Source organism: Molothrus aeneus, chromosome 7 (assembly GCF_037042795.1).
Source record: "Molothrus aeneus isolate 106 chromosome 7, BPBGC_Maene_1.0, whole genome shotgun sequence".
NCBI classification, from domain to species: Eukaryota; Metazoa; Chordata; class Aves; order Passeriformes; family Icteridae; genus Molothrus; species Molothrus aeneus.
In genome coordinates this window covers 1,740,148-1,802,680 of record NC_089652.1, presented here as the reverse complement: position 1 = coordinate 1,802,680, position 62,533 = coordinate 1,740,148, and the positions used below count along the sequence as shown (strand labels likewise).

General features: G+C 52.3%; 1 protein-coding gene across 1 annotated transcript; it reads right to left on the bottom strand.

Annotated features, from left to right (window-relative positions):
* Positions 1-3,629: 3,629 nt before the first annotated feature.
* On the bottom strand, positions 3,630-37,081 carry SH3BP4 (SH3 domain binding protein 4). The gene is made up of 5 exons (XM_066553832.1): positions 36,991-37,081; positions 15,947-16,146; positions 11,204-13,566; positions 5,437-5,625; positions 3,630-4,180 (listed from the first exon to the last, which is right to left on the bottom strand). Exons 2-5 carry the CDS (start codon positions 16,065-16,067, stop codon positions 3,956-3,958), a joined length of 2,898 nt encoding a protein of 965 aa, XP_066409929.1. The 5' UTR covers positions 16,068-16,146; positions 36,991-37,081; the 3' UTR covers positions 3,630-3,955.
* Positions 37,082-62,533: the final 25,452 nt, after the last annotated feature.

Here is a 62,533-nt window from a genome sequence, read left to right as displayed (position 1 = left end):
TTGTGCTGGGCAATGCCACAAGGGTGGAAGGGTTAATTAATGTTCAGTGAGGGGCAGCAGGGCAGGGCAGGAGCCCAGAGGATGCCCCAGGGGCTGCTGGAGGGGTGCTGGGTCTGTCCCAAGCCCTTGGAGATGATCTCAGCAGAGCAGGAGGGTGATTCAGGGCTGGATGAGTCAGGGAGGGGCAGGGGGAGGAAGGGCAAACCACAACCAGCATCACTCCCAACATCCCAACACCCCAACACCGAGTGAGGCTGTTAAACAGTAAAAAATTACACATTCCTCCCCCAGCCAGAGCCCTCTTCATGTGGACATCAAGGTCCCTCCACCCCAAATCCTGCAATCAGCCACCCCTTGGGAAAAACATACCTTCACATCCCTTCTTTTCCCCCACTTCATTATAATAAATTATTTTTTTAAAAGCGTAAAGGTGCCATTTGTTGCTCAGAAGCCCCTGAATTCCAGGCACGGATTAAACCTGGTGAGCTGTGAAGAGGGGAGCCCCAGGGGATGCTTTGGGTAAAGCCAAAAAAGAAAAAAAAAAAAAAAGAAGGAAAAAAAAAGGCTTTGAAAGGAGGCTTGAGTGGGTCATGCTGTGAGCATGGGATGGGAATTGCATTCCCTGGGATGATCATCATCATCTCCCTGAATTTCCAACCATGCAAACCCTCTTTTTGTGAAAATTCAAGCCTGATTAAGTCACCTCGGGCTATTAAGGCAAAAGAAATGAAAGATCCAACAAACAAGGAAACCCAAAGTTGGAACAGGCCTGCTCAGAGCACCAGCAAATCCCAGGGCTGGTGCAGAATTCCAAGGCATCCACTGTGATCCTCACTGAAGGTGCTTCCACCACGGTTTTCCACAAAATAAAGCATCAAGCCTCCAGCTGGCATGGGAACACAGCCCCCAGAGGAGGCTGGATGCAGGGGACAGCCCTGGAAATGGAGGGATTTGGTGGCAAAAGGAAAACCTGAGGAAGATTTGGGAGCAGCCCTGCTCCTCTGAGCACTCCCAGCGTGTCCTGGTTACCCACAAGAGGCTGTTCCTGAAGAGCTGGGAAGGCAGCAAATGCAGGGATTTTCAGCAGGGAGTTCTGGGGATGGAAACAAACACCCAGAGAGCTGCAGGGTCTCATCACAGGCTCCAGATTTCCCTGCAGACCAGGCTTTGTGTGGAGACCCTGATAGCCAGGGGGTGATTTTCCTCTCCCTCCCCTCCTGCCACCTCTCCCTCAGCCTTTTGGGGCTGGGTGAGCCCATGGAAGATGATCCCTCACTTGTGAGGGCTGAAGCAGAGCAGAAAATGCTGTGGGGATGCATTTGCAAGGTGACCTGTGCTGAAGCACTCGGTTCCCTGAGGAATAAAAACCCAAACCCTTTCTTTCCCTGAAGCTGAAATATTCCAGGGAGCAGGGGGGAAGCCAAGGGGGAACTCCCCAAATCATCTGGCTGCTGTCCCTATTTCCCAGAGCAGGGTATCCATGGTGAGAGCCCCAGCAGAAACCAGAATATTTCCCTTCCCTGCCTGGGGATCTGACCTCCACTGGGACTGGGAGCAGCACAACAGCCTTGGCTACAAACAGGGGTGTTTTCTCCAGCCAGAAAACCAGGAAAACTCCTCTGTGCCAAAAGAAATCCTGTAATCACACCTTGTCCCACTTCAGGAAGTTCCTGACCTAGAGCAGCAGTCTGGGGGTGAGATGGTTTCCAAGGCACTTTTCCCCTGGAGACAGTGGGGTGGAAAGGCTGAGGGAGGAGACTGGATTCAGGACCACTGGCTCTGGGTGCTGGCACAGTGCAAACCCCACTAAATTAACCCCACTCTGCTTTGGGATGGAGAGACAACAGCAGGTGACACCTAACTGGAAGCCCTGAAGAGTAACAGCTTCCACTGGAATGGGGTTTTCCCTCCCCAAAAAAAATCCCTTTTTTCTTTAAAAAAAATGACCATTAATGATAAGAACAGTTACTGCACAGGGGTGGCAATGCAAAGCCCAGACAGAATTTTGGGAGAAGGCCTTGATGTTTAGTTCAGAATAGGGACACATTCCCAGTCTCAGCATGGGAGGAAGGACTGGATTTCAGACCAAAAATGGGGAGAAATTAATTCACCCTCATCCCAAAGGCCCCAAAACGTGCTGGCCATGATCCCAAGGCTCTGGGGAAGGAACAGGGTGGTGAGAAGAAAAAAAAACCATTGGGATTATTCATGGATCAGGGGAGGGAGGCTCCAACTCCTGCCACTCTGCCAGCCCAGCCTCCTGCAGAGCTCTGGAGCCAGGGGGGAAAGCCCAGATTTGGGTAAAAGCCCAGATTGGGGTAAAACCCCAGATTTGGGAACAGGGATTGTAGCTCCTGCATGGAAAAGCAGGGAGAGGGAAAGGGGCTGGGCTGCTGGCAGAGCCCCTGGGCTGTGGAGACCTGCACAGGAAACCCCCTAAAGCCCCTAAAAGGAAACCCCTTAAGCCCCCTAAAGGAGAAATTCAAGGTGCTATTGTGGGGTCTCCATAGAGAGTGATCACTTCTGGGGATGGGATTTTGGGAAAAGGCACCATTCCCTCCACCAGATGATGCCTTTCCTACTGTTTTTCTTCCACTGTTTTTTAAAGAAAAAAAACCCCATCCTTTAGGAACCTTTACACATCCTCTGGTTGCAGCTGTTCACTAAAAGGAGCCTTTGCATTTAAAATAATCTTTCTGTGCAAAAAATATTCCCCTCCCAGGTGAAATACCTGAAAACTGGGAAGCAGAGGGAGGAAGTCACTCAAAAAACTCAAATTTAAAAGGAGGAGGAGGAGAAAAATAATACGGCCACTGGGTGACACAAATATTGAGGGTTTTGGCACCAGGTTTATAACAAAGGTTCTTTACAAGTTAAACTGGATTTGAGGAGCCTTGAAGAATCAGAAATCAATGGCAAAGAGCACCTGGAACATCCCCAGCGAGCTCAGATTTCAAATTAGGAGAAAGAGTCTCTCTCTTGTCCCTTTTTTTTCCTTTTTTTTTTTTCTTTTTCCCTTTGCCTGTAGAGGGATTATCTGCATGGCAACAATTTCCTCCCCTTTTCTGGCCTCTTCCCCAGAGCAGGAGCACCTGGGGACTTTGATTCCCTCTCACCATCCTCCTGATCCATCTCCTGAGGTCTCTGGCGAGCCCCAAACCTCCAGCTTCTTCCAGAGGTGTCCTGCACCACATTCAGGTGGGAAGGAGCTCCTCCTGGTTAAAAAACAGGAACAGGCAACTCCCTGGCCACAAACAAGAAAATCCATGTCTGCAGAGACATGGAAATAACCCAAAACCTCAACCAAAATGCTCATAGGGCCTGTGAATAAAATAAAATAAAATTTAAAATTAAAAAAAATAATGTGTTTTTTGGGGCAAGGTGCTCCTTGGGCTGAACACATCCCAAATTTAGGGACAGCCCAAGTTCCTGTGGTGCTTTAGTCACAGCTGGTAACCCTAAACCTGCCTGTAGTGGGGGGAAAGGGCATTTACCGTGCTTCCTCTTAAAATATATATTTACAGGACTCATATTTGTCTCACACCCCATCATTTCAAAGCAGTTTCTACAACCTAAAACCAGCCACAGCTTCCCCCACCCCTCCCCAAAGTGGTCACAACTTCTACTGCTCGTTACAAAAATTAGACTTTTATTTGTAAATGCCTAGAAAATGTGATCTCTTTTGGGATCCCTCCCCACCCCTTTGCCCTCCTGAAAGTTTTTTTTATTTTTTCAGTAAGAAATAGTTTAACCGGATGAAAAGCCATTCCCTTCCAGATGAACTCCCATCAGGGTGGGATATCTCCTGCTGATTTCCAGTCCTGGTGGAGAACTTGCAAACTTTGGCCTCTTCAAACCCAACCTCCACTTCTTCTCCTCAAAGTCAAAGGGAGAGCAGGGGGGGGAAAGCAGAGGAAAAAAAATTCCCAGCCAAGGAGAAGTGGACAACCACGGGCTAGATGGCAAAATCCTCGTGGTCCTGGGGGCTGAAGGCTGCTGCCCTCAGCATGTCCAAGGAGTTGACGAGGATCAGGGTGCCCGTGAGGTGCTTCCAGCGCTTGGTGATGGGGTTCTTCATCTTGTCCAGCCCCGTGTGCAGCTCCTGGATGACGTCCCTGTAGCTGTCCCCCATCTGGCTGCTCCAGGTCAGCAGGAAGTCGTAGGCCGGCTTCCACATGGCCTGGGGAGAGAGGGGGACACAGGTGGGAGGGCATCAGAGCTCAGCAAGCATCCCAAAACAGGCACATTCCTGGGAAAACAGTCCCCTAACACCCTCAGATCCCTGTGCTCCTCGGAGGGGAGTGTGCTCTGGAGGAACCTCCAGAGAAACATGGAATTGTTTGGGTTGGAAAGGCCTTTAAGACCATTGGGCCCAACCATTAACCTGGTAGGTCTGGCAGTGCTGCTTCAAAGGCTGGACTCCAACACCTTGAAAATCTTTTCCAGCCAAGAGAATTCCAAGATCTGTGGAGAGCTAGGTGTGCCTGCCCTCACCTCACTGTTCACTGGCCTTGTAGGCCCTTTAACACCATTAATGTCCTTTAAGATCATTGGGCCCAACCATTAACGTGGTGGGTCTGGCTCAAAGGCTGAACTCCAACACCTTGAAGGTGTTTTCCAGCCAAGGGAGTTCCAGGATCTGTGGAGAACCAGTTGTGCCTGCCCTCACCTTGCTGTCCACCGAGCCGCTCTTGTCACGGTGTGGGGCCTTGTAGGCCCTTTAAGACCATTGGGCCCAACCCTGGTGGGCCTGGCAGTGATGGCTCAAAGGTTGGACTCCAACACCTAAAGGTGTTTTCCAGCCAAGTGATTTCCAGGATCTGTGGAGATCCAGGTGTGCCTGCCCTCACCTCGTTGTCCACCGAGCTGCTCTTCTCATGGTGTGGGGCCTTGTAGGCCCTTTAAGACCACTGGGCCCAACCCTGGTGGGCCTGGCAGTGATGGCTCAAAGGTTGGACTCCAACACCTTAAAGGTGTTTTCCAGCCAAGTGATTTCCAGGATCTGTGGAGATCCAGGCATGCCTGCCCTCACCTTGCTGTCCACCGAGCCGCTCTTGTCGCGGTGTGGGGCCTTGTAGGCCCTTTAACATCATTAAGGCCCTTTAAGACCATTTGGCTCCCCCATTAACCTGGTGGGCCTGGCAGTGCTGGCTCAAAGGCTGGATTCCAACACTTTGAAGGTGTTTTCCAGACAAGAGAATTCCAGGATCTGTGGACAACCAGGCGTGCCTGCCCTTACCTCACTGCCCACTGTACCGCTCTTATCGTGGTGCGGGGCCTTGTAGGCCCTTTAAGACCATCAAGGCCTTTAACACCATTGGGCCCAACCATTAACCTGGTGGGTCTGGCTCAAAGGTTAGACTCCAACACTTGGAAGGTGTTTTCCAGACAAGTGATTTCTAGGATCTGTGGAGATCCAGGCGTGCCTGCCCTCACCTCGCTGTCCACCGAGCCGCTCTTGTCGCGGTGCGGGGCCTCGTAGGCGTCCATCTGCTGCTTGGACACCTTGGCCAGCTTCTCGGCCAGCTCCCGCCAGCGCTGGGCCACCTCCACGGCCGTGGTCAGCAGCACAAAGTCCTGGATCAGCCTCACCACCAGCCCCTGGCAGTCCATCTTCAGCAGGGCCTGCAGGGAAAAGCAAGCAGGGAGTCAAGGCCGGGTGAGCTCCCCCCTGGAGCATCCCAAAAATCCTCCTGCCTCCTTTTTAGTGACAGCTGGGGAAATGAGGCCAGCAGGCTTGGCAAGAGAATAATCCCATTAATTGAACAAAGTGCTGGACGCCTCTGGATGGGATTTGCAGCCTGGTTCTCCAGGCAGCCCCTCCTGAGACATCCAGGCCCCACCTTAAGCAGTTTAAAGCATCCCAGGGGCTGAGGACAACAGATGCTTTTAATCAAGGGAACTAATCCAGACTCCACCTCAGAGCTCCAGGATCCTTCAGAGCAGAGGGCAAGGCACAGCCAGGACATTCTGGGATGGGACCTGGGGGGAGACTGGGGTACTGAGACCCTGGTGAAGACTCTGACACTACAGGACCATTGCTCAGTATGGGATGTTCTTCCTCTTCTTCTCCTCCTCTTCCTGCATCATTTATTGTCCTAAAAGCTGAGATTTTCCACAAATGGTTTTGAAGTGGAAAGAGCAAATGCATCAGTCTGGGTTTTCTTGATAGGAATGATTTAGTCAGGCAAAAAAGGATGGAGTGGGGTTAGCTCCTGCCTTGAAGTGTCAAATCACATTAAAATCCCCTCAGAGTGGGATGAAGCTGCAGTAGGGGAGAAGCCCCAGTGCAGCCCTGGAAAAGGAAGGGTTTAATGGCAGTGTTCACTCTCAGAGGACGGGATCTGAGTGCCAGGATCATCATCCCACTCCCCAGGGCTCCCACAGCCTTTGCCAGAGCCTCTGGACCACAACAGTCCCAGCAGCAGCAACCCAAGAGCCAGGGCAAATCCCATCCTGAACCTCAGGGGGGGTTTTGATGTTATTAAAAATGGAAATCAAGCAAACAGACCCCACCCACTCCTTCACAGCAGCACGGGGATGGTTCTTGTGGAAATCATCAGGATAAGGTGATTCCCAAAGTGACCAGAATCCCCTTTCTGCCCCTCTGGGTCCTGACATCCCCTCCCAACACAGGGGTCTGGGAATATCCAGGTTTGGCTCTGGGGCAAAGAAGGGTTAAATCCTCCCACTGGAGACTGCACGGGGACAGTTGGGGGAGGGAAGATGGGAACATCTGAAACCACTCCAGCCATTTGCAAAGCAAATGCACGCTGATTTCCCCCTTATCTGCTCCCAGCTTAGAGCTGAGCTGGGCTCTAATCACAGCTGCAGCCCAGCACGTGCCTGCTCCTCCAAAGTGCCGACACCGGCTTCCTGTGGGAGCCAGGGAGGCCATAAACCCCCTTGTCCAACAAGCAGGGAAAATCCATCCAAAGGAGCACATTTGGCTTGGCAAAAAGACATTCCAGGAGCGTTTAGATCTCACACACCTGCTCCAGAACCGAACCACCTCCTCTCCTACAGCCCATGGATCAGCTCCCCTCTGGATCCAGCTCTCCTCTGGTTCCAGCTCCCTCTCTGGACCCATCACCCTCTCTGGATCCTGCAGCCCCTCTAGATCCTCCACCCCTTCTGGATCCTCCACCCTCTTTGCATCCTCCACTCTCTCTGGATCCTCCACTCTCTCTGGATCCTACACTCCTCTGGATCCAGCTCCCCCTCTGGACCCAGCTCCCCCTCTGGATCCTCCACCCTCTCTGGATCCTTCATCCATTCTGGATCCTGCTCCCCCCTCTGGATCCTCCACCCTCTCTGGATACAGCTTCCCTCCAGCTCCCTCTCTGGACCCATCACCCTCTCTGGACCCAGCTCCCCTCTGGATCCTCCACCCCCTCTGGACCCAGCTCCCTCTCTGCAGAGTCCTAAGGAAGGGGCAGGCTGAACATGCCCACCCCTGCCTTTCCAGGCAGCTGGATGCCAATCCCTGCGCAGCTTGGCCTTTGGGGGAGCAGGATGAAGGAGCTGCTCCCATCTCCTGCCCAAGGTCAGAGGCAGTGCCTGGAGCTGGGTTCAGAAGGATGGAGCTGCAGGAGATGGATTCCCCTGCTCCAGGTGAACAACAAAACAGCAGCAAGGAAAACACCTGGGAGGGCACCACATCAAAGAGCTGCAAAATCACCCAAAATCAATCAAAACAACAACTCTGGGAGAGATGGGTGGCTCTGGTTGACTCTGATGGCCACAGCACCACCTGCTGTGCCCTGGCAGCTCCAGTCCCACAGGCACAGGTGACAGGACACCAGGGGATGGGGTGCAAGGCATCCCAGAAGCCAAGGTGGAAGCCTGAGGGGGAATATTACAGGAAACAGCGGCGAGACACCGGGATTAGCTCAGCAGGCTTAATCTTCCAGTGGGATTATGCCACAATTGTTTCCATCCTCCTCCCTTGCCCTGGACAAGCCTCCCAGGATAGCTGGGTCCACTCACTGTGTCTCCATCCCTCATCAGCCAGGTGTGACCTGGGCTGTGCTTTGCCAGAGCCCTTGGAAATATTTATTGTTTATTGTTTATTCCCCTGGGAGCAGCTGGGAACCGGCTGGGCCAGCCCAGCAAAGAGCAAAGAGGGTGTTTGATATTCAAATCCCAGTTCAAAGCAGAAACACCTCAACTTAAAAGGCATCCAGGGGAGGCTGAATTTACATCCCAGCTTTGAAATGCAGAATCCCATTTCCTAATGAAGGAAAGCAGCATTGTGGAGGGAAAACAGCTCCCCCCTGGGACTTCCTCAAACCCAGGGATAAAGGCCCTGTGTCCCCAAGGAGACCAGGAGAGCCACAGGGTGAGAGGATGCTCCTGGCTCACCATCCTCTCCAGGATACAGGTCAGGTTTTGACCCAAAAAAGTTGTCTCTGTACAAGTGTTCCCCAAAATAACCCTTGTTTGGGCATCAAACATCTCTCTCACTCACTGTTTTGGCTGTCACCACTTCCAAAGTCATCTCACATGTTTAAAATTCATACTCTCAGCCTTAAATACTGATTTTTTTTCTTTTACCTCATCAAGTCTTGCACTGCCTCCATGGGGTAATTCCCTTGGACACGATGCCCAGCTGGATCTCAGCATGCTGAGGGTGGTGAGGCCCCCCTGGCACTGGCTGCTCAGAGATGTGGCTTCACATCCCTGGAAGTGTCCCAGGCCAGGCTGAATGGGGCTTGGAGCACCCTGGGATAGTGGGAGGTGTCCCTGCCCATGGCAGGGGGTGGAAAGGGATGGGCTTTAAGGTCCCTCCCAACCCAAAGCCGTGGACACCCTGACCTGCAGGACTCCAGGACAGCTCCAGCCCCCCAGCAGCTCTCTGAGGCCTGCACACACCAGGGACAAGCAGAAACTCTTGGCAGGAGCCAGGCAGCAGCACATGGATACCTGGATACCGCGAGTCAGAGCAAACAAAACAATGGGAGGGGAAAAAAAAATATCCCAAGCTCATCTCCTGTGTGACCTTTACAAGCTGCCTGGAGAAGAACAAGCTCAGAGTTTCCTCCCCACAGCTCCCTGCTGCTGTGCCAGGGGCCGTTCCCAGCAGAGCCGTGTTTTTCCCAACAGCAGAGTCTGTTGGAAGGATGATAAATTAGAGTCTCTCTGACAACCAGGGAGGGAGAAAAGCTGTGTCTCAGGGCAGGTCTAACCCCACGGGCCAGGCATCAGGGGCAATGAAATCTTCTTGAATCCCTGCCCAGCTTTTTTATCCAAGCCATCCATGTGCTGCCTGCTTCCAAGGGGCAGAGAGGAAGGAGGGAGAGCTTTCCCTCTCTGCTGAGCAACTCCTGAGCCACATCCCCCCCAGTTACCTTCACACTCCACTGCTGGTGCCTGATTAGAGAAGTAGTAATTAAAGGCAGATTACTGATTAACCAGTCATCATGACCAGGCTTTCCCTTGCTTGGCTGCTGGTGCACGACTCTGCCACTGGCGCTTTGTGTACTCAACACTGATAATCCTGCTTCTACTTCTACCTTCCCAGCCCTTTTGAGGGGAGACAACCAACTTTCTTTCAGCTGAAATGGCCACACTGGAGCTTAGTGCAGCTGGCTCCCCTTGCCAGAAAGCCAGTCCATTTGTTACAAATAAAATCAGATTTGAACACAATAAAATCCATTAGTGCTCCATTGCCATCCCCTGAAACATCATTATTTTCTTCTTTCAACAGGCTCAATCTAATTTCTCCATAGGCTGAGGAGGATTTGACGGCAGCCAGGGGTTTTGGAGGCAGCATCATGTTCCACCAAGAAGGGAGCTCATCCTTTATCCGCAGGCTCAGCCTCACAGAGAGCAGGATTAGACAAACAAGGAGAATAAAACCTGCCCTGGGACTCTGCTCTCCTGACAGCCACAGGGGAGCAGGATGTTTTCCTGCAGCTCCCAGCCCTCCCCTGGAGTCAGCAGCTCCCTGAGCCTTATCTTTCCCTTTGTCTCCCCGTGAGGATTCTCCATGACCTACACACTGCCTGGGATCCCTGAAAACAATGGGGAGAGATAAAAGCAACACCTTGGGGGTTTGCAAACAGGTAAAGCAAACAGTCCCGGAAGCATCCAGCAAGAGCAGCACGGATTTCATCCCAACAATCATTGAGCCTGATGATTAAAGGAGCAAACCCTCCCTCGGGGGGGGGGGGGGGGGGGGAAACGGGGGATTTTCCAATCCTGGGTGAGGAAAGGGTCACTGATGGCCAGGAGAACCCTGCAACAGGAGCAGCGTTGGTGGCACAACCTGAAAGCTGAAAGTCAGAGCTGAAACATCGCCCCACAGGCCCCAGAGTGGTACCTGGGCACAGGGAGCTCTCCAGACAACATTTCCATGAGTAACAATGGATTCCATACTCTTCATAACACCTTCTACTCAATCCTTAAATTCCCCCCTTCTCCCTAAAAGGAGTGTGGGAACTGAACTCCTCCTCTCAGCTCCAGTCCCCTTTTGCTGTAATTTCATTTTGCCAAGCAAGGCCGCCGCTATTCCTTAATCCAATTGACATTTTAAACCATGCTCTTCTCCATAACTCAGTTATTCTGCTCCTGTGGGACAGCACGGAATGGGAGGGAGCTGCAAATCTCTCCCAGACATTTTGCCCTGTATTTTCTTTGGCTCACTTCCTATTAAGTGCTAGAAACAATCGTGGAGATGATATTTTGTGAGAGATTTACTTGCTAACGGCATCCTAGAAATACTGGCAGGCAGCACTCCTCCCAAATTCCTTTCAGGACATGGAGCAAGTCACACATTTCCATTTGTAATGTGTAAAACATCCCAGCTCAGAGGTGCCACTCAAAAAAAACCCCTCCCCATCCCTCAAAGTGTTCCAGGCCAGGTTGGACAGGGCTTGGAGTGATCTGGGACAGTGGAAGGTGTCCCTGCCCATGGCAAGGGGTGGGACTGGATGAGCTTTGAGGTTTCTTTCAACCCAAGCCATGGTGTGATTCTGGAATTCCAAGCACCTCAGCACATCCCTCATTATTGCCATGATCCTGCTGAACCAAGATCCCACTAACCACAGGGCTGGACTCCCACCTGGCAGTGCTCAGCAGTCCTCAGAAGACCTTCAAGGTGGACTTCACTCTCTAAAGACTGAATTAGGAACTGCCACCTCCCCTGCTCCCTCTGCAGAGCCAGGAACGAAGCCCCCCCTTCGCCAGGCCTCAGACTCACCGTCATCAACTCCTTCTGGAAGGACTTCCTCTCCTTGTTCTCCACGCTGTTGCAGTCTTCCTTCAGCTTCTCCAGCACGGAGGCCACTCTCTCCGGCTCGCTGTCCAGCTCTGCCCGGCAGAAGAAGCTGAGCGGCAAGTTCAGGTAGCCCAGGGCGTCGGCGAAGGAGCGCCAGCTGCTGAGGTTCTCCATCAGCAGAGTCCTCACCGAGGCGTAGATGTAGGTCAGGAACTTGCAGGGCCTCAGGATCTGCTCCAGCAGCAGGCTGGTGGTGAGGTCCGGCCCGGAGAAGTAGCTGGGTTTGACCTTCCCCACCACCAGCACGTTTTTGGTGTGCACAAGGCCGACCTTGCCCTGGTAGTAGCCAATGTACCACTCCTTGGTCCACAGCTGGCCTTTCAACCTGATCTTCTCCTCACTGAGGAGGGCGATGACATCTCCTTTCTTGTACTCCAGCAAGTAGTGGTTCTTGCTCTGCCTCACCACTGTCTTCAGCAGCTTCCCGTACTTGAGGCTCAACACCGGCCGGTCCTGAAAAACCGGATACTTGGCGGTGGCAGCCAGCGGGGAGAGGATGATCTTCCCCACCTCATTCTTCTTCAGGAACCGCCTCTGCCCCGTGGGTTTGATGGCGCTCTTTGGCGGCGGCTGCGGCGTCTGGACGCAGAACTGGGTGAGGATGGCATCCTGGTCATCCTTGACCTGTATCCTCAGCGTGAAGTCCGACAGCTCGTTGGGGTCGTGGGAGGAGATGGGGAAGATGAGGCGGCTGACCTTGCCCAGCTTCATCTGGAAGCCCCGCACGATCTTGGCCTGCTCGCTGGCCTTCACCTCGTAGTTGGTCATGTTGGAGAACATGCAGAGCTTGAGGTCCTGGGGCCGGGACAGGGCGAACTGGTGCTTCCCCCAGAGCTGCAGGGCGACGGGAGCCGGGCTGTGGCACTGCCTGGTGACCTCGTTGACCAGCAGGGTCTTGGGGGCGCACTCGTGGCCGAACATGGCCACCACGGTCTTGAAGGAAGGGTGGATGTGCTTGGGGCCGTAGACGCCCACCGTGATCTTCTTGCTGATGTAATCCCACACGGTGTAAGGGTAGAGGATGTTCTGGCCCTGCGCCACGGCCGCGATGTACATGCAGGGCTCCAGATTCTCCAGCTGCACCTGGATGGTGTCCCCGTAGGAGTAGCTCAGCTGCATGGGCGTGTAGGGCCCCTCCTTCATGTCGCTGCGCAGGCACTGCAGCCCCACCAGGCTCTTGCTCACCGCGTCGCTCTTGACCTCCGCCGACACCTTCATCTCCAGGATGATGAAGGTCTTCACCTCCATGTTGCTGAGCTTGATCTGCAGCACGGGGCTGATGGTGCTGCACTTGTCGCTGTTCAGCTCCAGCGGCGGGTCCAGCATGGCCTTCATGGAGATCTGCTGCGTCTCGCCGGGGCACACGTGGCCCTCGGGCACGTGGATGCTGATGTTGGTGTCGGGCAGCTGCACGGCCCCGCCAGAGCTGTCCAGCTTGCACACGATGTTGGTCTCCACCGGCTGCGTCTGACCCCAGCCGGGATTCTGGCCAAGCAAATCCAAGTCGTGGCAAGACCGAGCCAGCTTCCTGTGGTTCAGCCACGCTGTCCTAAAATCCTCCCTGCTCTGGAACTGCTCAGGGGTGGGAGACTTCAAACCGCTGAAGAAACCCAACGACGCCGGCGCATCTGACTTGGCCTGGAGGACAGACAGCTCGGACAAGCTGTAGGAGCGTTTGCTTCGGAAGAAGGGGTTGTCCCTCCTCACGGGCTGCTCCACATCCAGCCTGTTGGTGGAGGGAAACTCATCAAAAAGGTTCCCCAGGCTGCTGTTGGCAGCTGAAGCGGGGAGAGCCGCCGTGGGAGCGGCCGTGTCGAAGAGCAACAAATCCACGGCCACGCTGGAGTCAGACTCTTTGTCCGAGCCGGGTGCCACTTGAGAATTCCCATTCAGGAACGGGTTGGTGTGCACTCCGTTCAGGAAGGGGTTGTTGTGGTAGGATTTGGCAGAGTTTCTCTTCCCTTCAGTCCACTCCCCGAGCAGGTCCAGCTCCTTGACGCCCTCGTCGGGGCTCTCCAGCAGGCTGTCGATGACGCCGCTGTCGGTGAGGGAGGAGTTGCGGTGGCTGACGGGCTGCACGTAGGAGGAGGGGATGTAGCCCATCTCCGTGGTGTTGTGGGCGTACCACCACTCCCCTCCCGACGTGTCCAGCACGTACAGGTGGTCCCCCTTGGAGAACTTCAAGGTGGTGAAGTTTGTGGGGCAGTAGTCCTTGATCGCCACCACTTCCTTGGCGTTCCCGAAGGACGTGGGGTTGTCCACCAGCAAGGCACTGGGAGAAGGCACTGCAGAGGCAAGGAGGAGACAGCAGTGTGAGAGATGCTCAGCAGAGCCACCACTGACTTGGAAGCCTTTATTCCAGGTCACCATTCCATGCTGTTTTAAGTGATGAAGGTGGTTTTGGGATCACTGAACCATTACAGTTGGAAAAGGCCTCCAAGACCATTGAGTCCAACCATTAACCCAGCACTGCCAGGTCTACCACTAAGCCATGTCCCCAAGTGCCACATCTATGTGTTTTCTGAACATTTGCAGGTCCATTGATTCCCTGGGCAACCTCTCAAGCCTGCAGGTATTTTTCTCCATAAATTTTTTCAAGAAAACTCCACTATTTCTGGTACATTCACACCTCTCTACCCTAAAGAGTTCATCCAAACCCAAGGTAACTCTCCCTATAGGCTAAAAGCCCTCTTGCTCTGCTGTAACCCCTCTCCTGCACATCTGAAACATGCCCAGAGAAGCTGTGGCTGCCCCTGAATCCCTGGAAGTGTACCAGGCCAGGTTGGATGGGGCTTGGAGCAACCTGGGCTAGGGGAAGGTGTCCCTGCTTTCAGGTCCCTCCCAAATCAAACCAATCTGTGGTTCTGAAGGTTACCCAGACTGAACCCTCACAGAATCCCACCCCTCCCTCCCACACTGCTGTTCTGGTCCTGGCAGCAGCTCCAACCTCCCCTGCAGAAGTGCCAGTGGAAGAGTTTTCTGCCAGGGGATCCCAATTTACACCCAGGCTGGGCTGAGCCTACACTGCCACCCTATTTATTGGCTTTGCTCTCATTTCCAGGACGTGTTTCTGTAAAAAGCACTAAAAACAAGCTTCAGATGATGTTTCATCAATGGTTAAATGTGTGCTGCCTCCCCAGAGAGTCTGAGGAAAACAAGGAAAGCTGGATTTTAACCAACAGGGAGCTGCAAGGGAACTGGGACAGCACCTGCTTCAACAGAGCTCTGTGGGAGGAAAAGGGAGTTTAGAAAACACAGGAAGCCCTTAAAATCCCAGAGACAAAGGGATGGGAGCTCAGAATGCACATCCCTGTAGCCTCCACTCGCAGGCTGGCAGCACTTCTCACCCACAATAAAAACAGGGCAAGGGAAGATACAGCTGAGCAAAGAAAGCTCTTTAAATATAGCCTGGGGGATTGAGTATTCCAAGGAGAAGAGCTTTGTACACATCTTGAACAGCTCATCTGCCAGCAGGCAAAGGTGTGGGGACACTCATCCAGTGGGAAACTGCACTGAAACTCCAAACTGGAATTCTTTTGGCAGCCTGCTAGGTTGGAAGCCACTGTTAACCCAGTCATGCTGCAGGGTGGAGCATTTTTGGTGTCAGATCAGACAGGCAAGTGGCTGTTCCCTTGTCCCTCCATCTGGGCATGCAGGGGTTAACAGGGATGTGCTGAAACCCCTTGGAGAAGAGGAGCAATTCCTGGTTTTGCATTAAAACCCATCTAATTTGCAGCAAGTGTTTGATGTTCAGGTGCTACACCTGCAAAAACAATCTCCTTTGTGCCTGTTTACTCTCAAGGCCCTCAGCGCTCTCCAGCTTCCCCCTGGAGCTTTTCCTTAGGAGGCTCTCCTGCCAGGGGAGCAGCAATTCCCCTCCCACCTGACCACAGCATAAAAGGAAAACACAGCAGGGAAAAAAAAAAAAAGCAATAAAAGCTGAAAAAAAAAAAAAACCCAAAAAAGGATTATTGGAGGAGCAACCTGCAGGCTCCCAACGCTGGGGTGAGGGAAACACTTTTGTCACCATCCTTGTTGGTGCCACCATGCCCTCCCAGGGGTGGGGATGGCCTGGAATGAGGAGAAGGGGATGCCCAGGCATCTTTGGAGCCCTCCCAGGGGATGGGGATGGGCCGGGAATGAGGAGGGGGGGATGCCCAGGCACCTTTGGAGCCCTTCTAGGTGGTGGAGATGGGCCTGGAATGAGGAGGAGGGGATGCCCAGGCACCTTTCCAGCCCTCCCAGGGGTGAGGATGGGCCTAGAGTGAGGAGGGGGGGATGCCCATACACCTTTCCAGCCCTCCAAAGGGATTGGGGATGGCCTGGAATGAGGAAGGGGCAATGCCCAGACACCTTTGGAGCCCTCCCAGGGGTGAGGATGGGCCTGGAGTGAGGAAGGGGGGAATGCCCAGACACTTTTGGAGCCCTCCCAGGGGATGGGGATGACCTGGAATGAGGAGGGGGCGATGCCCAGACACCTTTCCAGCCCTCCAAAGAGATTGGGGATGGGCCTGGATGAGGAAGGGGATGATTCCCAAGCACCTTTGGAGCCCTCCCAGGGGTGAGGATGGCCTGGATGAGGAAGGGGATGATTCCCAAGCACCTTTGGAGCCCTCCCAGGGGTGGGGATGGCCTGGAATGAGGAAGGGGATGATTCCCAAGCACCTTTGACGTCGCAGAGGGCGCTCTCAGCCGCGAAGGCCTCGCCCAGGTCGATGAGGGCGCCCTCGGAGCGGCAGCGCGGGAGCCCTCCCGAGTTGGCCGCCCGGATCCTCTGCGCTGCCATCTCCGCTCCCGGCAGGCACTACATGGCCATGGCCCCTCTGCCGGCGATGGGGAGCCCGGTGTCACCTCGGGGAACCAGCCTGGGGGACACAGACAGAGGCCAGGCTGTTAGAAAAGCACCCCACGGCGCCCAGACACTGATCCCGATACAGGAGAGCCTGTCCTGCTCTCCTTACCCCATCATGGAACTCAACCTGGATGCTCCCAGGGACCAAAGCACTGCCCGCAAACCCCTGGACACAACCCCACTGAAGCAGCCCTCTGGCCTTTAGGAGTTTTTTGGGACTGTAAATTTGTCCTTCTCCCCATTTCCCAAGCATTTGCAGGTTGCAGTAACACAATTACAAAAGCACCAAGCATCAGGCTGCTGTGGGAGCAGGGAAGACCCACAGGACTGGGCTTTTTCCCTCTTCACATCCCTCTCTCCCACTGCAGCATCTCCTTGGATGGGGACTGGCTCTTCCTACTTGTTCTCCCCTCACCCGGCCAACCAGGCAGAGCAACATCCCTTCCTGCACTGAATACGATTCAAATAAAGGAAAAAACTAAGGAAAAATAATTTTTTCCCTCTTTTTTTCCAGAAGCACTTGCAGAAACACTTGCAGAGCCCCCGTGGAAGAGCAGCTGGATCAGCCCAGTGGAGCTGAGAGGAAAAGGAGCCCGTTCCCACAGGACACTCCGACCACCAACGTGGTGGCTGATGCAAGCATGGGCAAGAGCTCCCCTGACGTCACCCGTGTCCTCTGGAGCTGGGACAGGGGCCAGATGGGCCAGGACAAGCAGGGAAGGCTGAAGGCACGGCTGGAGCACAGCCTGAACCATGAGCTGCTACTCCAGGTTTGCGCCAGGGAGCAGGAACGCTGTCCGGGGTAGCTGGGATCATCCTGGAAATTCTGGATTCAGCCCCTGCCTCCTGCTCCCTCAGAGCTGCCACAAAACTCCAGCCTGGCTGCAAAACACCAGCAGGTCCTAACTATAAAAGTTTTAATTAGAAGTTATATCCAAATCCCTTGTTTTACAAAGGGATTTTCATCCACTCCTAATGATGCTCTTCCTTTCTCCCCCTCCCATGCAATTTTTTTTAATTCTTTTCCTCCCTCTGCTTGAAAATTAAATCTAACAGAAAATAACAGCCAGAGCCAAATTCCTTAGGTGGGAATACAGAGCTGATGTCTCCTCAGGCACTGTGAGGGGGAGCAGCAATTCCTGAAGGATTTGGTGCCCTTTTCTGGAATGCAACAAGAGGAAATTTGCAGGGGAGAGCCTGAGCAGGAGATACTCCAGCCTGCTTGAAATGCTTCCCAAGCCATCCCCAGGGCTGGTATGCCAGGAATGTGGCTGGCTGGAAGGGATGCACAGAGCCAGAAAAGGGAAGGGAGAAGCTGTGTGCAAACATTTCCCCTTCGAGGAGAGCCTCCCCTCCTGTCGGGTCCTGCTGGGAATAAACACAGGGAAAACCAGGCTTTGAGTCAAGGCTGAGCTTATCAGAGCTGGGACAGGTAAGAGAGGGCACCTGGAGCTGCTGCCAGGGGCAGGACAAAGGAATAAGCAGGAATAACCAGGAATAAGGAGGAATAACCTCCAAGAGGAAGCAAGGAAGGGAGGAAGGATGCTCCCCTTGGCTGGCACCGTTCACCATCCACCCAGTTCCACCTATTAATGTCATTTGGGATTGCTGCTTTTCTAGGTGGTGTGGAAAGAGCCCAAGCACACAGTACCTCCCTCTAGAGACCCCACACCTCACTGATTTTGGCAATTCTTGTTAATAAAATAAAATAAACTAAAATAAAATAAAATAAAATATAAAATAAAACAAAATAAAATAAAATAAAAAATAAAAATAAAAAATAAAATAAAATACAATAAAATATAAAATAAAATATAAAAAATAAAATAAAATGAAATAAAATAAAAAATATAAAATAAAATAAAATAAAATAAAATAAAATAAAATAAAATAAAATAAAATAAAATAAAATAAAATAAAATAAAATAAAATAAAATAAAACCGCTGCGGCGTCCCAAAATTCCCCCCTGCTTGGGCAGCGCTGCACGAAGTAGGAAAAAAAAACCAAGTGTAAGCCACGAATATGTTTTGAAACACCTGCATCAAATGAATTTTATATTAATTATGGCAGCTACAGCCCTGACAGTTCTCACTGAGGGATCCACAAGCCTGGAATTTGCAAGGATGCTCTCCCCCACCTCTATTTATATAAGGAGATGGGAAACTTCCTGCTAAAGGCCTCTGGCAGATGTGGCTGTGTGGAGAAACAGCTGGAAAAATCCCCTCTGTATGGAACCCTGAGGCCGCCAAAGGCAGTGGGAATCTACACACAAACGAGGGATAATGGAAAGGTATTTCCTGTCCTGACAGCAGCATCCTGGGTCTGTCTGTCCCTCCTGGATGCAGGGATGCACACACACACACTGAAGGATGGGGGTCAGCCTCCCCCCGGGCTGGGTTTAGGATGGGAGCCCTGGTTTGGGGTTGGGGATGGACCAAAATGTCCATGGAATGCAGAGGTCACCAGCAAAGCCTCAAATCCAGGCTGTGTGAGGAAAAAAGGGACAAGTGGGGAGAAACAAAGGGTGGAAGGGGCAAGATCTGTTTAGACAATGGTCTGCAAACTCCTCTGAAAGCGGTTTAAATTTAGCCTGGGGTTAAATATAGAGCAGGGGAAAACCCAGCTCCATCTGTTTATACCCAAAGCCACCGACAGCATCCGAAATGAATGGTGGGGGGAAGGAAACCAGTGGGCGACCAGAGCACACCCTGACAGCGCCAGCAGCTCCTCAAAGGCACCCACACCTGCTCTTCACGCTGGTTTTTCCCTCAGGGCCCCACAGAGGTGACGTTTTTCTTTCCCAAATCCTAAGCAGGCTTTGCTGGGAGCTGGAGAAAGCTTTAGGGAAGCCCTGGTGAGCAGTTTTCCACGGGGGCATCCTCACAGCTTCCTGGCATGGATGGTGCTGCCCTTGGATTTAACCTTCCCTGGGGAGCCTGGGCACCTTCTGGGGAAAGAATCTTTTCCTAAAATCCAACCTGAACATCCCCAGCACAGCTCCAGCTGCTCCCTCAGGTCCCCCCAGGCATGGAGCAGCAGCAGGTCTGGGGCTGGTGACAGTATCACATCTACTAAAAAAAAAAACCTTACCACTTACTGATGAAACTTCACTAAAAACGAAACCAAACTTTTCCTGCAGCACTTGAACACACAGCTGCAACACTTCCTGGTGTGCAGAAGGTTAAAAACAACTTCTGAAAAATGTCTGGTAGAATTTATCCCAGAAATCCAACCCTGCAGGCCCAGGGGCTCCCCTGGCACAGCAGAGCCCCATCCTGAGCAGCTCCAGCCATCATTCCTGATGGGATTATGGGATGGACCCACCTCTGGCTGGACACTGAGCTATCAAACACACACCACAGGCACCCAGCCATGCTGCACAGGGAAAAGCAATCCCAGGAAAAAAAGCAATCCCGGGAAAAAGCCCAAACCCACGTTCCTGGAGCAAAGAAATGCAATAATAAAACCACGGGAACACCCAAAAGTGCACAGCCCAAGGGTGGGAGGGAAGCAGGATCTGCTGCTGGCCAAGGGAAGGTCCTCTCCAAGAAGCACTGGTGTGGTGCAGGTGGAAGAGGAGCCCTCAGTGAGGGGAAACCCCTGGCTGCCAGGAATTTGGGCTGATAAGAGGCAGGGCTGGGTGGTACCAAGCACCAGCAGGGCTGAAGATGGAGCCAGGTCCTTGCAGGGGCAGCCAAGGAGCTGCCAGCAGCAAAAGGAGCTGTGCACATCCCTGCCCATCCCACATTCCCAAATCTCCCTCTTGGGATGGAGCTGCACTCAGTGTCTGTGGGAAGCACAAGGAACAGGAGGCATCGTGACACAAGACTGGTCAACTCTGCCATAACTACCACCCTGTTTTCCCTGGAAAATCCACTGAAAGCCTCTCAAGACTGTGGTGCAAGCTCAAGAGAAATCTCCCACCCTACCCTTGGCCACAAATTGAAAATTGGGGGGGAAAAAAAAAATGTGGAGCTTCCAATCAATCCCTCATCATCCACTCCCCACAGCAGAGCCAAGATCAACTCCAGGCACTTGCTGCTTTATGGCTTTTAATTTGCTTTTTCTTTCTCCAAAGTTGAGTTCCTCTGGCTCTCCTACAAACACAGAAGTGTTTTTGGAGGTTTCTTTTAAAAACAGTCGGCTTTGCTTGGATATGAGCAAATTTCAACTTTTCCTAGGGAAGAATTCATGTCCCAGAGCCACAGCGCTCCCCACAACACTTGTCCCACACAATTTGAATTTACTGCAAATGTTGCTTTGATCAGTCACAAAACCCCCAGTAACTCAAATCCATGGGGGCAGATGCAGAAAAGACCCCTCCATACCCAGGATGACACCAACCCACTGCAAGGTGCAATGGCCTACAAAAAAAAAAGCCGTAAAAAGCCCCAGAGTGACCAAAACTTCCAAATTTTAGCAAACAATCTGATTTAGGAACTTGGTTTTGCCCTGTGAGTTCTTCACCTTCAAGATCTCCCTCATGGCTATGACACAACACAACTCTGGCCCTTGTTCCACACATTTCCCCTCAGTGGAAAAGGTTCCCATGGAAAAGGAACTCCCTCCTTTTTCCATGCTTGTACTGACAGATATCTTCAGGCAGGTGAAAAAGCACAATGTCCTTGAAACTGGCAAGGTAAATCCAATTTAAACATCAGCACAGCCCCACCCAAGTGCTCCTGCAAGGCTGGGATGCCTTTGGAAGCAGCTGGTGGTAAGGAACAGACTGATGATGACATTGAGGCTCATCTCCTGGTGATCCAGGTCTCTTCCATGAGCCTTGCTGGAGGGGATGGGTGGGGAAGAGCTGGCTGCTGTTGAGATTCTCCCCTCAGAAGGCAGGCCCAAGCATTTCCCAAGCGTGATTCCAGCCGTGCCCGGTGATTCCTGACCCCGCTGCCTCTCTCTTATCTCCTCCTCCTCCCTCACCGCCTGCGTTTGCCAAGCCAACACTTTCATCTTCCAAAGAAAAGAAGAAAAAAAAAACCCACCCGAGCCAAGCAGAGATAAAACCACCCCTAAAGACAACACCAAACACCAGCTCTTTGTACCAGGAAGAACAGCCTGGTGTGAACTCACACGTCCGTCCCAGCGCGAGCCCGCCGGGAGCTGCCAGGAACACAACACTGAAGGGCTCCTTTAGTCCCTTCCCCAGCAAACAAGAAGGGACTTGTGGAAGCATCGGAGCCTCCCAGCCCTCCTGCAGCACCCTCACGTCCCAGGGCTTTGCTTTGGAGCCCATTCCCACCGTGTGATGTGGGAATGGCTGCACCCAACCCGTGCCACGCCGGGCCCTCCGCTCCCCATGGAAAAATCCTGCCCTGGAGCTCCAGCTTGGCTCAGCTCCTGCTGCCAGGCAAGGGCAAGCCAAGCTTGATGGAGAAGGGAGGGGAATGAAGGCAGTTTGGCCTGAGTGTGTGCTGGTGGTGCCTGGTGTCCATCACAGTCTCCCCTGTCATCCTTCACAGGCAAAGCAGGAAGGACGGGAGAGCTTCCTTTTATAGCAGCCACTCTGGAGCACGAGGAATATCCCCCTGGAGATCCGTCCCCAGCTGCATGAGACTCAAATATAAATTAGTCCTGAGGGTGGGAAAAGGGAGTTTTCCCTGCAGAACCTCCTGCTGCTGCCCAGCACTGATGCCATGGCACAGGAAGGTCCTGGAGATGCAGGCACCACCCTTGGGCATCCACAGCCACCCCAAATCCCTGGAAAGGGTGCTGGCATGGCAGAGGTTTAAAGACCCTCTAAAGGAAGGTGCTGGAGGTGCTGCACAGGGCAGGAACACCTGTGAGGTTCACAGGGCCACAAAAAAAGCTTTTCCTGGGACAACAGCCCAGCTCCTCCTGCTCCACAGCAACAAAACCACGACACGCGCACCCATCCTGATAACACAGGGAAGCAAAGAAAGCTGGACCTGCTTCCATGGTTCCAACACTACCATGGGCTGCAAGACCAGCCACCCCCTCCAACATTCCCAAAAATAGCCAAGGCAGAGGGATGTCACCAGTGGGATGGACCTTTTGCCCAGGGGAGGGCTTGGCCAGTCCTTCCCTGAACCCACAGACATTTTTGCCTCCACAGTGCCCTACAGCAAGGAACTGCACAGATGGGCTGGAAGGCAATGGGAAACTCATCTCCACCAGGAACAGAATCCCATCTGATGCCCACCAGCCCTCATGTCAGAAGAGGCAGAGTTCAGTCCTGGTCTGCCCCTGCTGTGTGCTCAATGTTCTTCCAAGAGAAAAAAAAAAAAAACACTTCCTAATTCAGGCAGGGCACTCCAAAGGTGTTCTGGCTTTCCATCTGGATGGATGCTCCTCTGGCAGGGCAAGGAGTTTAATCCAGACAAGTCCCACGGGCACCAACAAAAGCACAAAAAACCAAAGTCACATCCAGTGCTGTGCTCCCAGAGGAGTCAAACACAAAAGCCATAAACTCAAGCTTTAAAACCCTTGGATGGAACAGGAGTCCAGGAGAGAAGTGTCCTCCTCCAAGCCCTCACAGCCCCTCCAAAGTCCTTCACAAGCCCAAGAGTTTGGCCAACAGCCAAAGCAAGGCTGTTCCTGAAGGATGCTTAGGGCCAAAAGCATGGACCAAATGTCTCTTAAAGCAGGGAAAATCAGATTTGAGCTGGATCAGGCAACAGCCCAAGCTCACACAGGCAATCAGTGGTGGAGGAGAAGTGAAACCCAGATTTCCAGAGCCACAAAAAGACACTTTTAAAGAAAAGATCCTGCCAGAATCACCAGCACAATGCACACAGACACCATGGCCACCCAGGAGATCCCAGGCCAACACCCACAAAGCCCAGAGTAAGGGAAACCCTGGAAGTCAAAATGAGGGGAAACAGCTTCCCACCTCTGAGGATGCTGCAAGAACCATCTCGTGACCACCCAAGGGGGGCCACTCAGCCCCTCCTCCCCATCTCAAAGCAACCAGATCCAGGGAGCTTGAAGGCAAAAGGCACTAATTGAGAAAATCCTGGAGCAGCTCGATATTGCCGCAGTCACTCCCGGCAGCTTCCCCTTCCTAGGATAATTTGGATGCTAATTTGGCCATCAAGAGCTGTCAAAACCCAAAGTCCCTGAACTGCTGAGCTTCCCCCAGGAGGAGATGATGACAGAGCTTTAACTGCATGGACACTTCAGAGCCCTGTCCCCATCACCCTTCAGTGGCTCTGCCCTTGCCTGGCGGAGAGGAGCTGCTGCAGTGCCACGTGTTCTCCTGGTTCCTGGCTGGAAAACCAGCCCCACCAGCGTGACCAGAGAAGGGCAGGCACAGGGAAGTCACTCACGCTGCTGGCTGGACAGGCTGCCACCACAGCTGGTGCAGAGAGGACAGCACAAAGCTCCAGAGATGAGCTGCAGACCAGCAGAGAGGAGGCGGCTCCCAGCAGCTCAGCACAGACAACTCCGCACTGCTCTCCCAGCCCAAGCACTCCACCAAGACTGATCCAGCTCCAGGTATCCTCAGTCAGGAGGTCCATTTTTTGGGAAAAACAAGGGGTTTTGTTCCCAGCTTGCCACCTGGACACCAAGCAATGATGAGTGAAACCTCTCTGGATTCCAAGAACTGGTCCAAGCTAGGGCAAAACCACCCCCTTGGTTCAATTTTCTAGCACACCTTCCTGATTAATCCATCAGTGATCTGCTGCTGGATTACAGGACACCCTCAGCTATGCTGAAAATGCTGACGGGGAGCCAAAACCCTCCTTTCTTTCCTCTCTTTGAGCAGAAACAAACAGAATCAGCACATTGCAAAGAATTCCCTCAAAACAGCAGGGTTTTTTAATCTCCTCTTTGGTAAACATTCCCAAACCAGATTGCCAGGGACACCTGGGTTTAAACAGCTTAACCCTTTGCTGGAGTTGATGGGAAAGGAAAGAGGGGGGTTGGTTGCTTCATGGGATGCTCCATGCTCGATCCAATCTCACAACCCAGGGATTTCCATGTCAGAAAGAGGGCAGGGATACCTGGAGAGCAAACTCCCAGGTGATGATGCAAGGATGTGGGGACAGATCAGAGAATCATGGAAGGGACAGCTTTTACTATCCCAGGTTGCTCCAAGCTCCATCCAGCCTGGCCTTGGGCACTCCCAGGGATCCAGGGGCAGCCACAGCTGCTCTGGGTACCCTGTGCCAGGGCCTGCCCACCCTCTCAGGGAAGAATTTCTTCTTAATATCTGATCTAAACCAACCAGAGCCTGGATTAGGAAATCTCAGGTTTGAAGTCACATGCACACCCATCCCAGGACGTGTTCCTGTCTCCATCCAGAGCAGGCTTTGGACACCACACCCATTCCGAGGACACAAAGACCACCTGGCTCATTTTAGGTGGTTTTCAGCAGCTCAAGTCCTCACTTTAACTCAGTTCAGAGCTTCTCCAGGGGTGGGAATGAGTTTTCCAGGTGCAGACACCTACCTGTGCCAGCCAGGAGGGTGCCTGAGATGCACCAAAGCCGGCTGCTGTTTATACAACACAGGAGCAACCCTGCGCCTGCTTGTTTAATTAATTACCCCGAAATTAAAGCCCAGCAGACTGCACAGAGACTCCCTGCAACCTGCAAATTAACTCAGCCTGGGGGTGAGGGAGGTCAGACAGCATCCAAGCAGTGGCTCCAAGCGTTTTCCACAGCATCAGGAGTGCCATGAAGGGGAAAAAACCCCCAAACAACACCACCCACCCCCATCTGTCAGAGCTCTGGGGTTTTGTTGTTTCGGTCTGGCCAGGCTAAGAGCTGCTCAGTCCCATCACCGTGGGTCAGATGGTTGATAAGAAACCAATTTCATCATTTTTAAGCCCCAAATGTTTATGGGCAGGCTTTATCTGCAAACAAAGACTTGCACTTTGAGCTGCAGCTTTGCGTCAGTTTGAGAACAGGCGAGGCCGTGTCGGGATTAACGCGGTGCCAAAGAGAGCCAAAGTCCCCTGCCTGCAGTCTCCATCATGTATGATGGCAAAGCTGCCTCTCTGGGCCAGGACACAACCCTTGGCACAACATTTTGGGGATAGATGCCCCTTATTTAGCAAGATGCTTTGGTGTAAAAATAGTAATTTATGCAAATCTTTGCTAAAAACCTTTGCTCAAAATTACTCCCCTTGCTGGACAGAGCAGGGTGGAATCTCAAACACATTTTTTTTTGCAGCATTAGTCACCAGGCAAAATTGAAATGATACCTGAAAGTCATCCTAGAGCCACAGCAGGCTGTTCCCTGCTCAAGGCAGAGCTTTATTTCTTGAGTGGAGCAATTTCTACAACTCTGCATGGCACTAGTTAGGACAAGACACCTCCCATGAGTGCATCAGACACAGGAGCATCCCTTAAAAAAGGGACAACTCGAGCCACCACAGAGGGAACATCTCCAGAGGACAAGTTATTCCCCAAAAAGTCAGCCCCAGGCAAGGCTGGAAGGGGACAGACCTGCCCTGGCTTCTCCTTGCCCAAGAGGAGCCCCAGAGCCACGTGCTCCGTTCCTTCCCACTGAGATTTCAGAGAATCCCAGAAATTCCCACTGAGATTTCACAGAATCCCAGAAGGGTTTGGCTTGGAAGGGCACCTTAAAGCCCTTCTTTGCCAATCCATGGGCAAACAAGCCTTCCACCAGACCAGGCTGCTCGATTCCCATCTGTAAGACAGCACAGAGTTAAATTTTGGGGGTTTGGAGCTCGAATTAGGGGTGAAGCGTTATCAGCTGTGATAAGGGGTGGTTTGAGGCCAACCAAGTGCCCAAATTAGAGGAGACAAGACAAAGCCACACAGGGGATACAGCAGAGCCCAAAGCTTGTCCTCTGCCTCTACAAGAACACCTCTTTTCAAAAAGCAGGGACTAAACTGAGGTTAAAAAGCCCCACAGACTCCCTGGCTCCGCAGGGAATGCCTCACTCCACACCCTAGGCATTCCCTAGGCACATTCCCTGTGAGCAGCACAGAACCCCCTCCATTTGTGGGTTCCTGTGGAGAACCACTCCAACCCCACCACCAGCCCTGCTCAGAGGCTGCTCTGACAAGCTCAGAGATGTGTTTTTAATTTCCAGACCCAAAACATGGGGCTGCAAGCAGCAGGAGAAGACAAATCCATGGCACCTCCACCGACCCGCCCAGACAACACCTCCTGCTCTCAGCAACATCAACATCCCAGATTTCTTTTTTTCCCTATCAGGATGGAGCTTTTCCACATCTCATTGTTGGTCACAGCCAGCAGATGTTGGTGCCAGTGATGGGACAGCCCTGCCAGGAGAGGCAGCACTGACTGAAAGCAACCCTGAGGAAAAGACCTGGAATTCCAGGGAGTGGGAGGTGGTTTACAAGGGCCTGGAGGGACAGGAAAAGGGGGAATGGCTTTAAACTGACAGAGATGGGATATTGGGGAGGAATTGTTCCCTGGGAGGGTGAGGAAGCCCTGGCAGAGGCTGCCCAGAGAAGCTCTGGCTGCCCCTGGATACAAAGCCAGGCTGGATGGGGCTTGGAAAAGCTGGGATAATGCAAAGTGTCCCTGCCCTGGAATGAGGTGAGCTTTTAGGTCCCTTCCAAGCCAAACCACTCCCTGATTCCAAGCAGGACACAGCAAGAACTTTCCAGGAGCTGAGGATGCTCTGCAGCCCAGCCAGCTGATGGCCACATGCAGCCTGCAGGACTCTGCAGGGTCAGGCTGGAATTAGACACGCTCCTGATGAGGAAAAAAACTCCCTAAAATATCAAACCAATGCAGATGGACCTTTCTTTTTTTTCTTTTTTTTTCCTAATTTTTAATTAAAACTTGCTTGAAGTGCCACATAAAAGAAGTGAAATCCCAGGCGCAGCTGACGCATCAGGAGAGATTTATATTTAGAAGAATGACTGAAGTACTCAATCAACAGGAAAAAAAAAATGGGAACTTTTTCAGCAGGGTCCAGAAGGAGGAAAGAAAACCAAGAGGGAGACAACCACCACCACCCCTTATTCCTTAGGGCAAGATCCACTGGCATTTTAGCCTCCCAACAAGCCACTTTGGCAGTGAATTCAGCTTTTTTTTTGGCCATGCATGATCCCAGTAAACAACATTTACAGCCAGAACACATGATGAGCATCACAAGACAACTGGCACAAGTATTATTTTTAAATACCATCAGCTCTGCTTTTAACAGGACGACAGGAAATGTGTTATTACTCGAGCATAAAACAAATATATTGAGGCGATTAAAAAAGAAAAAAAAGGAAAAAAAAGCCATTCCCAAGCTTCACAGAGTGAAGATTTAAAGAGAGATAAAACAGAGCACCACCAGAAAAACATAATCCTTCAAAATCTGCCATTCCTCCTGCTGCATTTATTCATTTGGGAGCTTTCAGTCCAAAAGTCAGAGCCCTGCTTAGCCGGATATCCGATCGTTTGCTGGGCCTCATCCCAAATTTCTCCAGCATTACTCACTTTTTTCTTTTTTTTTTTTTTTGTGCAGGAAGGGGGATGAGGATTTTCTGGTGAAAGGCAGAAGTGAGGCAGAAGTGTTTGCAGCACTGTGGAGCGTGGGATTTCCATGGATAGGCCCAGACCTCCGCTTCCAAATGATTCCCATGCACAGAAGAAGAAAGGGACCGGGGAGATTCTGGGACTGTGCACAGTTTTGGAGCTGAGGATGAGCTGGGAGCCCTTCTGGAATGATTTTAGAGCCCATTTTTGGAGAGATGGGCACCACAACTGCAGGGACCACGGTTTAACCTCTCCACGGAGAAACGCTGTGCCTCAGTTTCCCCGCGCCGTTCTCCAGTGGTACCCAAACCCTCCAGGACACACATTCCTCCCTTTTGCCCCAAGGATTCATCTCCACCTGCCAGCACTCAGGTTCCCATCCCAGCCAGGAGAACCAGCTTCCCTCAGGATGAGTGTAAGGCCAGGCTTTACAAGGGAGCCCAGCACAGGGAGCTGGGATGGGGATGGAACAGTCACAGAGCAGAGAAGGGGTTAAACACGCCCCCTTCCCAAATCCCGGCTCCAGGGCCCCCATCCCTGCTCCAGACCCCACATTCCTCTGCTCAAGCAGCCTGCAGGGCTTCCCTCTGCTCACTCTTTCCATGCCTGGCCATGTCCTGGATGTTTTGGATGTTTCAGGAGCTCCTGCTCTGCCCTGGCAGGAGCTGCAGGGATGTCCCTGGCAGGGCCAGCAGCACAGCCATGGAATGCTCTGGGCTGGGAACACCTCAAAGCCCATCTCATTCCCATTGCAGGGACACCTCTGCACTGTCCCAGGTTTCTCCAAGCCCCATCCAACCTCTCCTGGGACACTTCCAGGGATCCAGGGGCAGCCACAGCTTCTCTGGGTGCCAGAGCCTGCCCACCCTCACAGGGAACAATTCCCTCCCAATATCCCATCCATTCCTGCCCTCTAAACCTGTGAGCTTAAAGCAATTCCCCCTCGTCCTGTCACTCTATGCCCTTGTCAAACAGCTCCCAGGAGCAGGGATGGATGCTGTGGAGAGCACAGCACATCCCATGGGGATCTGGATGAGTCCCTGTGTCCTCCCCATCTCCGGGGTGGAGCTGCTGCCACCTCATTCCAGGGATCTCAGCAGGCCCTGCAGGAGCCCAGGTGGACCATCTGGCTAATTGAGTTAATGAAAGCATTTTTCAGCAGCCATTAACTCTCAGGCAGCTCTCCCTGGGGAGCAGGGGCCACAGCTCAGGAGCAGCTCAGGAGAGATGGAAAAAATTACTGGGAAGCACTGAGGGCACTGAGCTGCTCCTCTGCAGCACTGGCTGCCTCCAGCAGCTCCCAGGGGGAAAAAAACCAATCCCAAATCCCCCAAAACTTCACCTATTTGGCAGGATGTGAAGAGCCAGGCAGGAGAGGAGAGCACCACAGGGATGTCCCCATCCCAGAGCATCCTTCCCAAGCAAATCTTGGAATTTTGAGCTGGTCAAGGGCAACACTGGCAGCACAGGGGCTCTGCTTTGCTGACGAGGTAATTGCCACCCTCCAGGGATAACAAACACCTTGTCCATGGTCCATTCCCAGAAAAGCAAGGAAAACACTTCCAAAGACTCCAGGAAAGCCTTGTTTTGTGGTCTCACTCCCTGATAAGCTCAGCTGTTGGAAAGGAGACGCTTTCTAGGAAGCTGATATCAAAAACTAACTCCCAAAATGACCCATCCTGGCGCTGGGGATGCCAGGTTTTCCTCCCCTTTCCCCAAAAAACCCACTTGTCCCACCTGAGCAATCCCTGCAGAGGTACCACCACTCCTGGAGAGGCTGCTCCAAGGAACCTGCATCCACAGGGAAGGAGGAGCTGGAGCAAGGGAGGACAAGCTGTGGGATGCACCCCTCCCTTCTCCTCCTTCCTTTTTCTGGGATGCACTTGGGCATCTTCTCTTTCATTATCTGGGATGCACCCCCATCAGCTTCCCCTTTTTTGTGGGATTTACTCACAACTCTCCCCTTTTGAGGGATACCCTCATCTCCTCATCCTTTTTTGGTTTTTTTATGGGACACACTCACACAGCTCCTCTGTTTTCCAGGACACACCCACACAATCCCTTCTCCTTCTGTGGGATGCACAGCTCTTTTTGTCCTGGATCTACCCACACACCTGCCCCTCCAGCTTTTTTCTGGGATGCACTCATGCATCTCCTCCTCCTTTTTTTGCTGGGATGCACTCCCCACCTCCTCCTTTTTCTGGGATGCACCCCTACCTCCTCCTGTTTTTTTTTTTTGCAGGATACAATCACACAGGTCCTGCTTTTGTGGGATGGACTCACAGATCTCTTCTTTTTTTTTTTCAGGATGCTCTCAAGCATCTCAAGCATCTTAAGCATCTTTTTTTTTTCTCTTTTTTTTTTTTTTTTTGCAAGGACCAGTTGCTCCCAGGCCCACTGGGAACTATTCCCTGCACTTCCTCAAGGATTCCAACAGCTCAACCTGCCCCAAAGCTGGAGCCACACACACACACACAGAGACCCAAAAACCCCCACTGAGGATGTTCACGGCAAAATAAGCAGGGAGGGGATTTGGGGCAGAGAGCAGAGCCATTCCCAAGCCTGGCTTTCCCTGCTTTCCCTGGGAAACGCTTCCCAGAGCAACCCCACCCCGGGAGCCCTAATCTGATGGCAGGTTTTCAATGGAGCGGCCAGGATGGGGAGGGAGAGAGGCTGGACAGGGGGGAAAGAAAGCAAGGAAATGCCTCTGAGGTGAGGAGGTTTTTTTCCTCTGGCTGGGGCTGCCTTGCTTGGCTTTGTTTTGCTTTGCTTTGTTTTTTGTTTTGTTTTGTTTTGCTTTGCTCGCCCGCCTCCAGCGCTGCCATTTTCCGGAAGCCGGAGCAGCGCTGGCAGAAAAATGGGAAGTTTCTCTTTGTTTAATTTTAGCAGCCTCTGCTCTGAGGGACCCAGCAGAGCTCCCCCAGCTGCTCTGGGAACGGATGTGAGGCAGGAGCAGGGAGCAGCAGCAGGGAATGAGGCAGGAATTGGGGATTTCACATCGGACATGGCCCCGGCTGAAGCGCTCTCGGTGCCAGGGGTGTGTGAGACAGGGGAGGCTCTGAGCTGAACTCCCTGGGTGACCACTGCACCCAGCATTCCACTTCCTGGGGTTTTTTCCTGCTCCTTTTCTCCATGCTTGACCTGTGGAGGTGTTTCCAGGTGGGTAACTTGAGCACCTTCCCCCACCACACCAACAAAACGAGGGATGCTGCACCCAGCCCTTGACACACGAAGAAATCCAACCAAACCCACTCTGGGACTTATCCCAGATTCATAACTCAGGCTGGGAAAAACCCTTGGGACCACAGCTTCCAGCAGCTGTGCCCATAAAACACCTCCTGCCCTGCTCCTCTCCCATTGTTCAACTCCAAAAAAGCCTTTTTCTCCCTGTTCCTAAGGAAACAGCCGGTGCTGCTCAAAGGAGGCCACACACCACGCTGACCCTGGGCCCCAAAAAGGACCTGGAACACTTCATGGGTATGACCCAAAGCCCTTGATCCAGGCAGGGTGGCCAGGCAGGGCAGGAGGAGGGCAGCAGCTGGATTTACCCCTGGAGAGAGGGAGGCAGGGATAAGCTGAGCAAGGCAGGAGCCCAGGGCACAGCCAGCAGTCTCTGCTGGGCCCAGATTTTCTGGAGTCAGCTGGAAAATATCTGGTTTGGCTCCCTGGCAGTGATTTCCTCTCTCAAAAATGCTGGGATGGTCCCCAGGGCGACCCTCCCATGGGGCAGGGGAGGAAGCAACTCCAGAGAATGAGCAGTGAAAAGGAAAAGACTTTCTCATCATCATCATCATCATCATCATTATCATCATCATTATTATTAAAGTTTTCCCCATCACTTAACGGGACTGCAAACCAGATGTGCATCACCACCCCTCCAATTTACACAAAGGCAGCCTGATGATGAAAAATATGAAAAATCACCCAGTCCCAGAATGGTCTGGGTTAGAAGGGACCTTAAAGCTCATCCCATTCCACCCCCTGCCATTCCAGGGACACCTTCCACTGTCCCAGGCTGCTCCAATGTCCAACCCTGTCCACCCTGGACACTTCCAGGGATCCAGGGGCAGCCACAGCTTCTCTGGGAAAACTGTGCCAGCATCTCACAGGGAAGAATTCCTTCCTAATATCCCATCTAAACCAATTCTCCCTCATTTTGAAGAAGCACCAGAGCAATCACAAAATAAGTAAGCCACCTTCCACCTCAGCATTTTCACATACAAAGGTTTGAGGCTACCAATTTATTCTCCCATGTGGTTCCCAGTGGAGGGGCACAGCCTGGCCACCAAAGAGTGGGATTAAAGCCAGGAAATGCTGCTGGTGGCACACTGAGTGATTCCTCCCAAAAACATGCAACCCACCCAAAATGCGAACTTCCCAGCAGAGGGACAAAAATCCAATCCAGGGACACCATGGAAGAGTTGGAAGGTTTATGGTCTGCTCTTTGATCCATGAAAAACTGACTTTTTTTTCCCTGGGAAGCACCTGGGCCTGCAGCCCCCCTGAGGCAGCAGAGGGATTCCATGTGCATTCCTGCATTCCCTGCTGCTGTGAGCCATCCCACACATCCCCATCCTGACTCCAACACTTTTCTTTAGGAGCCCACAGGAACAGAAATACACAGAAATCGCTCCAAGGACCACCAGGAGGAATTAAGGACCCCAGGATGCAAGGAGGAGCACAAAGAAGGGGGAGAAGCCACAGGTACCCTCAAAAATTACCCTTCAATCTGGATGGCTGTGGTGTGAATGCGCTCACTTGAGCACTAAAAGCCAGATCTGAGCTGCTGGGAGCAAGTCTTGTTTTTGGGAAGCAGAGGGACTTGTGAGCACCAGCACATGCCAAAGCTGCAGGTCCTGCAAGAGCCTTCTCCTTTTTCCCCCCTTCCTAAAACCCCAAACATTATTTGGGGCCACGGAGGCAGCTGGGGCTGCAAATCCTTCTGAATCCTTCTGAATCCTCATCATCAATGACCAGCAGAGCTGCCCTGGGACTCCAACCCTTCAGCTCCTCCAGGGACAGGGCTCAGCCCCACCACCTGCACCAGGAGCAGCCCAGGGTTTCTCCTGCCCCTTCTCTGCCCCCCAGTTCCATCAGAGGGATTTCCCCTGTGCCAGCACCGGCACAGCCACGTGCTCCTGGCCCAGCCAAGGCTGGCACAGCACTGCCAAGGCCCCCAGACAATGCCAGCCCTGTGCCCAAGCCCTGGGCAGGGTCAGTGCTGGCCAGGAGGGAGCCCAGGGCAGCAGCTCCTGCTGAGGGAAGCCATGGGGGACACATTCTGTGCTTTGAAACCTTGCTCTGCAAATTCTGGGGAGCGGCTTGGGTGGGTCCTGAGCTGGTGCTGGCAGTGGAGATGGCTCCTGCACCCTGGCAGGGCATTGTCCAGAGGGCAGGAAGCCCCACACCCTGCTCTCCATGAACACCCTGCTGCAGCCATCACAGAATCCCAGAATGGTTTGGGTTGGAAGGGACCTCAAAGCCCATCCCATCCATGGGATGGACAGGGACACCATGGCAGGGACACCTTCCACTGTCCCAGGCTGCTCCAAGCCCCATCCAGCCTGGCCTGGGACACTCCTAGGGATCCAGGGGCAGCCACAGCTGCTCTAAAAACTGTGCCAGCACCTCCCAGGGAACAATTCTTTATTCCCAATATCCCATCCAACCCTGCCCTCTGGCAGTGGGAGCCATTCCCTGTGTCCTGTCCCTCCATGCCTTGTCCCCAGTCCCTCTCCAGCTCTCCTGGAGCCCCTTCAGGCCCTGCCAGGGGCTCTGAGGTGTCCCTGGAGCCTTCTCCTCTCCAGGTGAGCACCCCCAGCTCTCCCAGCCTGGCTGCAGAGCAGAGATATCCCAGTTAATAAGCAGAAACACATTTCCCAGTGGGTTGATCCCGTGTTTCAAAGCTGACTCATCACTGGTCACTGGGGAAGTCAACATTTGGCTACAAAACTTTCCTGGGTGTTGCCATCCCCTGCTCCCTGTGACAGGGACAGCACCCGAGGAAATGGCTGGAACTGTGTCAGAGGGGATTTAGGTTGGATTTTAGGAAAAGGTTCTTCCCCCAGAGGGTGCTGGGCACTGCCCAGGCTCCCCAGGGAATGGGCACAGCCCTGAGGGTGCCAGAACTCCAGGAAGGTTTGGAAAACACTCCCAGGGATGCACAGGGTGGGATTGCTGGGGGGGTCTGTGCAGGGCCAGGGCTTGGACTGGACAATCCCTGTGGGTTCCTCCCAGCTCAGGAAATTCCATGATTCCATAAAAACCCATCCTAACTCCCCAGCACCTCCCGTGGAGCCCCCAGCGCCAGCCCACAAAGCTCAGGTGCTTTCAGGAGGGATTTGGGGCAGGAAAGAAGAGGCAGGTGCCAAACATGAGGTGAGGGTATTTGCATTCCCTCCTGTGCCAGCTGCCAGCAGAAATCCACCCAAGAGGGGACACAGCTCTCAGACCCCCTGGAAACAAGGAGACTGAGGAGGATGCAAATTCCCCTGCACGGACAGCTCCGGCCACAAAAAGTCACATTTAAATGCTTTTCCTATTAAAAATACAAAACCCACACACACTGTTTTTAAGGAGTGTCTAAACCACCTCCTCACCATCCCCACAAGCCCTTGAGAGCAACCCCACCAGGCTAAAATAAATATTTTAGCTTGGCAAATAGTTTTCCTCTCATTAAAAGGCAAACACAATTAGGATGTCGAGCGCCGGCTGCAATCGCTCCACGCTGCTCCGGCTCTGGTTGATTAAAAGTAAGGAAGCTGCTATTTTTGAAAAGCACATTCCCTTCCACAGCCTGAACGGGGTTATTTTGGACACAGAGAGCCATGGAAAGCTGGCATCTCTGCCTGCAAAATTCCCCAGCCAGGAGGGGATGCACTCAGCGGGGCCGTGGGATGGGGGGCGGTGAGAAAAATGGGAATTTTGCTGTGAGTGACCAGGGGGGTGAAACTTGCTGTGGGAAAAACATGGAGACCCTGGAAAGCTGAGGGAATCATGGATGGTTTGGGCTGGAAGGGACCTCGAAGTTCACCTCATGGGCAGGGACACCTTCCACCAGGGCAGGGCTGCTCCAAGCCCCATGCAACACTCCCAGGGATGGGGCAAGGGTGAGCTGCTCCAGAGAAAAGGAGGAAAGAAGGAAAAAGCAGAGCAGGAGAGCAGAGCTGCCACCAGAGATGCTGTCCCCTCTGCAGGGTCTGGGACCAACACAGCTGTGCAGGAGCAGGAGCCAGGAAGGAGGGGACGTGAACATTCCGAGGAGCCCGGGATTCTTAAGGCTGGAAAAGCTCTGTGAAAGCTTCAAGCCCAAGCATTAACCCAGCTGCCAAACCCACCCCTGTCAGACCTACAAGCCATCCCAGGGGGATGTTGTCCTCATGACCAAGAATTTTTTCTGCTTTAATGCAAATTTAAGCATCCAGGCAAGAGGAAACCAAGGATGGATCCTTATTCCAGAGCCTCAGCATCCAGACAGAGCTGACAACACCACACAGCCCCCACTCCTACTCCTACCCAAGCTGCTGCTCCACTCAGCATTATTAACTTTTAATGTATATATTAATTAACAGCCAAAAGTTAATCATTGCAAATCTCAGGGAGCGAGGAGAGGCTGGAGAGGGAAGGAAGGCAGTGATGGGCATCCCAGAGCTGGGAATTTGCATCCACCTGATCCCACACCCCACAGCTCCTCTGGGTTTGGAGGCTTTGATGCCACGTGGCTTCATTTGGGCACAGAACAACCTCACAGTCCCCACTGTCCCAAAGTTATGCTGAGCCTAAACTCCTGAGCAGGCAGGGATCCCAGGAAATCAGCATTCCCAGGAGCCTGCAGCACACCTGAACAATTCCACCTCTCCCACCCAGCAGCAACAGCTGGAAACTGAGGCTTCACAGCATCCCTGGTCCCAAAGCATCCCTGGTCCCAAAGCATCCCTGGACCCAAAGCATCCCTGGATCCAAAGCATTCCTGGCCCCAAAGCATCCCAGGACCCAAAGCATCCCAGGACCCAAAGCATCCCTTGCTCCCAAAGCATCCCTTGCTCCCAAAGCATCCCTGGACCCAAAGCATCCCTGGATCCAAAGCAACCCTGGATCCAAAGCAACCCTGGATCCAAAGCATCTCTGGACCCAAAGCATTCTGGACCCAAAGCATTCTGGATCCAAAGCATTCCCAGCTCCCAAAGCATCCCTGGACCCAAAGCATCCCTGGACCCACAGCATCCCTGGACCCACAGCATCCCCGGGCAGCCAGCAGGGAGCAGAGAGGGCAGAGCCCTGGGCGAGCTGAGAAAGCCCTCCTGGAAAAGGCACGGCGGGCACAGCCGCTGGAATGCGGCTCGGAGCAGCCCCAGCTGCTCCCGGAGCGTCCCGGCGGTGCCGATGGGGAACGGGAGCGCTGCTGGCCGCGGGACACGTGCGGTGACAGCGGCAGGGCGACAACAGCCCGGGCAGCCACTCGTGGCAGTGCCAGCGGGAGCCGGGGGACAACGGGGGTGCATCCCCACGGCACAGGAACGGGGACACGGAGGCACATTTACACCCCGACATGGCACATGGCAGCGGGGACACAGCGCGGGGACACCAACACCGAGCACAAAACGCGGCCACACACACGGGGGACACGGGGACACAGACACACAGAGTCACACACACGCGGGGGACACAGTCACACAGACACACAGGGACACACAGGGACACAGTCACACACGCAGGGGACACGGTCACACAGACACAGGGACACAGTCACAGGGACACAGTCACACAAGCAGGGGACATGTGGCACGCACAGTCACCCAGGACACACGCACAAAGTGGCACCCAGAGGACACTCAGAGTGTCACACACTCAGACACCAACAGGACACACACACACAGTGACAGCCCCACACTCAGAGTGTCACACACACACAGTGACAGCCCCACGGAGGACAGTGTCACACACACACAGTGACGGCCCCACGGAGGACACTCGGAGTGTCACAAACACACACACAGTGACAGCCCCACGGAGGAAACTCGGAGTGTCACACACACACACACACACAGCGACAGCCCCACACTCAGAGTGCCACACACGCAATGTCACACTGCCACACGCGACACTTGTACACAGTCACACACACACTTTACACGCGGTCACAAGCACCCTCACGGTGCCACCCACGGTGTCACACACACACACACACACACACACACACAGACGCTCTCGCTCTCCCCGGCCGCCTCCCCGCGCTCCGCCGCTGCCTCAGCCCCGACCCTCCGCCGCCGCCACCACCGCCTGCCTCCCTCCCTCCCTCCCTCCCTCCCTCCGCCGCCGCCACAAACTTTTCCCCGGCGGCTCCGGGATCCCTCGGGGAGCCGCTCCTGCCGCCCGCAGCCCCCGGGCTCGCCCCGCTCCCGGCTCTCACCTGCGCCCGCTCCGACCCCGCCACCGCCGGCACCGAACCCGGCCCCGCTCCCGCTCCCGCTCCCGCCGCGCTCCGGGCGCGCCCCCGCCGGCACCGGCCGCGCGCGCCCGCCCCGCTGACGTCACGGGGGCGTGGTATGGGCGTGGTCGGGGGGCGTGGCCATGCGGAGGGCGGGAACGCGGAGGGGGGAACGGGGGATGGCGTGGGGGGGGGGGAGATGCTGGTGTAAAACACGTGGGGAGGGGAGAAGGACGGGAAAAGCGGGATGGGGGAATGAGAATGGGTCCTTGTGCAAGGGGGGAGTGCGAGCCACGCCCGCCCAGCCCGGTGTGAGCGCGGGCACACTCGTGGTGGTGGTGACACCCGTGGTGGTGGTGACACCCGTGGTAGTGACACTCACCCTCAAAACTTGGGGGAAATGAGGGTTTATCCCCACCCGGCCCCCTCCTCCCGCTTCTTTTTTTTGGCCGTTTTTGTCAAACTGCGAAATCCTGGTCAAGCAGAAATTCCGCCCCTGTTGTTCTCCCGGGGTGGGAAAGGCAGGAGAAACGCGGAGGAAAAGGCTGAGCTCTGGTTTCTTGTGTTAAGCACTATCAGAGAGTGGTTTCCAGCTTTTTCCGCTGGAAAAAGGGGGTTGTGCTCCCTAAAATCCCATAGACTGAGGGAGCATCCCACCCTGGGACGCAGGGTTGGGAAATGGGCTACCAGGAGCATCAGCCCAGCAGGACAGGCATGGACACAAAGTGCACCCAGAGTTGGTGGCCACCAACAGCACCACGGTGGCCATCTCCCGTTGGGACACCCTCTGGAAAAGCAGCTGAGAGAGAAATACCGGAGCAGATGGGTCTGGGCTACTCGAGCTGCTGCTCTTCCCACCCCCCTCCTTGTTTTTTCCTGGGCTTAATCGAGATCTGATGATTAAATTTCCTCTTCCTGGCGCTGGCTCCTCCTGTGCCCAGCATGGCAGAAGGAGACAGAGTTTTGGCTGGGCTGGGACAAAAGTGGGGTGGCAAAGGGGTGGCTGTGAGTCCTTGTGTGGCCAGACTCCATCCTGGGGGTCAGCTGGGACTTGCCAGACTCATCCCAGCTTTTTTCTGTCTCCCCAGAAGGAGCCACAGAGAACCACTTCAAAGCACCCTTGGGAGGAGCTCTTTCCTGCAGTGTGATTTTGGGAGCTTTGGGGTTTCTGCAAGGGGAGCTCCCTGCAGCTGGCTTACCTGGTTCTCTAACTGCAACAGGGCACCTCCACCCTGTTTTGCCAGTGGAAAACACTGGGATGGCACCTGGGATGAGCTGGACTGAGAGCTGCCCCCATCTGTGCCTTGGCACTAAGCCTGGGGTGCTCCTGTCCCTCTGCTCCTGCAAAACTCTCATTAAAATCAGTATTTCAGTTGCTGGTTTATCCCTCTTTTCCATCTCTGGTGTGATTCCCTGTCCTTTTGGATACTGGAAAGTCCAAGTTATTCCTGTCTGGGGCTGGCACCTTCAGTGGCTTTGGGGACAAAAGTGTCTTTTCCAATGGGTGGGAGGAGGTGTATGAGAATCTGCAGTTCCTGCTCAGCATCCTCATGTTCCCTTGGGAAAAAAAAACACATCTCCAGGTGCCAGAACCATGCTTGGACTCCATTAAAAATCAGCAATTTGTGGGTGACAGCTGCTCATCCTGGGAGCAGCTTTCCCAGCGCTCAGGATGTGCCTTGGGCACATTGCTGGTGCTGAGCCGGGGATGGAGGGATGAGAATTCCACCTGCACCCATCCCTCTCTGCTTCCTGAGAGGTTTGCAGTGCCCAGGAGCAGCTCAGAGCAAGGCAGCAATCCTAGGGAGCAATTAATATTGGCCAGAATGCCCTGAGGAGGCTTTTCTGTGGTGCTGGATTCCATCCTGCAGGAATTCCATATGTTCCTCTCTGGGGTGTTTCTCAGGCACAAATCTGTGTGGAAATTGTTGGCCTGAGCAGTTCCTAGGAACAAGGCTGCTCGAGGATGACATTCCCATGGGTCAGGTGTGTGAGTGTAGCCAGCTTTTTTTGGGAAGAGAGCAGGTCCTTTCTGCTCTGCTGCTGCCTTGGGAATTGTGGACAGGTGTCGCAGACATCTTTTATGGAAAATCCTTTCCTTAGGATTTTTCCTCCTGAGAAGCTGAGAGGCCTCAGGAACAAAATGTAAACATTGATTATCTGCTGCTGTGGAATGCAACAGGTGCATCTGTGATTGGCCCATGTTGGTTGTTTCTAATTCATGGCCAATCACAGTGAGCTGGCTCAGACTCTGTCCAAGCCACAAACCTTTGTTATCCTTCCTTCTTATTCTATTCTTAGCCAGCATTCTGATGAAATCCTTTCTTCTATTCCTTTAGTATAGTTTTAATGTAATATATATCATAAAATAATAAATCAACCTTCTGAAACATGGAGTCAGATCCTCATCTCTTCCCTCAACCTGAGACCCCTGTGAACACAGTCACAGACAGGAGCTGGACATCCAGGCCTGGCTCTGCTGAGCCCCAGACTCAGCAACACCAATCCCCTCCCCAGGGCTGGAACACGGATCCCCCTCACCAGGGGGATCACAGAATGCCAGAACCATGGAATGGTTTGGATCCCATCTCATTCCAACCCCTGCAGGGCCAGGGATGCTCTCACAGACACAGCAGCAGCTCAGCCATGAGCCCTGAGCTCCCAAAACCTCCCAGAAGGGAGAGCTCCCAAACCTGACCCTGATCAAATCCACTTCCACGTGGAATATCACCCCAAGCCCCAAAACCTCAGAGCCCTGAGCTCCCAAAACCTCCCAGAAGGGAGAATTCCCAAAGCTGACCCTGATCAGATCCACTTTCACGTGGAATATCAGAGCACTCCAAGCACCGTGTTTGCTGCTACAGCCACAGGGAGTGTTTTTCCCTGATCCTGCAGTTTTGGTTGGATTCCAGGGAATCCCTGAGCCTGGATCATGCTCTGGGTGGCTTTCTGGAGCTGGGGGAGCCCGTGCTTGGCTGCCAAGGTAAGTTTAATAACCCCTGGTTAGTGCAGCAATCCCAGCAAAGCCCCCGGGGTGAGCTCTTCCCAGGCCAGCCTTCCCCTTGCTGAGAATTAATTACAGCCCTGATGGTTAATGACAAATAACTGGCAGGGTTTGATGTCCCTCTTCTCCTGTGGAAGCTGAGTTATTGACTCCTCCCTGGGAAGCAGCAGCAGCTCTTTGTTTGCATCCCGAGGCAGGGATGGAGGCAGCGTTTCCAGGTGTTTGCTCAAAGGGGTTCAGGAGCTGGACAGAGCCAATAAATTCCAACAGGATTTGTGTTCTGCAGGTATAACATTCCTGCTTCAGAGCCAATTACCCTCAGAAGTGCCTCATCAACGAGGCTTGCTTCATTTGGAGCTGACAAACAAACCCTCTGCCAGGCTCCCCACGTGGATTATTGCTGCTTCCCTTTTGGAATTCTGTTATGCCAGGCTGGAATTAAAGCAGGGCAGATTTACTCCTCCTTCACAGGCATCCACCCCACCTGGTTTCCTCCTGTAGCTGGGGGTCTGGAGGGTTTGTTCCTGTTTCATCCATGGCAATGGCTGAAGGCAGCAATTCCCTAACTGATACTGGCAAGCCTGGCCTCTACTTTTACCACAGAAAGCAGGGATGGATGGGATTTGGGGGAAAAATCCTTCCCTGTGAGGGTGGGCAGGCTCTGGCACAGGGTCCCAGAGAAGCTGTGGCTGCCCCTGGATCCCTGGAAGTGCCCAAGGCCAGGCTGGACAGGGCTGGGAGCAGCCTGGGACAGTGGGAGGTGTCCCTGGGATGAGCTTGAAGGTCCCTTTCCAACCCAATCCATTCCCTGATTCCATGATTCATAAATCTGTGGTTCTGCTGGTGCCAGAGGGGAGGGAAAGCTGTGGGAAGGGGGGGCTGATATCACCTGTGATCACCCCTGGAAGGGGTTTGTGAGGTGACAGGAACACCTGGCCAGGTGACAACCACTTCCTGCTAATAACAGGGATTAGTTTTTTAAGCCTGATGAGGAGCAAAGGACAGAGCTTCCGGAGAGGCTTTTAATATCTCTGCCTGCCTGGCATCAGCTGAGGGAGGGAATGAACAAAGGACAGCAAAGAGGTGGAGGGGAGAGGTGAAAGAGCTTGAAGAGGGACAGCTCTTGAACCTTCCCTGCTCCTCAGGGGAAATCCTGCAGTGTCCTTCCTCAGCTCTGCACACAGATCCTGCCCCCAGCACACCCCTCACCCCTGCCAGGGTACAAATCCTACCTGTCCTGTGGGAAGGGATGGGGTTTGGAGAGATTTGCACCAACCTCTCCCATCCTGGAAGACTAGTGCACATGGCAAAGGCCTTGATTAAAACCAAAACCCTAGAATTCTAGAATGGTTTGGGTGGGAAGGAACCTTAAAGCCCATCCCATTCCACTCCCTCCCATGGCAGGGACACCTTCCACTGTCCCAGGCTGCTCCAAGCCCCATCCAGCTGGCCTTGGACACCTCCATGGATCCAGGGGCAGCCACAGCTGCTCTGGGCACCCTGTGCCAGGGCCTCAGCACCTCACAGGGAGCAATTCCTAATTCCCAGTATCCCACCCAACCCTGCCCTCTGGCAGTGGGAGCCATTCCCTGTGTCCTGTCCTTCCAGGCCTTTGTTGAAAGCCCCTCTCCAGCTCCCTTGGAACCTCTTTAGGTTTTTCTTTGCTAACCAAAATCCTTCCTTTTCAGCCACCATCACCCAGTTCCCTTTTCCTTGTCACCCTTTAGAAGCCAAGGAATCCCTGTCCTCCCCTCCCACACTCACAGCAGCAGGACCCACATCCCACAAGTTAACTCTGCCCCCCTACCCCTTCTTCCCTTTCCTCCCCGAGTCCCATCCCACAAAATAAAACAGCTTTTGTTCCCTCTGGAGATTCTCCTGGCAACAGAACCACGGAAGCTGAAAAAAAAAAAACCCAAAAAACAAAAAACAAAAAAAAAAGAGAAAAAAGAAAAAAAAATTCCCAGCCTCAGTGAGAGCTCTATCTATCTAAAACAAACCACCAGGATGAGGCTGTTTCATCATCCCTAGGGGATAATGGGAGCAGGGCAATCAGTAAAGGCTTCCCAGGTGGATAAATATCCCTGGCTAGCACAGGGGGGCATGCAAAGGGGGACACAGCTGTCGGTGCATCCTCGTGGATCTTGATGTGAGAGTGGGATGAATGGCTCCAACCTCCTCCCTCTGTGCACCAACAGATTCCAGGCTGTGGGATTTCCACAGTCAGGCTCCAGCAGATTTCTGTGGGCCTGGAAAAGGCCCAGGGCTTGCAGGAGGGAGTTAGAGGAGCAGAAAGTCCTGTTTTTCAGCCAAGAATACTTGTGTCTTTAGCTAAACACCCTCCTAGGCTGCCTTTCCCTGCCCCTCAGAGGCTCAGAGCTGCCCTCTCTCCCTCTCTTTTGGGCTGCTGATCCCCAGATTTTCCCTCCACACCTAAAGAATAAGGTTCTCTGGGGCAAAAGCATGGGGAGTAAGAGCCATTTAGAGGTGCTTGCATCTTTATTTATTATGATCATTTATTCCCCTCCCTCTCTGCCAGAGCCCTTCCACTGCCCAGACAGCTCTGTGATAAAATGGGGGGAAGTTTCCCTCCTGAAGCAGTGCTAAGACACAATAATTCCCCGTGTTCAGTGACAAACAGCCTCGTTTATGGCTGTTGCTGAGCTCCTGCACTAATCAGTGGGGTTAATTGAACTGATGGCTGGTGCTGGCTTGTGTTCAGAGCAGCTGCTTCACATCATTAGCCCTGTTTGGATCTGCCTGTGGTCATTTCCACCTGGATTTCCCCTACTACACACCACTGAGGCTTGGGACAGGGACAGGCACTTAGAAGACCCTGGCACAAATACAGGGCAAGCCCAAAACAGGCAGCATTTTCTATACATTCATCCCAGGAATAGCAGGTGGAAGTGTCCTGGGATAAAAGCAGGGGATAAAACATCAGCACCCTCAGCTACCTGCTATTCATTTTGGAAAAGAGCTCAGGACTCAAAAGATAAAGGAGAAAATAAGAATTCCCTCCGTTTTAGAGGCAGAGGGAAGTGAGAGAGAGGAATTAGACCAGGTTGGGCAGGGACTGGAATGAGCTGGCCTAGTGGGAGATGTCCCTGACCATGGTAGGGGGGTGGAAGAGGATGAGCTTTCAGATCCCTTTCCAAACTACCTTGGGATTCTCTGCTCAGCCCCATGTAGCACAGCAAGGGCACAGTGCTGAAATTTGCCATAATTCAGGGTATTTCCAGTGGTGATCTCAAACCCAGCTTGAGGGGCTGACAGATCTTTCAGCCCAAAACTGTGCCGAGATAAAACTGGGGACATTTATAGCCAGGACAGGGGGACCAAGCAGTGATGCTGGTGCTCAGATTTCCCTCGTTTCCCCTGCCAGGGTTTGAAATCCATAACCACAGGAGGTGGTGGCTGTTTTGCCCCACAGGTGCCTGTCCTGGGTGCTTTTTGCACCCTGCCAAGGACGAAGAGCATCCCAAGCGAGTTGGATCATTCTGAAATGATGTTAAACATCAGCTGCCAGGTACAGCCCCACACACTGCCCTGCCCGCGGCTCTCCCAACAAAGCCTGGCTTGTCCAAAGGCTGAGATTTAAGCCAGTCAGAGATAACCACTTGGCTGTTCCTTCCCTCAATGCCTCCTCTGGCCTGGGGGAACACACAACTTCCTTTCTGTGCCGCCGGATTTGCTTTTCAATGCCCCATTATGTTGTCCCGAGGTCGCGGCGGATCGAGGAGTTTGCTCGGCTGCCCTGCAAAGAAACAGAGTCACAAGAATTATATATTTTTTTTCCCCCCCAGTTAATAACTGCGTGTGCTGAGCCTGAATTGCTTTCTTTGAGCGTGTCAAGGGGAGCAGCGAGGGCTCAGCTCCGCGTTTTTCTTGGCACTGCCTCTTTTCTAAGCCCATTATTTGCCCTCCTTTTCTCCAGCAAAGAAATGCCCGGTTCTCTTCTTTTCCAGCTCATTTAGCTCCCAGTGCCATGGGATTATGAGCATTAAGAGACCCTCCCTGCAATAGCAGTGGCCACCAACCCATAAGCTGAGCGTGCCACCAGCATGGATGGCACAATTCCCATTTTAAAAGTGGGGAAATTGGAGCGAGGCAGCATCTACCAGGCTGCTTCTGGTGTGGTGGGCACCCTGTGGAAAAGATCTGGGATTTGTGTGGTCTGTTCGTGCCAGGGATGGAGCAGCAGATGGGAGCAGCAGGGTTTTGGGGCAGAATGTGGGTTTCTTTGAAGGCAGCAGTGAAATGCCTGCTGGCTGTTAGCGCCAGGCACGGCAGGGCCAGGGCTCTGCAGACCTGCTGAGGGTCAGAGCCAGGGCTGGAGCCTGTCTGGTGGCGTCCCCTTGCCAGCCTCTTTGTACTATTAATTATGGCCATGAGTCTGCAGCCTTTCCAAGCTCTCTGGCTCCAGTTTGCCATGTGGGAAGGAGCTGGGATGCAAACTGAATTCCCCCTGCGACGCTTCCCCCGACAGGTCCCGCATTATTTATGCCTCTGACGAGGCTCAGATCCATCCTCAAAGCATCCTCAGAGCAGCTTTTTTTGTGGGACAGAGTGTTTCATGGGATGCAGAAACCTTCTCCCCCCTGGACTTGGCATTCCCATTCCTGCCAGGGCTCCAGCTGCACAGCCAAGCAGCCTGACCGGTTTTGCACCTGTGAATTTTTGGCAGATCTCCTGACACAGAGCTGAGGGTGAGCAGTTCTTGGGCACTGGCAGCCCCCAGATATCCCTGGAAACCTCTCTGCAGTCTTCCAAAGGTGAGGTTTCTGCAATTCCTCCTGTGTTACAAATCTCACCTCCTGGGCTATGAGTTTTCACCACTTCTCCATGCTGGATGGTTGCTGAAGGTGAGGTCCAAGCCACCACAATTTCTGAGGAGCCTTCAAGGTTGGACTTGAGGATCTTGGAGGTCTTGTCCAGCCCTCACAATTCTGTGGCTCTATTTACAATCAGATCTGACACAAGGATAAATCCATCCTGGCAAAATTTTCTATGGAAAAACATCTGTAAATGTCTTGGCAAGGAAAAAAAAACTGCATGAGGTGCTCACACCTTATTAAACACTAGCAAACCCACATCGAGGAAGATGTAAAAGCTATAAACATCCCCAAATCCATTGCTGGGTGAGTTTTTTGGAGACTTTGAGACATGGAAGGAGCAAGTAAACAAGCTGGGATTTTCCCCTCTGCATGCAGGAACGTCTCCAGCACGGCAGAAAGTGCGATCAATAATTGAGTGAGAAGCCACGCAGCTCAGAGCTCTCACAAAGCACAGCCTGAGCATCCAATATTTATTTTCAAGCCTTAAATAATGCATCTGCAAATGCTTCTAACTGGATATTTTAAGGCAAACAAATTTATGTCATGAAAAGTTAATTGGTGAGAGCTTCTCCGAAGGAAAATCGTCGGCAACCATGGGAAACACCCTTCAGCTCCTCATTGCATTAGTCCTGTTCTTCCTTGTAAATTAGGGGGCAATTCCATAATTTCTAATTAAGGAATCATTTGCTATCAATTAGCCCATGTAAGTAGATTTCACTCGCTCCCCAAGCTAAATCACTTAAGCCCTGGCATTTCCTCCTCGCTGCCGCAGCGCCGGTGGAGCAGAGTGGGAATGGGAGGCAAGGGATTCTTCTGACACCAATTCCCGTGGGATCTGGGTGGGATGGTCCATCCCAATGGCTCAATTCACTCTGCAGACGTGTGGCAGCTGCTGTAGGCAAACAGAGGGAAAATCACCCATTGTCCAGGGAGGTGGGATGGGTTGGTCTTGGGTGATCCAGGTGGTTCGTTTGTAACTCGGAATATTCTGCGATTCTGTGGTGGGATTTGCATGGCATGGAGGGGAGGGAAATGGCAGGACAGCGGTCACAGGAGGCCCTCAGAGGGGTCCTGGGGCTCAGACAGTGGAGGCATCACCATTAAGGACAGCCTGAGCTGGAGGTGAAGGGAATGAAGCTGCTCCACTCCTGCATCCCAAACACTGCTGAGTGTGGGCAGGAGCTCTGGAGGAACGACCTTGGCCAGGGCTGGCACCTTCCCACAGGTGTTTGCTTCCACCTTGGCAGCAGATTAAGGGTTTGCTGTTAAATCCAGCACGGCTGACATGTTCCCTCCACACCTTGTCCTTCAGCCCCCCTGTTCCAGGGAATGAGTAAACACGGCCAGGGACACAAGGACCTTCCGCTTTTCCTGCCCCAGCCTCATCCCACATTAAAAACCTGGGGAGCAGAGCTGGCTGCAGCACCCCCAGCCACTCCAGGTACCCTGGCCCCTCAGCTGCTGCCACCTCAGCCTTCTCCTTATGAAACCCAAAGAGATAAAGGTGAGATAAGATAAGATAAGAAAGGTTCACAACCTCTCATCACAGGATGAGATTTCTCATCTCCAGCCAGGCTCTCCTGCCCCTGATGTTTATTTGCTGTTCGAGTCAGCATCCAGCAGGAGATGAGTTGCCTCCACTGGGATTTCAGCTTGGTCTGATCAGAAGAAATTGGTTTTGACAGCTTTGTGATACAAACACCTTGGGCCAAACTCGCCCCTGGTTGAAGCTCTCTGGGGTCCCTGGGGCTGGATTTGGCTCTGGCTCTGGCTGGGAAAATTAAAACCAGGAATGAAAAGCCTGGAAACGGAGTAACCTGGATCCAAAAACAGTTAACAAGGGATGGCTTAGCCCACAACAGCCTCAGGAGCTTAGAGGGTAATGGGGGGAGAGGCAGAAGGAGGGAGAACCTGGCTGCATCTTCATGGGCTGTGTGACGTTGGTGTTATCCCCTCCGGGGCTTAGGCAAAAACACAGCCTTAAAAATCATAAACTAATCCCAAATGCTCCTGTGCAAACCGAGCTGACCTGGCAGAACCAGTGCTACCACTTCTCCAGGAGTTATTTCTTCCTGGGCTTCAGAGAGAGAGCCAGGGTCATGCTGACACAGAGCCCTGAACATCCAAGTGTTGCTCCTCAGTTTCTTTCTCGTGGCAAAACGTTTGGGCTGAGGGAGGTTTCCCCACCCTGCAAGATTTGCAGGAGGTGGGAGGAGTGGGGAAGCACAAATGTGCTTTTCATGCCTCGCTGCCCTCAGTTCAAAAGGCTTTCACCTCCCCAGGAGCACGTTCACCACTCCTATCTAGTCCCAGCAGCTCTCCTGCTCATCAGGAGCTGGGACAAACAGGAAAGCATGGAATTACTTTGATCCCAGCCTTTAATACCTTCAAGGCTTTATGTTAGTCTTGGACTGTGGGAGCTGGATGCTGTCAACACATCCAAGCTCAAGGATTTTTCCTTGGAGCCTGGTTGAGGTATCAGGCCCACTTGGATCCAGCTCCACCAACCCTTTTGATTTGGGTCCAAAACTCTTCTTTTCCTCCTTGGAGGGTGGGGAATGGGTGACAGATAAACAATTCTATGGCAAAATTGCTCCGTTTTGCTTCATGGTTTTATTTTCAAGGAGGCCCACACAAGTGCTGGTAGAATCCTGTATCCCTGTATCCATCCCAACCCATCCCAGATGGATAACAGGGCTGTGGTAGTGGCAAAAGTAGCCTGGATCTTAGAGCAGTTGGAATGAGAGAGGGTTGTCACAGCCATTTTCACAACACAAACTAAATTTGTGATGAAAACACCACTTTAAAAAGTTTATCAGGAATTACGTCCGAGCATTGTAAAACTTGAGAAAAGCATAAATCTGACAGGAATTTAATGGTTACAAAAATACCCTCATCTCACTCTCCTTTTCATCCCTGTTTTTCTGCCCATAATTCACCCACTCAGGCTTCATTAAAGACTCCAGTAAATCATTCCCAGGGTCGGAGGCTCACCAGTTTGCCTACAGCTTAATGGCACCTTTCACTTGACTCGTTTTCTTTATTTGCTTCACACTGCAGGAAAATACTCAAGCCTGACTTAATGTCAGTGGGAGGAGCATGGATAATGGGAATGGAAGTTTAGCCCTGGTCCATTTAGCAATTACTACACTGAGGGCTCATGGAATTTTAGGATATGCTTATTAAAACACATATCAAATGGCATTTGTTATATGTGTGTGTATATTATGTCCAGAGAAGCTGTGGAAGCTCCATGTGTAGAATTATTCCAGGCCAAATTGGACAGGGTTTGGAGAAACCTGGTCTAGTGGAAGGTGTCCCTGCCCATGGCAGGGGTGGAACTGGATGAGCTTTGGGGTCCCTTCCCACCCAAACCACTCTGGGATGATTTTTATGCACATTTACTTTAATGCACATTAAATCCTCCCTGCCCCCCATCAAACCCAACAACAGAGAACTGAAGTTTTGCTCTCTGGGGTCACTGGTCACTCTCCAGATCCCAACCAGCACCTCTGGGACCTGCTGGAACACCAGTTCAACAAATACACAAATCCAGGTGGATTTTCCCAGCCTTGGAAAGGAGCTGTGACCCTCATGGACAAGGGAGAATGAGTCCCTTTGAGACCTGGTAAGGATGGGCTTCCAGGTGCCCATGTCCCTCATTTTGAGACTTTCATTTGGTCCTGAAAAAGCAATTCAGCTCCTTGTTTTCCATCCCTCTCCTGTCCATGAGGGTCACAGCCATCACCACCTCTTGCTCAAGGGGGATTTTCATGAAGGCTTTGTGAAAAGGTCTCAGGAGAGAACCATCAGAGATGCCAAACCCTCAGCAGTGCTCAGCCCCCCTCCCTCTGCAGGCTCTGCTGCACCACCCCGGGGGAGCAGCAAATTTGGGTGACTCAGGGGCAGTCACAGACCTTGAGCAGAGCGTGACCACCTTTCCTGATTAGTGCCACGCTCCACTGCCCTTCCTGGCTAATTCACCATTAACATTCCCCTCCTTATCCCAAAATCTTCTGGCTCTCTGCTTGGCAGACCTGGTGTATCATTTACTGAGTGCATGAAACTCTCCGGGGTTTTTCCCCAATTTTTTGGGAGTGGGAGGAGAGCTGACTGTGCAACCCCAAAGGAGATCATGGTATCCTGTGGTGGAGTGAGGGCTGGCACACAAACAAGGAACGGGAATGGCATCTCCACAGGATTAAAGGTGCAAAGGACAGTGGGGTGCCCTTCCTGCTCTGGTTTAGGAGAATCTCCCAAGAAAATGAGGATTGCTCCCCTTCCCCTCGTAGCAATGTGGCTCCGAAACCTGGTGGCCCCAAGGGGAGAGGTTGTGGCTACACCTGGAGGCTGCTTCCTCTCTGCCCTTGTTCCAGGAGCCTGCATAACTCCTTATCCTTATGGATAAGGGCTGCCAGCCTCCATTTCTGCCACCCCAGTGGCTTTCACAGGGCTCAAAGGGCAATTTTCAGTTTACAAACACTCACTGATCTCCCGATGGACCCTGAAACGGGGCACATTCATTGTTCAAGGCATGTGGGCAGCCACAGGAATGCAGAAGAAATTGCAGCCTGGACCCAGGATCATGAAAACTCGTGAATTCTTGGCTCCTCTACAGCTGCAGAGTCTGGAGGTTTTTTTGGTTCAGTTTAATCTAATCTGGGTTGGAGGAGCTGCCCCCGAGGAGGGGAGGATGGTAACAACTGTTCTCCCAGCTCCCTTTGGATTGGGATGTGATTTCCCAGAGCAGTGAGGGGTGAGAGGAGAAGCCTTTTCCAAAATCCTGTTAAAAGTGAATCTAGGGTGTGGATTTGTGCCCAGCACCTCTGAGCCCTGAGGTGCTCAGGTGAATCTGCTCTAATGACAGTAAAACTCCTTTTCCCAGAAGGGGCCAGTACTGATGTTGCTTGACAAGCAGTAAAGTTTTACAACTTGCTGCAAAAGGAGGCGCAGAGGTTGGTTTTTCCCCTCCCCAAAAAATCCCCATTCAGTAGTCAGGGGTAGATATCCCCCTGGGCTCCATCCACATTTGTGCCTTAAAAATACCTGTCCTTGAGGTGTAGATTCCCCATCCATCCCCGAGTGCCCTGGACGTGATCACAGGCTCATTAGGTTTAAATTCCTAATGTGGACCAGAGCCAGGAGAGACAAAAAAGACTCACTTGGGATCCCCTCATCACGTCAGGAAAGGAAAGAAAGCATCAATCTGGTACTTTGCCCTGGCCAGGAGGCCCTTTCCTGCAGGCTCTGGGTTGCACTCTGCCTGCAGAGAGAGGCCAAGGAGTTTTGGGATGCTGAATGGGATGTTATCCTGCCAGCTGTCCTTCTTCAGGTGGTTTTGGGGTAGGAATTTTTGTGCAGGAATCAACTGATCCTTGGACTGTATTAAGTGGAAAAGGGCAGAGCAGCCCAAGACCCCCAGAGAGGGTGAACTGAGCCAGCAACATCTGAACTCCCTCTGCTCAGCGAGCCCCTTTCTAATGCTAATATCCTGCGGGGAAATCCTGCCAAGGAATTGCTCGCATTCCTCCCTGCAACAACAAACCCACAAGAGCCAAACCCCTGGCCCCCCACATTCATCCTCAGCCCGTGCTTGCTTCAGGCTCTGCCTTCTGCTCTGCATTCTATGTTCCCTTCTCTCCCAAACTCTCAGCCTGGCAGCCCAGCTCCTGGGGCAGTTTTTCCATGGAATTCGGTGAAGGCACTCGGTGAGCACACCCGTCCTCCCTTCCCACCACATATCCCAGCTCCCCTCGTCTCCCCTCATCCTCCCTTCTCCTCCACCTCACATGCAAAGCCTCAAGCTGATACTGGTCTGGAATTCCCACAAAGGAGAAAGGTTCTGAAGGGATTTCAGGGGTCTGAAGCAGGAGAAGGTCAGTGCCCCCCTTTCCCAATGAGGTTGGGTTGATCGGCAAGGGATGGGACCAGCCAAAAAGCAGCCTGGGAGCAGAGCAGAGACCCAGGCAATCCAGAGCAGTGCAGGGTTGGAATCACAGAATATCCCACAGGGATCTTCCAGTCCAACCCCTGGCCCTGCACACACACCCCAACAATCCCAGCCTGGGCATCCCTGGGAGTCCTGTCCAAAGGCTCCCAGAGCTCTGGCAGGATTGGATCTGTGGCCACTTGGACTCAGCCCAGGTGGCAGAGGAGAAAGGTGACCTGGGCAGCCCTGCCCTGCCTCCTGCCAGCATCACCATCCACGCAGACCCTGCTCCTCCTTCAGCTATCACTGCTTTCCACAATCAGCTAGGAAGGCCTGGGTTCCTTCCTGGTGAGCAATTAACTGTAATTAACACGCAGTTAGAGGGCTTCTATTCCATTGTATCCAACCAGTGGGATTGGAGGCACTAATCATGGCTAACCCCAGGAGGCTGCAAGCCTGGGGTGAAGCTCTTTTGCGAGTTCTACCAAATTCTAGCTCCTGATCCACAATTCCCTTCTCTAATTAGGGTCCAGATGCACAAAGAGACTGAACATTGAGTGGCTACAGTGGAAGCTCCCTTTAAATATGTCTACTTTTCCGAGGGGAGCCAGTCCTTGGTGGGCTGGAGCATGCTCTGGATTCAGATAAGCAAATTCCCACACGAGGGACAATTCCAAGAGGAGCCCGTGAGGAAAATGCCATGGTCTGGGAGTGAGAGTGAGACACTGCACGTGGGCTCTCCATTGTAGCTTAATGGAAAAGCAGGAACAAAACCCAAGTCCTACTGAGCCTGTGTTCCTGTACAACTCCGAAAATAATTGTTCTGGAGGCAGATGAGAACATAAAGCAGAATGAAAGCACTTTTATGTTGTCCAGGCACTCAATCCCAAGGAAGAGTCCATTGACAGAGCATGGCAGGGTGCATGGTGCTTATCAGCCCCTCAATTTTCTTTGGCATCAGGGCCATAAACAAGAACAGAGCAGCACTGAGTCTCTGAAGTCCAGAAGAAGTCTCCTGGCTTAGGGAGGACTCTGTAAACATCGGGGCAGACGCTATCTTAAAAGGCTCAGTGCCTTTGATTATGTTCCCGTGTTGAGTTTCCTCCGCTTATTTTTGTCTCATCGTCTCTAAAGTTGCCTGTAGAGAAGGTTGTGAACTGAAGCACCACAGAGAGTTTCTTCTGATGGAGCCTGAGCTCCAGCAGAGAAATTGGCACTTAGTTGGGATTTTGTCAGTATTCCCAGCCACAGGCTCAAAAGATGATTTTTTTCCTAATGGCAGAGCTGTTGTGGCTCTGATAGTCCAAGGTCACTGGTAAGACAAGAGCTGTGAGAAGAGCTAATATATTTTTTAACCCAGCAAAACCCTCAAGCCTCCCAAAACCAGTAAAAATTTAGACAGGCTGGGCTTTCACAGGATCTGTCTTACTTGTAGGGAGTAAAGTGTTCCCAGTACACGACAGCAATTTCCCAAAAAGACTTTTAGACTTTAAAAAATGAGAGTGGAGTTTGTGAAGTCACATGAACAAGGCACAATCTGGGGTTCCCAGTGGACTTCAGGTTGGGCTGGGCACGCAGCAAAGCCATGTGAGGTGATGACACCTGTGTGAAGAGTCACACAGGTGGCTGTGGACTGAATAGAGAAGGATCTGTAGGTTAGAAAGGTGTGGGACCTGTGGGTTGGGTGGTATAGGATGTCCAGGTTGGGTGGAGATAAACCTGTAGGTTGAGATGGTGTAGAATCTGTGGGTTGGATGGAGGAGGATCTGTGAGGGTTGGGATGGTGTCAGTCCTGTGGGTTGGATGGAGAAGAGCCTTAGGCTGGGAAGGTGTAAGACCTGTAGGCTGGGATGGAGAAGGACCTATAGGTTGGGATGGTGTCAGTCCTGTGGGCTGGATGGAGGAGGATCTTTAAGTTGGGATGGCATTGGTCCTGTGGGTTGGTCAGTGTAATATGTGTAGGTTGGGTGGAGATGAACCTGTAGGTTGGGATGGTGTAGAATCTGTGGGTTGGATGGAGAAGGATCTGTGGGTTGGGATGGTGTCAGTCCTGTGATTTGGATGGAAGAGAGCATTAAGTTGGGAAGGTGTAGGACCTGTGGGTTGGTCAGTGTAGGACGTGTAGGTTGGGTGAGAAGAATCTAGGTGGAATGGTGTAGGACGTGTGGGTTGGAATGGAGAAGAATTTGTACGTTGGGATAGTGTCAGACCTGTGGGTTGGAATGGAGAAGGACCTGTATGTTGGGATGGTGTAGGAGGTGTGGGTTGGATGGAGGAGGATCTGTAGGTTGGGATGGGATTGGACCTGTGGGTTGGATGGAGAGGGACTTGAAGTTTGGGATGGTGTTGGACCTGCGGGATGGGCAGTGTAGGATATATAGTTTGGCTGGAGAAGAACTTGTAGCATGGGATGGTGTCAGACCTGTGGGTTGGAATGGAGAAGGACCTGCAATTTGGGATGGTGTAGGAGGTGTGGGTTGGATGGAGGAGGATCTGTAGGCTAGTAAGTGTAGGGCATGTAGGCTGGGATGGCATTGGACCTGTGGGTTGGAATGGAGAAGGATCTGTATGTTGGGATGGTGTAGGACGTGTGGATTGGATGGAGGAGGAAGTGTAGGTTGGGAAGGTGTAGAATCTGTGGGTTGGGTGGTGGACCACCTGTAGGCTGGGATGGTGTCAGACATGTGGGTTAGATGGAGAAAGACCTGTATGTTGGGATGGTGTAGGATGTGTGGGTTGGGTGGTGGAGGAAGTGTAGGTTGGGAAGGTGTAGAATCTGTGGGTTGGGTGGTGGACCACCTGTAGGCTGGGATGGTGTAGGACGTGTGGGTTGGGTGGTGTAGGATGTGTAGGTTGGGTGCACAAGGACCTGTAGGCTGGGACAACCTTGTGGCTGCAGCTCTGGCTCTGACCAGCCATTGACACCGGTCTGGGAGCTCCTGTGACAGCTTTGCTGTCCCCTCTCTGGGCCAGGTGACCTCTCTCTCACAGCTGCTGTCCCACAGGCCACCACACCGAGGCTGGCTTTGGCTGCGCGTCCCCTAGAGGAAATGTGCCCCCAAGACCAAGAGGAGTGTCCCAGGGCCCTGCTGGTCCGATCACGTTCTCTCCAGACCGTGGCAGAGTTCCCACTGCCTCCAGCGAGAACAGGGACCCAGCCATTGTCCAACACCTTTGATATTTTCTGTGACTGAGAGGAACTATTTTTGGGCTGGGAGGTCAAAGTCAGAGCAGGGTGGACAACTTCAAAGGCCAGCTCTGAAGTCTCTACGGGCAGGAACACACGTGGAGACATCCAAAGCACCGCTGAGCAACCTCGCTTTAAAGGAGGATCCTGAACTCTGCTTTCATGGTGGGAAGATCTTTCCAGAAGAAGGTTTCATAACCCCGCAGAAGGCCTCAGCCACTTGGCTTGGTCCTTCTCTGCTGTCAGTTCAGCCCCATCTCCTCACTTAGGGCTGGAGGTTGTCCCCTGCCTGCTCTGAGGATATTTGGGATATCAAGACCATTAAACTCCTTCCCAAAGGAAATCACAGCCCGTCCCTCTGGCTCAACCCTGCTATCTCTTGCGTTAATTAATGTTTGCCACTAGCCACACACTTGATAAGTTAACAGAGGGAGGAAAACGTCCCTCGCAGCCATCAGCCCCGCAGTTGGGATGTCTGCTTGGCTGAACCCTCTTTAGTCCGTCCAAGGAACGATTATTAGGAACATAAATTCGCCTGGAACATCAAAAGCCAGCCCTCCCTGCCGTTTGCTATTGGCACCTGGATGTGGATGAGTCACAGTCGGGATCTCCAAAGGAGCCGGCAAGGCGGCAGGGAAGGGGGAAGGGAAGCTGCTGCTTTCCCTGCTTTTTTGTGTTAGAGAGATGTCAAAGAAAAGTCTTTTAGCTGAGGAGCGTCTGCCAGCTGTGTTGATGTTTGGGGCAGACATGCCAAATACCTGCTAAAAACCCGGAGCTCGATTTGTGAGGAATCTTGGAGGAAATGGAAAGGAAACAGGGAGGAGGCTGAGCACCTTTCTCGGCCAGCAAAATTCCATGAACCTGTCCAAAGATTTACCAGCAGCAGCAGACCTTTCTGCCTGGAAGATAAGTAGAAAAACAAGTGAGGGGTCCCGTTAAAAACCTATCAGTCACTTTAGTGCTGATGTGTTGAAGGTTTGGGCTCAAGAACCAGAACACCACCACTGCCCATTCTTTTCCTTGTTTCCACAGCTGACACACCCCATGCCTCTTCTCCCTCTGAAAATGTCCCTGTCTCTTTGGCATTACTGAAATAAACTCACACATTTACCAGATATATTTGACCACCCAGGCACAGCTTTGGGAAATACTAATAGCCAGAACTTTTCCCTTGGGAACTGAATTCCTAGGAAAATCAATTCCCCTGACTCTGCTTGAAGTGCCGTGATTGCCCTCACGAAGGTGGGTGCCAACAAAGTCAAGGCAAAGAGCACTCAGTTGTTCCTGCGGCTCTCCAGATCCCACCCAGAGCATCCAGGACCTACATCTGCCCAGGGAATGCCAGGACAATGTGCCAGGAGGAGTCTCCTGAACCCTGCTCCAGTGGTGAACGTTGGCTGGGAACCACACGTGGCCATCAAAGAGGATGTGGGAGCGGGGTGAACAAGAGCTGAATTATCTGGAAAGAAGGAATTTTATTAGAACGGAATAATAGAAACTCAGAATCATGGAATGGTTTGGGTTGGAAGGGACCTTAAAGCTCATCTCATTCCAGGGCAAGGACACCTTCCACTGTCCCAGGTTGCTCCAAACCCCAATGTCCAGCCTGGCCTTGGACACTTCCAGGGATCCAGAAGCAGCCTCTGGGCACCCTGTGCCAGGGCCTCTCCACCCTCACAGGGAACAATTCCTTCCCAATATCCCATCTAACTTTACTGTCCCTCAGTGTGAAAACTTTCCCCCCTGCCCACGTCCAACCTCCCTCTCCAGCTCTCTTGGAGCACCTTTAAATGCTTGTCTCAGTTTTCAGCTGGGGGAGATTGTCTATCTCTCCTCACATCCATGAATCCCATGAGCTCAGCCTTGTCTGAAGGCAAGGCCCTCTTCCAAAACCTCTCTGAGATGCCTGGTGAGCAAAAGGATGGGGAAGCTGAAATTCTCTCCAGCCTCAGTAAGACCAGGGCTGAACTTGGCCTGGTTTTGACCCCGCTCTTTCCTGCTGCTCAGTCACCACTGCAAGAGGATTTTTACCTTGATATGGACACAGACATGAAGCCTTCCCTGAAAAATCTTTCCTGGGAAGTGGAAAATTTGGAATTGGGTGGTGGCTTAATGGTTTGACTCAATGATTTCAGAGGGCTTTTCCAGCTGAAATGATTCCAGGGTTCTCTGAATAGTGCTAAGGTTACAGCAGCATGGTTGGACCTCCAGGGACAAATCCACATTTCATGGGCATCCTGGCTTTGTCCTGGCTTTGTAGCAAGAAAACAAAGAGCTTTTGGGCTGTGTGAAAAAAAAAAGAATTCTGATAAGCACAATTCTTGTTAGAAAACATGGAAAACTACTCAGCACAGAAGTGGTGAAATGGGGTTCCCCACCCCAAATCTCAGCAGCCTTCCTGAGGGCTCTTTAATCCCATGGGACAACTCAGATTCCTCAGTGATTTGCTGAGCTGTGGGGTGGATTAGTTTCCTGAAGGATTCACATGTTTGGCAAGGGAGGTTTAGGAGCAGTTTCTTCTTTTATTGCATTTTTTGCTTATTGTTCTTTAGCTTGCTAATAAATAAGTGCATTCCAGGGGTTTGAGATCACAAAAGGGAGAAGGAATGAAGGTAGGAAATGAAAACACAGGGGAGCAGAGCCACAGGCAGAGGCTTTGCTCCCTGGCTTATTTGGTGGCCAATTTCCCAAATTCCAGGCTCCTTCAGGATTATCTGTATCATGACTCAAGCAAACATCTTTCCATTGTGTGGGTCTTGAGCAGGTAAAATATCTCAATGTCACAGCAAGCAAAGGTGAAAATATATTTTAATAAATCATTGTTTCTATTATAAAAACAATAATTTTTCAAATATTTAATAACATAATTAATATTTAATATTTAGTTTAATGGAATTTCTCAGGAGACATCAGTGCTCCATTTCTGCCTTTGGTAAGAAGACATCACTAAGATTTTCAGACTTTGGTAAGCTGACATCAGATCTCAAATCCAGCATCTCTGATGTACAAATCCGGGTTTGGTTGTAACCCCCCCCACCCCCCAAAAAAAGGGAAGCTTTTAGAAATCAAGCTTTTGAAATTCTAACAGGCTGCAGAATGGAGGGCAGGTGTATTTGAGTTTAAATTAAAAAGTATTCTATGGCTTTTATCCATGGAAAAGTCCTTTACAGCGTGAAGTGAAGCACCACCTTCCTAGAGGTTGGAGATTAAGTTCTAAATGAGTTTTTAAAACAAGGTAAACTCCCTTGCTCCAGGGCATGAACCAGTGAAGACCTGGAAGAAACCTCAGCCAAGCACAGTCATTCCCTGCCTGCTTCCAAGATTTTTATCCCTTTTTTACAGACTGGCGATGCCAAGAAGCCCTGGGGATTGAAAAGGTATCAAACTATGGATTTTTGTGTGTCTGTTTCTAAAGATTCCTCGGAAAGGCTCACGGAAAAGCACACTTCACTGAATTTTTTGTCTGCTGCTCCTCTCATGTGTCAGCTAATGAGCTGCCACAGCCCCCAGAACAGGGCCAGGGAACTGCTTTATTTCAGTGAAATGGGACATGAGAGCAGCGTCCTGGCACCTCCACCTCCAGCCCGACAGCAAGGTATGGATTACTGAAGGAAATCAATTAAGTTTGGGCCTGGAATTGGCAGTGCATTCAGACCTGTGAGAGCAGCAGGCTTATTCCTGAACTGAAAAGGAGGTGAAGGCTTAATTACGTGGCTGAATCCAGGGCTGCCAGCGTGGAGAACTCGGGTGTTGGATGTCAGCATGGAAGCGGATTCCTATGGCTGGTTACAAATCACTGGGATTTATAATCACTTTATAGTCCAGGAATGCTGACAGCTTTAAATATAGCACCGTGCCTGTGATAAATTGCTGGCATTTTATTCTTGTTAGCCTTTTGTAACTAAATTTAAGGTATCCATTTCAGCGTGATCCAATTATGGAAGCGTAGTCGGGAACGGCTGCCCGTGCAAGAGGCCACATCTATTTTTGCCTGCGAAGCTTAACTCTGCATTTCTGAGCTCATGATTTATGGCAGGCTTTAAATTAATAATGAGGCATCCCTCCACAGGCAAATATTTGTATTTGGAGAGCCATTCAGGCCCCAGCCAAGGCTTCCCGAGCAGCCAAGGATCAGTTACAACAATGCCCATACAGATCCTATTTCAAACATCACCTGGCCCAGCACAATTAGCATCAACTCCTCCTCACTAACGAGAGCCTGAAATTAATGGCATGTCAGCTATTGAACTCCTGTGAAACTATTCATTCCTGAGACCAAGCAAAAGGCTGTATTTCAGCTAAATTTTCTCGGGTTTCTGTGGTTGAGATGGCCCCGAGGTATTAGAAAGTCTCTTTTTTCCTGCCCCACAACTGAAGAAGTCGAGATTCCTCAGTTCTGCTTTCCAAGGTTGTTTATTTATTCTTATCTTTCTCTGACCTGCTGAGACCTGTCCAGCAGGTCAGGTTGTGGCACAGCCACTGCCCTTGGGGTGGTGTTAACTTTTTATACTGAGAACTATGTGTACTTTATTTACAATAATTTTCCAATACCTATCACCTATGTTAGGCAGTCTGTCTCTATTCTAATTCAATCCAAAAGTGCCACCATGACAGCAGAAGATGGAGGACAAGAAGAAGGAAAAGAAGGACAGGACACGCCCAGATTCCTCCATCTTGCCCCATTCTAAATCCCCAAAATTCTACTTTTTCACCCTGTGACAAATTCACTGTCATTCTACTCTAAACTCTGGTGGCTTGTACATCTCCACACAAAGTTGGTAATTGTTTCCATGGGCTAAAATTGAAGGCACGGGTGTTTGTGACTCTGTGCCAAGGTCTCTGAGCCCCCTGCCAGGGTCTGGAGTCCTCCAGGGCAGCCAAAGGAATTTCCTGGGTCCCAACAAAATTTCTGCCGGGCCACACCCTTGCCTCTGTTGCTGATGGATAAATTCCCATAAATATTTCCAGGGAGACTCAATGCAGGTGTCCTGCAGACGTTGTGGGATCAAGCAGGCAGCTGGGCAGGCACAGAGGTGACCAAACAGACAGACAGACAGGCAGATAGACAGACAGACAGACCCCAGGGGGGTGCAAAGCTGAGAAGGAGAGGGATAAACCCTCCCCAGGCTGTTACCTAGCAAAGACACGAGTTTGGGGAAATTTTGAGCCGTCACTTCTCCTGCATTAATCTATGGAAAATACGCTGATTTCCTCTGGAAAGTGCCTGGAGACCTGCTGGTGGCAGAAGCCCAGAGCCAACCATGGTCAGAGTTCAAGAAACCTCCTGCAATTAGTCCTGACTAGAGCAGCTTGTCCTGGAGACAAGGATTTATTTATTTTTAAACAGCTGGGGCTGTTGCAGCTTCAGGTTACCTGTGGAAATTGCAGCTCAGTTTTCTTTCTCTCGAGTCACCATAGAACAGTTTGGGTTGGAAGGGACCTTTAAAGGAGCTGGAAGATGCCATGAGGAGTCACAGCAATATCCATGGATAACCTTTCCTGGCTGGCTTTGTGAGTAGAGGGTTGTGTTGCCTGCTTGGTGATCAGATATTAGGAAAAGTTTCTTTGTGGAAAGAGAAGTCAATCCCTGGCACAGGCTGCCTGGGGTGGTGGTGGAGTCACGATCCCTGGAGGGATTTAAAACAAGTGTGGATGTGGCACCTGGGGACATGAGTTAGTGGTGGCCTTGGCAGTGCTGAGGGAAGGGTTGGACTTGATCTCAGAGGGTTCTTCCAGCTGAGATGTCTGGAGCTGTCCGAGCTGGGCTGCCCTTATGGCTGAGGACAGGGCAGGAGGCCTGAAGATGCTCCCTGGTCCATCTGCCCCAAAGGACACACAGAACAAGTGCTTGCTGGGTGTCCCACCATGGTCAGTGGCAGGATCTGGGTGTCCCACGCTGATCCCTGTGCCATCCTTCCTCTCAAAAAGTCCATTAACTCCATGGCTTGATGGTCAAAAAGTCCATTTACTCCACAGCCTCCATCTGGAGTAAAGCTCCTGGTGCCCACCTTGAGCACCCTGGGCAGAAGCACCATCAGTGGTGGACATTTTTATCAGTAGTTAATTTAATGATGCTTTGAATCACATCTGTGTGCTCCTCTCCATTTATGTGGGACCATGGCAGAGTTCACCTGCTTTATTCCTGTTTTTTTTCTCTGGGCATGACCAGCTTCCTTTAAGATACTTTTCCATGTCTGCATGGCAGGAGGTTCTTTGGGAAAAATGATGTAATCCATGGAGGTCTTGCCTTGTTTGCCTGGCAGCCCAGCAGGAATGTGAGCACCACACAGCCTCAGCTGAGCGTCTCCAGGCTCTCCAGGCTACAGCAGAGATTAATTAAGTGGTGAGTAAACATCTCTGCCCAGCTTGGCAGACAGAGCAGAAAGCTGAGCTTAGCAGGGAAGGACAGCCAGGCTGTGAGTGATTGGGAACGTATGGAATTCCAGAATCCCAGACTGGGATGGGCTGGAAGGGACCTCAAAGCTCATCTGGTTGCACTCCTGCTCTGGGCAAGGCCATCTTCCACTCTCCCAGGGTGCTCCAAGCCCTGTCCAACCTGGTCTAGATTGGATATTATGGAACATTTCTTCTCTGAAAGGACTTGCCCAGGCTGCCCAGGGATGGAAGAGCCCTGTGGAGGTGGCACTTGGGGACATGGCTGGTGGTGGCCTTGGCAGTGCTGGTGGAATGGTTGGAGTCTTATAGAGCTTCTCCAGCCTTAGTGATTCTGTGATTCAATGATTAAAGGTCTCTGCTCTGCTCTGAGCTCATGGCCCCCAGCACCCAGCAGGGATAGACCACAGCAGTGCTGAAAGCCCCTGGCCTGGCTTGGAAGCTCCCTGAGGGATTTCCAGCAAATCCCAGCCTGGCTGCGGCTGTGTCCCATCCTCTGTGGGGAAGAACATCCTTGGGGCACCTGAAAAGGCAGCCCTGCCCTCCAAGGCTCATCTCCTATACCCCACATCACTCAAAGCCTGCTCTGAGGTGTTCTACACCTGGGAAAGCTCAGGAGAGTGCCCAGAGATCCTGGGGCCAGCCCCTCTGGTCAGCGCTGCATTTTCCTCCTCCTGTGTTTCCCCCTGTGCAGGGAAGGGTATCAGGCACTTCAGGCAGGCAGGGGCTTTATCCAGAGTCTGGGAAAGACCTCCCTGCTCCAAAATGCAGCTGGCTGTGGGGAGGCACCCATTTGCCCACAACTCCATTCCTGCCTGCAAAGCAGGGGCAGCACTGCCCTGGGGTGTCCCCAGCTGACCCCAATCCGTTGGATGTAATTCATTAATCACTCCTCACTGCTTATTAACATCATTAATGCAGCAGAGCCTGCCAGTCCTCACCACTTCCCCCTCCATCTGTTCACGGATTGCTCCCTGTTTTTCACACTGCCTCGTTCCCACGGCGCTGAACCGAATGTTCTTCCCTCCCCTCCCTCCTCACCCTGTCTGCTGACAGCCCCACACACCCAGTCTCATCTGCAGCAAGGTCAAAATGATCTGACAGACTCGAAAAGATGGGTGAGCCTTCACTGCAAGACAGCCTGGCACTGCCAGGGGGGGGATGGATGACAGCAGCAATTTGTTTCTTTCACATAGAAAACTGAAATATAGGAGTTTTTCCTATTTTTTTTCCCTGAGGTGATGTTTTCCCTCCCCAGCTTGTTTGAGGGTTCAACCACAAGCTCACTTGGTGGCACTGCCCCAATTTCTAAAGGGCCCATCCCCAGTGAAAAGTCATGTCAAACCAAGTGTGATGATTTTCCTTCCCCTTAAGGATGATCTGAGGGCTTCTCACCTCTGTCCAGAGCCTAAATTCCGCAGCACTGACAGAATGTGCCCAGAGAAGCTGCAGAATTCGCATTAAAGAGCAAAAACCCAAAGACACCTGAAGGCAGGAGAGATCCCAGAGCTCCCTGACTCTGGGGCACAGGCAGTGCTTGGAGCTGCAGTGCTGAGCCCTGCTGTGATTTCCAAACAGCTCATTTATTCTGTCCTCACTGACTGCCCAGCTCTGCAATTATTTGTCCTTGGATTTAGCAGCTCGGGACACGCAGCCTTTGCTTCTCCCCCCTCACAAATCTTGCTGTGCAAGGGGCAGAGCGAGCCCTGGCAGCAAGGACGGCTGGTGCAAGAAATCCAAGGCTTCAAGGGGGCTTGCTTTTAAAATGCCCTTTTTCCTGACCCTTTGTGGCTCCTGGTTGGACAAACCACCCCATAAATCCCAGGCACTGGTCCAAGGCAGTCTGCAGCACAGACCCAGACTGGGCTTAATTTTCAACCTGCAAAGCAGCGTCCTGGGGTGACTTTATGATGCTGAATTGTATCCCCATTCGTCTGCTTAGCCCAGAAATAAGTTTTGCACCTTTAAAACTAGATCTGAGAGTGAAGGGGGGGGGGAGAAGGAGAAGGGGTGGAATGGCTGAGGTGTCTGTATTCAAAACCAGAGAGAAGAGCATCAGCTTTCCTGTTCATGGACTGTGTTGTCTGCAGCACAGACAGAGGGAGAGAGCTCTCCTTTGCTTTTTAGTTAGGTAATTTTTTAGCTAGCTGAAGCAGGAAAAAATCACTGAACCC

Excerpts from the sequence above, each read along its gene's own strand:
- SH3BP4 (XM_066553832.1), bottom strand. The coding sequence starts at position 16,067 with ATGGCAGCGCAGAGGATCCGGGCGGCCAACTCGGGAGGGCTCCCGCGC. Across the intron at positions 13,567-15,946 it reads CGCCCTCTGCGACGTCAAAG|TGCCTTCTCCCAGTGCCTTG; the intron begins GTGCTTGGGAAT and ends TTGCCTCTGCAG. Across the intron at positions 4,181-5,436 it reads GCGGCTCGGTGGACAGCGAG|GCCATGTGGAAGCCGGCCTA; the intron begins GTGAGGGCAGGC and ends CTCTCTCCCCAG.